The sequence below is a fragment of the Magnolia sinica genome, chromosome 14 (assembly GCF_029962835.1).
Source record: "Magnolia sinica isolate HGM2019 chromosome 14, MsV1, whole genome shotgun sequence".
In the NCBI taxonomy this organism is placed as follows: Eukaryota; Viridiplantae; Streptophyta; class Magnoliopsida; order Magnoliales; family Magnoliaceae; genus Magnolia; species Magnolia sinica.
In genome coordinates, this window is record NC_080586.1 from 10,026,903 (window position 1) to 10,098,991 (window position 72,089).

At 40.1% G+C, this 72,089-nt stretch overlaps 3 protein-coding genes across 5 annotated transcripts; 2 read left to right on the forward strand and 1 right to left on the reverse strand.

Annotated features, from left to right (window-relative positions):
- Positions 1-19,215: 19,215 nt before the first annotated feature.
- Positions 19,216-26,909, forward strand: LOC131224802 (uncharacterized). The gene is made up of 3 exons (XM_058220203.1): positions 19,216-20,770; positions 23,100-24,129; positions 26,352-26,909. Exons 1-3 carry the CDS (start codon positions 19,502-19,504, stop codon positions 26,582-26,584), a joined length of 2,532 nt encoding a protein of 843 aa, XP_058076186.1. The 5' UTR covers positions 19,216-19,501; the 3' UTR covers positions 26,585-26,909.
- A 6,161-nt stretch (positions 26,910-33,070) lies between these two features.
- LOC131225252 (uncharacterized) lies at positions 33,071-51,195 on the reverse strand. 3 transcript variants are annotated; one of them, XR_009161269.1, is made up of 9 exons: positions 51,061-51,195; positions 48,169-48,257; positions 45,655-45,873; positions 41,546-41,582; positions 38,298-38,371; positions 38,120-38,213; positions 35,122-35,204; positions 33,434-33,874; positions 33,071-33,402 (listed from the first exon to the last, which is right to left on the reverse strand). XR_009161269.1 is itself a non-coding variant. In XM_058220750.1 (8 exons), exons 3-8 carry the CDS (start codon positions 45,724-45,726, stop codon positions 33,704-33,706), a joined length of 531 nt encoding a protein of 176 aa, XP_058076733.1. In that variant the 5' UTR covers positions 45,727-45,873; positions 48,169-48,257; positions 51,061-51,195; the 3' UTR covers positions 33,071-33,703. The 3 variants fall into 3 exon arrangements, 2 of the variants coding, with proteins under 2 accessions (XP_058076733.1, XP_058076734.1); XM_058220750.1 differs by having other exon boundaries at positions 33,071-33,874; XM_058220751.1 differs by lacking the exon at positions 51,061-51,195 and adding an exon at positions 50,722-51,004 and having other exon boundaries at positions 33,071-33,874.
- Positions 51,196-69,033: 17,838 nt separating this feature from the next.
- On the forward strand, positions 69,034-69,540 carry LOC131226031 (uncharacterized). Its single transcript, XM_058221683.1, has one exon. It carries the CDS (start codon positions 69,034-69,036, stop codon positions 69,538-69,540), a length of 507 nt encoding a protein of 168 aa, XP_058077666.1.
- Positions 69,541-72,089: the final 2,549 nt, after the last annotated feature.

Below are 72,089 nucleotides of genomic sequence, written 5' to 3' on the forward strand. Positions count from 1 at the left end.
AAGCTCTAGACCGCTCGTTGGTGGACCACTAGTTCCAGAACTATAGAATAATGTCCGTCTCATTGGGCTTGACCTCCATCGCGGGAATCGGACCTGGGTACGGTCCAGAACCGGTCAACTTGAGCTGAAGGATGAGTGCATGAGAAGTGCAAATACCCTAAAGGAAGGAGTTGAAACTTAAGTGAATTGAGTCGTCCACTCTTATGCAAAGTTGAGGATTTCGGACCGTCGGTTTGCGACCAAACTTTACCCATGGATTAAGGATATTTCCCTGCTCATATCCATATAGTCGTGGCCCTGATCGACTATCGGTGACCGTTGAACAGACTTCTTATCATATCTGTTGATCGGCGCATCCAAATGGCGGGCCGATCATATCCATACGTAGATCATCATTAGGGCTAGCTATCCTACGGTGTATATTGACTTGTACACCCCATAGTGGGCCCTAGAGCTTAGAAAGACTCTCTCATAGGTCTAGTATAGTAAAAACCCAACACTTGGGGCCATTGTCACCAAATTTGGCATTATAAAAGGCCTTATTTGGGGCACCCACTCCCTCATACGAATTTGCCCTAAGGAACAAAGGGAGAGAGGAGAGAAAAAGGAGAAGGAAGAGAGGAAGAAGAGAGTGAAGGTGAGAGTGAAGGTGGACCGTAGGCAAGGTGGGATCCAAGAGAGGTCAATCTTGCACCACCCTACCTCTTCTTCAAGGAAGACCCCTCCACTACAACCACAAGAATCGTCCGTTGATCATGTAGGTAAAACCCCTCACCCCTTTTTCTTGAAATCCATGTATTGAGAAGAGATTGACATGGATTTTAACATACAAATGCTTGCTTTAGGGATTCCGGCCGTTCAACCCCAAAAATCCATCTTCCTAGGTCGTCTTTCAAGCCTCCAACGATTCATAGGTGCGGACTATTACTCTTAGGTGACCTAGCACCAATTTTAATATGAGATTAATGATTTTGATTGCTTGGATGTTATTTTTGAAAGCCTAGGAAATCTTAGGAACTGTATGTTGGTTGATATGATATGGATTTATATGTTTTGACTCTCTCTGTCATGATGTCGTTTATGTTTTTCACATGATTTGATGTATGGATAATCATATGCTCATGCCGTGTTGATTTTTATACGTTGTTGCTTCATATTTCGTATGATTTCATTACTCTTGTGTGTATGATTTCTCAACATGGAGGAAGTGTTAACTTCCTCAATAACCCACACCACACACATACACTTTATTTATAATATTAATGATTTTGCTTGTAGGAAAATTTGAATTGTATGTTGAGCAATATGAGATCAAGGTGTTGAATATGTTTGATGTTACATTGGTAGTTAGCATGTTATAAGTCACTATTCCTACCCTTGGGTTAGTCAGGAACATGAGGAGAGCGAAGGTGGTTCCGTTGGTAGGACCACCTTGAGGCTAAACCCATGGGTTTGGACGAGTACGTGTGGGCGGCAGTAGTTAGGCTACACGGGTCGCTTGTACCGGATGTCGTTCCGCCACATACTTGCCTGAGCTCGTGCGGTTCAGTCCACTGGCTGACCCACCTAGTTTGTTAACCTTGTTTGCTCACACATGTATGGAAACTGGAACACCCCACCACCGTTGTAGCCCATCGATACCGGATAGAATATTGATCCACAGTCTCGTGAGCCGGGCATGGTGGAATGGGACACGGTGTCCGAGCTGTCGGCCTACGTTGGGGTGACGCGCCTCCCCGTAGTGACCGCGAGCGACCCCACATTTAGCACCCCCCATGTGCTTGAAGTCGGGGATGGGGAAAACCCGACGGGGTCAAGAATCGCGGGGTCTCGGCCTCACACATTGGGGGGTCTTGGCCTCGCAACTAGTTCAGGGCATTTGATACGTGGGGTGTATCAGATTCCCAAATCTGCTGGATGAATGGACTTAACTAAGAACCTGGTTAACATCATCATTGCATGACATTAGCTAGGTTGGCGACTCGGCAGTCGAGGTCGCATTGAGGGAGTGTTGCATTGGCGATCGTTAGATGTTGTCGCACGAGGGAGCGTTGTGGTGAGGGCATACATCATATCATCCTGCATCCATGCACATTAACAAGATTAGATAGATGTTTATGATTGATTGTTTTTCATTAAATTCTTATTATAATTGATGCTTGTTGCGACTTAAGGCTAATAGCACCCACTGAGTTGATCACTCACTCCCACTCTGGGACGGTGTTTTAAAACACCAACCAGACCCGTTCATAGATGCAGGTGATACAGATTTCATGGAGCCTGACGATGCGAGCCTTGAGGAGGAGGACGAGTTCTCTTACCTTCAGCTGATGGATGGTTCCCCGTCGGCCTAGTAGACAGGATTTGGATCGCTGAGTTGTGGACTCAGCCCTATGCTTTTGGTCATGAAATTCCTTTTGTGATTTTGTTGGGCAACGCTTGATGTGACCCTTTTATATCCTTTTGGATATGTATATAATGATCTATTTTCATTTCAGCAGACTAGTTGTGATCGTGCTTCATGTTTCAAGTAATTCCATGATGCGCCTTTAAACTTGGATTAATCGCATATTAATGAAAACTGATTATAAGTGACCCCGGGAACTCGGGAGTCGAGCGTATGCATGACCCCCGATTTTCAGGGTGTTACACCTGATAATTGAATCTGCTTTAGTTTTTGAATAATGTCATAAAATAATATGTAAAAACAAATGGACAGTGTGGATACAAAATACATACATCAATTTTACATATGGACAGTGTGGATACAAAATACATACATCAAGGTGGGCCCCACGGTAAGGGCCACACCGTCTTGGGTAGGTTTGAGGTCTCCCTTAATCCGCTCTTGGGTGGCCCACACCTCCTCTATCCTGGTCCACTAGCACGCTAGTAGTTGGTGTTAGAAGTCATAAAGGATGAAATACGTTCAGAAAGAGGTCATTAACCACAGTCCACCAGTCTACCGAGAGGGGCACACTACAATTCATTTCTGTAGTCAAGATTGCATTGGAAATCAAACAGTGCTTTACCGTTGTTGTAGAGCTGAGATGCTGGACACCATAAAGAGCAAAACCGGATTGACATGACTACTACACCGTCTACCCAAATACACGACTGGTGAATTACTGTCTATTACACTGGAAAAATTTCGAAAAACAATCATGGGAGAGCAGTCAACTGGAATAACGACAACCATTGTTAATGCATGTAAAATGTAATTATGACCTCTTTACAGCCAACTACCGTGGTAATTGGAAAACCAAACAGGCCCTCAGAGTTTTCTGCCATATTGGAAGGATATACCGATGCAAGCTAGATATTGAGTACAGGGGACAACAAGTTTACTACAAGGTGGGTATTCACCCTAGGAGGTGCAACTATATTTTGGAGATCCAAAAAATAGACCTGCATAACTCACTCGACTATGAAGTCTGAGTTTATAAACTTAGCTGTGACAAGAAAAGAGGATGAGTGGCTAAGGGATTTTTTATTAGAAATCCTTTTAAATTTTTATTTTTTTTATAAAGCCTATACCGACCGTTTTACTATGTTGTGATAATGAAGCTCTATTAGCTAGAGTCTACAATGGCACTTCTAATGGAAAGTTTATATATATAAGTCTACGGCATGATTATGTGAGACAACTGATTCAAGATGGAATCATTGTAATTTCCTATGTGAAATCAAGCAATAACTTAGCTGACCCTTTTACTAAACCTCTAACGAGAGAGGTAGTAAAGACAATACATACAGGGATGGGGTTGAAACTCTTCAACCAAAGTTCCACCAGTGATGATAACCAAACTTAAAATTAGAAAATCTCTAATTTCGAGTTCAATGAGTAAAAATAAGTTACTGATATATGGAAAGTTTCAACACTAAAATTATATACAACCTCATCCATAATAGATAAGTGCTAATCATTACAAAAAGATGGTTGAGTCTTAGAACTTTTAATGAAATCCAGTCTAAGGGACATGTATCTTAATAGCAACGAAGACACTGGAAGAATTTCACCTATGTGAACGTAGAGATGGTGCCGTCTCTCATGAGAGTTGGAGTTTCTCTCGGAATCGTTTATGAAATAGGATGAGCACATGGTCATTAATTGTGCCGAGCAAGATTGTGGGAACTCTAATAAACACAAAAGCGAATATATGTATAGTTTCTTCGGCTCTGTTATCTAAGAATAACTGGTTCAACGTTGCGGCTATCAAAAATTTCGATAGAGCTTTGAGATACCAACACTAAGGAAATATTTAAATCGAAATATATATTTCTTTATGCATATAAGCTGTTTCTATTCTAGCAGATATTTTTTTGAAAAATATTTTCAATCAAGTGCGGGATTGTTGTAAAATATATTGATTAAAAATATTTTAATAAATAATATATAAATACTTTAATAATATATATATATATAAGTGTTTTTGTAAAAATTCATATTTTAGTGTTTTTTTTAGAATAGTCCCACATTGGAAAAGAGATAAGAAAAATTTGAGTTTATATGTGAGGTGTGGAGTACCATTATATTTCTTTGGTTGATTCGTGAAGTATAAGGACTTGCTTGTTCCAGTGCAAACCCGCACATGCACGCTCACATTAGAGCAAGGGCACAATCTCGGTCTCGGTCTTGGACTCGGTGTGAGGGCATGGGCATGGGGCATGTGAGGCAGTGTGGCTGTAGAGGCGCTAGTGACGCACGACTAGCCAGTGAGTCTAAACAGCCAGCATGCAGCAGCAATTTTCCACATGCACAACGGTTAGAAACTGTCAATAGCGGTTAGTTTCTCACAAACAACTAGAAAACGGTCACATTGGTTAATTACCCTGGACCAAAACGGCCAGTCACCCTAGCCTATATAAACAGTGTCTAGATGGTTTAACAATCCATCATAAACACTTGAACCATACTCACATACGAACCAGAGAGAAGAAGTAACAAGCGTACTCAGAGCGGTTAGCAAAGTTCATACGAACCTTTGTCAGAAGAACTCAAGAAATAGACCAATGCAGTGGTATACGATTCTCTAATTCTCTTTCTGATTATGGGATTTTTTTTTCTTTTTATTTATCTGCCAGAAATTTTTGTACAGAGTTCCATTTGTGGCTCTTCGTATTTGCTGAACGCAGATCCACACCCAGGCTCGTCGTATCCTAGAAGTTGTTTTCTTGGAACCTATCAGCATTCTCAGTCTAATTGAGAATGGGCAAATAACATTGTAAGGACATCGTAATCATACATGCTTCAGTCTGTCTTGATATTCTTGGTTTAATTATTTATAGAAATTATAAATTCTGTAATATTTTGTTAACAATGACGACTTTAGATGAGATAAGTTTGTGATTTTTGATGGCTAGTCGACAATGATGTTATGGCTATGCAATGATAATGTTGGTCGAGCACCGCATTAGTTAGTCCAACTGAATTTGATAGAGATGCATGAACTCAAATGTTTTGGCAGACCATCGAATCATAAAAAAAATTGTGATGTCTATACTGTTGTAGAGTCGCACTCATGAATTAGATGTGTTTTGATGTTGAGTGACGATAATTAATATACAAAATGTTGGCGGTCCCAAAGTGGAGATCTCTTCTCCTCTTCTTCCATTCTTTTTTTTTTTGTCAATAGCAATGGCAGCAATCCTGGTGGGTTTCCTGCAGCGGGCAACAACTCTACTTTGTGAGACAACTATGGAATATGGGTTTTGTGTAGTAGGTCTTACGCCAAGAGAGATGGGTTCCCAGTGTCGACAACCGTCGAATTTGAAGTTGGGTTAGAGGTTGGGGCTGCCATGGCAAGAATCTAAGGAGTTGTTTGGATACCTGTAAAGGTTTTAAGTCGTAATCACATTACACTAGAAAAAAATTTCAAGTGTAAATGGTTGGCATGCTATTCTGTTTGACTTACAAGTGGTAATAAGTAGGGATTCATGCCATAGAACTTAGGTGGTGAACCTTTCAAAATCCACAAATCATGTAAGGGCTTCTTCTTCTTTCTTTCTGTCTTTTTTGCTTTAAGAGAGCATTAAAGCATGCACACATTAAATAGACTGAATGTCTTTCCCCCATCACAGCAGCCCCAAATGTTATCTGAAAGATTTTAATGATGCATGTCCCATCTTTCCGTCGTGTGGTCTATTTGATAATCTACGGGCTATTTTTTTTAGTGCCATAATAAGAGAATATCAAAGGGAAACACATGACGGATAGATTGGATGTTCTATACACATTATGGTGGGCTCCACATATTATGAGTATATACCAACCATTGTGTTCAAATATATATAATGCTTTTTTAGCTGTAAAAGACTTTACTTGGGAGTTGAAATATCAACTTTTACTGTATTTCAGATTTCAGCTAAATGTAAATACATGCATCCAAACGTCTCGTGTAATTCAATTACTTATAATCTATTTACAATTTAAAATACTTGAAAAGCATCCAAACAACCGTAAATAATAAGGTTGAAATTGAAAATATCGATGCTACAGGATGACTAAAAAAGGAACTGATTTCCTTAACAGCAGGATGGCAGGGTGAACTGGTGTAGAGTTCTGATGGGTGTCTAGCTTTGATCAATAGATGCGAAGGGAGATATGATACACTGAGAGTCAATGTATGCTCTAGTCAGCACAACAAGATCTGACCGTTGAAACACGGGATCAATGGCCTACATCAAAATATTGCTTGTAAAAGGAATTAGATTAAATTTTCTCTAAATTTTAAATGTATGATTTTTGTAGTAATAGAGTAAATTTAAAATACTGATACATTGTATTTGGACAATAAAAAAAATAAAATCTTGTAATTGTGGAAATAAAAGCTAACATCGCGTACTTGTGGAAATTAATAAACCGACTGTAATATCCCAGATAGGCATGATCTTTGAATATACTGGTTTTCGTGCCTGTAACGAGTGAATTGGAGGGCAGATACATGCGACGGTTGCCCCACATACAATCAGGACAATTTTAATGGTTGGATTTGATGGTTGCCTGTGGTGTGACCACCTGAGTTTTTGCATTGGCATCAGTTCTGGGGCCCGGTCAAAAGACAGGGTGCTGCAGCTGATTGACGGGGTGGATCTACTCCACACGAAGTCCTCCATCCATGTCAGTGACTACTCGTGCCCCCACGTGACTACGCCTAGTCAGACACGCTCAGGCACGTGTTTTCCAATGTCTTTTACACTGCCAGATTATTACGTGGCCAGTCCAATTTTATATTTTTATTTAATTTTCAAATAGGAATCGGCTGTACCTTTTTCTAGGTACATCGGCTCTACTGGACCGTTTCCCTTGTATCTCTAACCACTCGGCAGGAGTTATTTTACAAGTGCAGAGTATGAGGATCCATATACACGCAAACTATTATTGTTCACGGATTGTAAGAATTCTTCAATCCAAACCATCGAAATCGTGGGCCACACTGTAGTTGAACTATTTTCTCCAAATCAGACTGATTTGATGAATCTAACTTCGGTTTTTGAATGTTTCTTTGTTGAATCCCGTCCAATTACTGTTCTTTATTATTATTATTATTATTATTGTTGTTGTTGTTGTTCTTATTTTAACAATAAATTATTGCCTCTAATCAATTGGTTAGGATCATCCTTATGATTTTTTGTTTATAATTGTTGATGCAAAAATCTGGTTTTCCTTCACTGAGCTGCTAGACCTTCAAGCACATGCATAGGAAGAGAGTAAAGGAGACCCTGGCTAAAGCAGGGGACCCTTCGATGCCAAAGTCAGGCTAGGAATCTGGGTTTGATCGTGTCGAAGGGTTTTAGCAGAGAGATTTTGTGTATATTTCATCATAAAAAAGTCAACTATTTATAGGGCAAGAGTTAATTACGTGAGTGGAGACGTTTCCTGAATTATAGGCGTACGTTCAGCATACGTCTTTTAACCGTTTCACATGATTTCTAATGAAGATATGATTAAGTGGTCAAACCCTGAGAAAGTTGAGGCAGATAGCCAATGCTGAGGTCTAGCCAACCTGACCTGCCGAGGCTAAGGTGGTTTTGGCCAATCTGACCTGCCAAGGCCGATTTGTAAATGCCGACCCGTTGAGGCTGAGGTGATTTTGGCCGACCTGACCTGGGGATAGTATGCCTGGCAGATGGCGGACCTGCCAACCTCTCTTCATTGGCCATTAAGGAGCCCATTGGTCATGACTGACACTGGCCACCGTAATGTATGAATTTGTCCACCCAGTCCATCCATTTGCACTATCAAATTAGGGTGTTAGCCCAAAAATGAAGCATATCCAAGGTTCGAGTGGACCACCCAATGGGGATTGAACGCCCACCATTAAAAACTTCTTGGGAGCTGATGAAGTTTTAGATCAAGTTGATATTTGTATTTTCTTTTCATCCTGGTCTAAGTGACCTTATGAAAGGTTGGATGGCAAATAAACATCATTGTGGGCCCTAGAAAGGTTTCAACGGTGGCCATCATTATCATCACTGCTTCCTATCTTGTGGTTCACTTGAGCCTTCGACCTGCCCCATTTTTGGACTTGTACCCTAAAGTGGTATGGAAAAAGGGATGGATGGTGTGGATAAAACTCATACATCACGCTGGCCCCTCAGAGCCCCTGCATGTGCCGAGCTTGGAGCAGACGGGATAGTACCCAATCCGCGTCGCCATGTATACCTAGCTTTGTGCATGAGAACAGAGAAATATGGGTATCAATGGGACGGGCTCAGGCCTTGAATATGATCGGCCCGACAGGCCTGCCCCAAACCATTCAAAGACCGGGTCGAGGCTACCCAGGCCTGGCCCGTTGACAGCCCTAGGTAAGGTATTAAAAAAGACTTTTGTTTCTTCTCAAACACATCATTGATACCGAATACCTCGGGATTACAGCCATTGGATCTGAGGTCATGTTCAGTGATGCAAGTCGTTGATTTTTTTACATACACGAAAATATTTAAGATTGAAAGATTCTAAAATTTCCATAAATGGCATACGAGACAGTCCATGTTCACAGGAAAAGAATAAGACTATCAAAGTGTTGTTGTAATATGAGAGTTTCATTGTTGTGAATGTTCCATCCAAGGTGAGGTTCACCATCTGAGCGGTTTGGATCACCTGATATGACCACAGATCGAATGGATCTAGCCGCGATGTATCATATAGCATGCATTCCCTCCTCTCCAAAATCTAAATTTAATACATTATTGTCATTGTCAGGACAGGGCCAACTTTTCTCAACAAAGTTGCCAAACTGAAGTCCGCTAGCAACGCATGCATTTTTGCACGTGGCACACGTGCCCACTTAGCAAATGTGTGGGTCATCCGTGCATTGGGTGGACCCCACCTTGAAGATGAATGTATCAGAGGACGAGAATGGCCCACCTATGCAGAAGGCGGACGGTTCGGAAGGCAAGCGGTTGAGTAGGGCTGTACACAAGCCAAGTTAGCTCAAAAAGCTCACCCGGCCAAGTTAGCTCAAAAAGCTCACCCGACTTGGCTCAATTTAGTTCGGCTTGACTTGGCTTGAATGACTACTTGATATAAGCTAAGTTTTATATGACCTAAATCGTTTTGAAAATGAGCCGAGTTCGAAATGGTGGAGTTTTGACTTGACTCAACTCGAACTCGGCTTGATTTTTTTAAAAAAAATAGTTAAAACATAAACCTTATCCCACCCATCCATCCCTTTCTTACCATTTTCCTTTCTTTACCCAACCTGCCGCACCTGAGCTCTCTCTGTCTATCTCTCTTTCTCTCAGCACCAAGAACAAGGTATTTTTATGAGTCTATCTAACATTAAATATATTATTAATTGAATATTTGGTTTAGGAGTTGGGTTAGTTGGGTCAGGTAGATGGGTTGAGTCGGGTGCAAGTTAGGTGCAGGGTTGCGTCGGGTTGGGAGCAGGCTTAACTCAACTCGAGGTAAGCTCGCCTCGACTCGATCTACTAGCTCGGCTCGAGCTTGACTCGAAAAGTTTGGCAATCAAGCCGATCTCCAATAGTAAGCTCGAGGTCAAGCTCGAGCTCAAACTTGAGGAGAGCAAGGATGAGTCAAGCCAAGCTTGGCCCACCTCGACTCGACTCTGCTCCACGTACAGCCCTAGTAAAGAGGATCTTTGGGCTTCTTTTCCATTGGTGGGCCATGAAGTGAGCTTGACCCTAAGTTTTAGACCCATGGGCCCAAATGGGCTTGATCTTAGGCCCGTGAATAATCAGCTTGTAGTAATCACCAAAACAATATCTATGATGGCCCATACCAGCCGTAGATCGTGGCCCATTTCTGACTATATGGGTCCAGCAAAGGTGGAACCTTTATGTTCAAGTTTTGATTATGTGTGTTGACTCTCAATTGGACCCAAATAAGGCCCATTACAACCCAATCACAAAGTAGCCTGGGAAGCAAGTTTCATATAACAGATGTTGCGGGGAGGAGCCTGTTCAAAAGAAAGGGTCGTTATGATTTTTAGAGGTAGTTTGGGAGCATGCAATAGGTATATTTTAATTCACATCAAATATACCAAAGTCCATTTTTTAAAATCGATAAATTATATAATTTCATTTCACATGAATTCTTATTGCCTGATTGCCAACCATTCTTTGGTCACAATCCTTTCTTTCACTCTATCTGTTCACTAATGTATTTTAAATTGCCAAATATATTTACATGGATTCCAATAAATTTCAATTATAAGTTGTACAACGAAAATGATAACTCCAGTTTATATGCATTCTATGGTAGTTATTATTTATCAAGCAAACAGCTCCCAAGTAACCCCTTGGTAGGGCTGAAAGTTGGGCCGGTTCAACCCGACCGACCCTACATTGGGTTGGGCACAGGTAGGATTTATCGGTTCTATCTCGGGCTTGGACTATACAAACACCAACCCAAAAAAATTTGGGTCAGGTTCGGGTTGATGTTTCAAGTTGCCTGACTCAACCCGAACCCAATCGATATCTAAGTTAGTTATATATTATAATTGAGCGCGGATCGTTTGTGTTGAAGGCACGGGTAGGAAATTCCAATGTTTTTGTGTTTCATTGGTCCACATCATTTTTATGACTTAAGCCAATAAGATACGCCGGTGGATTTCTCTCTCCCAAATAGATTGGGTGGTACACAACATGACTTTTAATGAGTGGAACTTCTTTGACCCCATAAGGATTTATGTTTTAGATCCACACTGTCCATCAATTTTTACAAAAAATTCTAGAGCATGACCCCAACAATGAGGCACATTCAAAGCTCAAGTGGACTATACCAAAAAAATCAACAGGGATTAATAAACAAACTACCCTTGAAACTTTCTTAGGGCCAACCGTGAGGCTTATTTTCCAGCCGACTTGTACATAAGGCCACGCATACCTTGAGGAAGTTAAAATACAAATATTAGCTTAATCAGAGCCTTTTGTGTTCTGAAAAAGTTTTCAACAGTAGCATCAATTCCTACTGTTTTCAGTGGTGTGGTCCACTACAGCTTTGGATCTGCATTTTTTTAGGCTCGTTACTTAAAATGATCTAAAAATTAGATGGATGGTGTGGATTTAAGAAATACATTATTGCGAGGCCCACGTAAATTTCACACGTCAAGAAATTTCGTTGCTTGCCATATGGGGCAGGGGAACGGATTAGGACCCTGGCCTAACCCAGGACTTTACAGACCCATGGGGCCCACCTTAATGTGCGTATGTTGTATCTACTACGTCCATCTGTTTTTTTTAGATCATTTTATAGCATGATCCAAAAAATTAAGAAGATCCAATTATTAGGTGGACTATAGTCCAGGAAACATTGATGACTGAACACCTTGCCATTAAAAACTTCTTAAGGAGCAAATTAATGTTTCCATAGATTTTATTTGCCATCTAATTTGTTGATAAGTTCACATAAGCCCAGCCCAGATGAAGGGGAAAAATAAATATCAGCTTGATCGAAAACTTTGTAGCCTATTAATGGTCAATCGCCATTGTTTCCTATGGTACGTTCCACATGATAATTCCATCTATTTCAATTTTTATTTTTTATTATTTATTTATTTATTTATTTATTTATTTTGCATAATACCTTAAAATGATATGGGAAAAAGGGTGGATAAGGAATACACACATCAAGGTGGCCACCATGGTTAGGGTTGCACCGTCTTGGGTGAGGCATGCGTCTCATCTAATTAGCTCCCATGGTGCATCACATTCTCAGTCTAAAGAAGAAAACCAAAAGTGTTGACACATAGAACTTTTGTGGGCCCTATCATGATGTATGTATCAGATCCACACTGTTCATCCATTTCCATACCATTTTAGGGAATGAGACATAAAATGAGGTAGATCCAAGGCTCAAGTATGCCACACTACAGAAATTGTAACAACCCATTTTTTTGTGGGAACCAACCCTAACGTCCACTTGCGTGTGGCCCACTTGAGTTTTGGATCAACCTCATTTTTGGCCTCATGTCCTCAAATGGCCAGGCCAAGATGATGGACGAAGTGAATTTATAACATCATTAGTGGGACCCACTACATTTAAAAAGAAAAAAGAAAAGAAAAAAAAGAATGAATTATCTCCGCACGTCACCACCGTAGACCAACCCACTCTCTCCCTTCTTCCTTCTTTTTCGTATGCTAATGGGCACCGAATCCTTCCACCAATCGAAACTGTTCACATTCCCCACTCTTCCATTTCGTCACTCACATCCGTAAAAAATTAAAAAAAATTAAAAAAAAGAAAAAAAACAAAAGAAACAATCGAATCAAAAAGAAAGAGAGAGAGAGAAAACTCTGTAGATTAAGAGAAAGAGAGAGAAATTGAAGCAAGTCAGATCATCAAAATTTTTTAAGGTAGGTGATCTTTTCCGAATCTGAAATTTTATATTTCTATATTTTTAAATTCGAATTTCTATGCAATTTTATTTATAATTAATTAATTAAAATTTGTATAATAGGTTAGTTAATTATTTAATTTTTAAATAAATTATTCTGTGTTCTTGGTGTGATTCTAACTCATATATAAAATTTTTAGATGTTTTTGTTTATTAAAATTTTATTATGAAAAAATTTATATATAATTAATTTAAAATATAAAATTCTTAAGAGTTATTAATTTTAAATTATTGCTAAAAATGTTACGTAAATTTATGGTTTCAATTTGTTGTAATTTATAGACTCTTTTGAATTGAACTGTTTTACCATCAATAATATAAAGCCCACTTTAAATTTATGGATTTATTAATTAATTAAAATTCTTTTATATTTAACTTCAAATTAATGTAAAAATTTATAATATATATATAATGTTATAAACTAATTAACTTAAATATAATTTATAAGAAAATTTGATGTATAAAAATTAAATTAGTGGCATAAATCCTCTTGAAAATTTTAAAATTTTAATTTGATGTATTGATTAACATTTCAGAATAATTAATTTAATAAATTTAACATATACAAAATATAGATTCAGGACTTTAGATTAGTTAATTTATTAACCTTAATCAAGAATTACCTTAAGATGTTTAATTAAGTTATAAGTTTATATTATAATTTAATTTGTAATTACTATTTATAAAATTAATAGTAATTACGTTCACTTGGAATACGAATTAAATTTAAATATTAAGAACTAAATCTATTTGAAATTAACTAAATGAGATTAAAATTATTTATGGAATTGTTGAGAATCATAGAATCTGGTGTTTAGCGGTTAATATAAATTTTAGTATATATGGTTAAATAATTATTTAAGTTGGAATTTTAATATTATAATTTTTTATATTATTTCAAAATTTTAAAAATTAATTAGTTATATCAATATATAAAACATAAAAAGAAAATCACAAATTCAGAGCTCAAATAAAATTTTCAGAAAAACTCAAGGGTTTTGGCATAAATGTCTACACAATTACGAAACACGACCTTTACCTCAGAAAATCCAAATTTACTGTCGATTCAATAAACAGTCTTTTTACAATTTTAGGAACTAAATTTTTATTAGCATTAAATTTATACACCTTGTATAGATTTTGCATTGTAACGTATAAATTAGATTTATTAAATTATTTTATTGTTGATTTTAGAATCGTTTTCGTCATTCCTGTTTTTCTATTTTTATTGAAATAAAAAAAAATTATGTTTGTATCAGCAAATAGGGCAATCATGTCCCTCGAGTGAAATGCCTTAAAGCCAACAAGTAAGGCAATTATGTCCCTTGGGTGAGAGACCCTAAAGCCAACAATTAGGATAATCGTGTCCCTTGGGTGAGAGACTCTAAAGCCAACAATTAGGATAATCGTGTCCCTTAGGTGAAAGACCCTAGAACCAGTTGGATCCTCCGGAGTCTCCTTTGTGTATGATGTATGACTACAATTGTGTTCGTGGATATACGTTAGAAGTACAACTGGAGCAGTAGTCTGACCAGCTAACGTATAAATGGGTCCCTCACCACGAAGTACTGGCGCGTGGGCGTTAATGTGACATGGTCATACACTGAGTATGGTGTTGTAATTAATCCTGGATGTTTATTTAATTAATTATGTTGAATCATTAAATTATATCGCATGCATAACATTTTTACATTCATTTTACTTGATGTTAGCATAAGTTTCGTTGTTATGTTTATTCAAAATATATTACTTACTTAAAGACATAAGAAATTTAGAACTTTAGATTTGTGTTTGAGACGATCCTACTGAGTTGTTGTACTCACATTAAATTTAAACCATATAGGTGCCGAATTGGAATATTTCAAGCAGGTGGGCTTTTATTCTTAATTACATTAGGTTTAGTTTGAAATTTCAATGTTAATGTAATAAGTTAAGTTACTTAATTTAATTAGTTGTTTTAGTTATGGATGTATAGACAATGTTACTTAATTAAGTTTGAAAATTAGCAATTGTCCTCCTTTATTTTATATGCACATAGCCTTGTGGGATTGAGTATTTACTTGTGTATTAATGATAACATATAAATTGTAGCCCACGTGCTTAGAATTTGGGTATTGAGTAGCCTTACTCGGGTACTCAAATTTTGGAGTGTAACAGAAATAGTAGGTATTGAACGCATACTGTTGAAAACTTCTTAAAGCCACGAAAGGCTTTAATTAAGTTGATATTTGTGTTTCCCCTTCATTTAGGTCTATGTGACCTTATGAAGAGGTTAGATGATAAATAAATCAAGTAAACTTCTTTACGATAAATAACTATGCATATGATTAATAAAATCATATAAACAAAAAATAAGACATGTATTCATTTGATTAATCCGATCAAGCCCGCTTGGGTTGGACTTGGGTTGAGAATTCCCAATCCGAAATTGGGTTGGGTTGGGTCAGGGTTGAGGTATAAGAACCTTGGGTTGGATTATGGTTGAGCACCAAACCAACCTGACCCGACCTGACCCAACTCAACCTAGCCCACCGGACCTTCAATCCTCTCCATTGGCCATTTACTCCCTTCAATATTTTCCCACAGAATGGGCAAAAAAAAATACTAATTTAAAACTAATGGGTTGTTTGACACTGTGGATTCGAGGGGATTTGAGGGGGTTTCAGATCCCCTAGTTGTTTGGCAGCGTAAAGTAACTGGGGTTTCAAATCCTCTCTTTGAGGGGGTTTGAAATCCACAGTGAGAGCTTGGATTATACCTAAAATCATTTCAATAGTTGTAAGTGTAACATGTGTGTCACTGTACTATCATTCTATTGGGCACATAGCCCACTAATGATGATCCACACCGTCCAAACATTGTCCGTGTAAATTAGCACCATCCAAACATTATTGAGCACCATCCAAACATTGTCCATGTAAATCAACGATTAAAAATCGTTGGTTAGTCACTCAGACATGATCTTGTGCTTGTGGCCCATCTAAGACTTGGAATTTCATCATTTTCGGGCAAAGCATATATTTCAAAGGACTTATCACAACCATCGTGTCAAAAATTACATACCTCACTAATTAGAGATATTAAAGTTGATTTAGTAATTAAATTCAAACCCGGATGAATATACCACGCATAACTACTTTTGGATCAAAGCCGATTCACACTCAAGGGTGCCAAACACATGGGGAGGATTACAAATCCAGGGGGTTTCAAATCCTAGGAGTTCCAAATCCACGCTACCAAACAAGCCCTGATAGGGAGGATTTTGGATTCGTCAATCTGCCAGGTGGGACCCACCTTATGAATGGGCTAAAAAGCTTATAAACATTAGGCTGGGCCTTAGGAAGGCTTCAATATTGTTCCTATGATATGGCCCACTTAAGTTTTGAATTGATATGATTTCTATGATCACATTTTAAAATGAACCGGGGCAAATAGTAGGCAGAAGCGGATCCTGGTGTGCCCACATTCATGGGGTGTTAACGTCACCAAGTTTCGAGGGTCCTACCTTGATATATGTGTTACATCCGCACCATTTATACATTTTGTGATACCATTTTAAGGCATGGGTCAAAAAATGAGATAGATCCAATGTCGAAGGGTACACCAGAAAAATCAATGAGATTGAATGCCTCTATTGAAAACTTTATACGAGCTAAGGATGTTTTGAATCAAGCTATATTTTGTCTTTTCCCTTTATCCTGTCCATGTGACATTATTACCATGTTAGATAGCAAATAAACATCATGGTGGGCTTTAATAAGTTTTCAATAGCGAGTGTAATTTTCTTCCAACCTGACGTCATGTGGTCCACTTAAGCTTTATATCTGTCTCATTTTCAGCCGATGCGTAAAATGATATCAAAAAAAGAATGGAATATAACATATACCTGATGGTGGGGTCCACAGAACGTGGTAACTGGCACACACGCAATCCGCTTCACTAGATCGGGTGGATGTCAGACACGTATCACTGTGTGCCCTTGTTGTAGCACGTGCTCTAAATTCACCTTCCATAGCATTAGGCGGCGCGGATTTCGTGCGAAGTTAGGTGCAGCCCACCGTGATGTTTTTGAGAAATCTAATCCGTTCATCCGTTTTGTGAGATCATTTTAGAATATGACGCAAAAATTAAGTAGGATCCAACACTCAAGTGGGCCGAAAACGTAAGGATCGAACACATGGAGATTTCAACGGTAGAAAATTTCCTGCACACCTTTTCCTTTAGTTCGACCCACTTGAGTCTTTCATATTGCTCATAGTTTTAGCCTAGGGTCCTCAAATGAGCTCAAAAAATAAATGAACGGGATGGATTTCTCATAAACATCACAGTGGGCCCAACCTAAGTTTACAGTGCAGGAACTCCGTGCGAAAGGCTTTCGCAGGAAATCCGCGTCCGCATTCACGCGGGAGCAGTACCCAATCCGCGTGCGAGAATGGGTGACTTTAACCAGCTCCCTCGAACGGCAATTGGAAGCCTCGAGAGGTTGGCCCACCATGAATAGCTACTTTGTTGTAACCACAGCGAACTTTAGATAGATCCGGAACATTCATCAGGTGGAACCCACTTCGAACAGAAATTGAAGAAAATCGGGATAATATGTTTGTTATATGAGTAACGGACAGAGAAAATGAACGATTAGATATATAACCAATGGGTCACATTCACCATTAGATTATTGTCCATATGATGATCAAATCATTTTTATTATTTAAAAAACTATATGTATTTTGAGATCCACCTATTGAGTGGTCCGGATGTAAAATCTGTGTACGATGTTGACATCTGTTCCGCGAAGCAAAATCCTCAATCTCACACGAGAAAATCCCTTTCTCACTTTTCCGCCGCAGAAACAAGTCTTACTTTTTTTTTATGTAGTCTGCAAGAGTGTGGATGATGATACGCAGGCAGTTAGAAGTTACTGAGAACTTGCATGATTTAATATAAAAAATAGAAAATAAACTGTCCAAATTACGTTAAAATTTGTAGATTTATGATTACCTAAAATTATCTGTTAATAAGATTATTTAAAGCGTAGATTTATGTACATATATTGAACGGTTAGAAATGAAAATATAAATGGCCTTATTTCAAAAACAAGTGCCCACGAATCAGAAACTGGGATGGTTCAAAAAATATGATTTTTAGAAGGTGGCTTATCTTCAGTTGATTTCACAATTTAATCAGTTTATTTTGAGTTTATAGATTATTCCTACGTGCATGCGCATCAAGCGTCACAGCCAGCCTGAGTATCAAATCACTCCCAAAACGCACATTCGGCAGACAAATTGCCGAGAAAACGTGGGGCATCGGATTAGGTACGGCCCCGACCTCACCCAAGGCGCTGCGGCCCTTACTGTGGAGCCCACGTTGATATTTTTATTATATATCCACACCGTCCATCCATATTTTCAGATCATTTTAAGGAGAAATCCCAGAAATGAAGCAGATCCAACTCTCAGATGGAGCATACTATCAGTGATTGATTATTAATGGGCTACAAAGGTATTAGATCAAGTTGATATTTGTTTTTTTCCCTTCATCCAGGTTTATGTGATCTTATAAATATATCGGATGACAAATAAACATTATGGAAACATTAAAGTGGGCCCTAGAAAGTTTTTTAATGGTAAGTCGTTCAATCATCACTGTTTCTTACATTATGGTCCTCTTTAAATTTTGATCTTCTTAATTTTATGGATCATACCCTAAACCTATCTGAAAAAACGGATGGACGGTGTGGATATAGAATACATAAATCAATTTGGGCCCCACCATAAGGGTCGCACCTTCTTGTGTGAGGCCGGGGCCGCACCTAATCCGCTCCCGCCCCCGGGATTCCGCACACAAGCTTAACGTGCCGCGAGTCCGCGGCTCTTTTCCTGCCAACGTGTCATACGTGTGGGGGCATCCGAACCGTGAAAATCATGCTGACCCATTCATCAGATGGGCCAAGTTACATGCTGCATCAGATTTTAGCCTTCCGTTGATTTCAGTGTTTGGACCCACCTGATGAATGGATGGCTGGATCTTGACGGCTACTTCAATGGGGTCAACCATATTCACGGCCCAGATTCACACGCATGTCGCACGTTGACAAAAGAAGCCGCACTGATACTATAAGCAAAAGGTACTGAACGCACCTGAATGTAAACCGTTGGCCGTTTTATGTTTCAACTGTCACTGTCGGAAACGTGCAAGATAGTTTGTACGGAAATCTCTTTCAATGATCTATCCACGCCGTGGCCTATCAAATGAACGGTTGCGATCGAACCAGGACACAATTCAATCAGTAGTACGCGGTGTAGATTCTTTTCGCCGCTCTGCGTGTATATAAACCTCGAAACGCAGTACGATCGCAAATCGCTCTCTCGCCCCCTTCGGCGGCTGTTGTTCTTCATCTCAGGTACGATTTACAAAAATCTCCCTCTTTTCTCAAGAAATCCAATTAAATCCCTCTATACAATCAAAACCCTAGAAATTTCATTCCAATAATCTTTTTCCCCCTAAAATTCTGTTTTCAATTGTCAATTCCATTTCTGAAATCAGACCGCAAATTGGATTTTTTTTAAATCCGTTTCTCTCTATATAGAGATTTTGGATTTCATTTTTACGGGATTTTGTAGATTTTCTAGGGTTGGATGGGGAGAGGTGGGAAATTCGATTTTAGGAAGGGGAATCGAAAGAGAAAGAGAAAGCCGATTCAATCGAAAGATGAGGGTTCGGATGATTCTGATGAGGATTACGTGGTGGAAGAAGATGAATCGGAAGATGAGAATTCGGAGGAATCTCGCGCCTTGTCTTCTGGTAATTTCTCTGAAGAGAGCTTTGATTTCTCTGCGACGAGTTGTAGTGGTGGTTCTGATGAGGATCGGAGGGCTGTCCGACCGAAATCTAGAAAGGGCTCTGGGGGAGGGAGGAAATCGGGGGCTAATCGTAGGAAATCTAGGGTTTCAAGCACCACATCTGAAGATCTGTCTGATGAGAGCTTTGATGTTGTGGCGACTAGTTGTAGTGGCAGCTCTGATGAGGATCTGAAGGTTGTCCGGCCGAATCCTAGAAAGGGTTTTCCAGGCCGAAGGAAATCGGGGGTCAGAGAGAGGAAAGTTAGGGTTTATAGGATTTCAGATGATGGCACGGATGATGATGAAGATGAAGAATTCATGCCGGATATGGACGATTTTGTAGATGACGAGGAAGAATATCAGGTTGGAAAGAAGAACAGGGTGCGGAATCAGGTGAGTCAGAGGAAAAGGCCTTCAGAAAGCAGAAGAGCACAGCGGAAATCGAAGAAGCAGAAGGAGAAAAAGAAGACAGCCACCAAGAGACAAGGGAGATTGGTTTTGAGAAGAACAGTGAGCTCTGATGATGATTTTGTCATGGAGGATAGGATTGTGGAAGAGAAGAGTAGGAAGAAGGGCAGGAGAAGGAAGAGGAGAGCAATTGTGCACTCAGATTCGGATTTCATGGATTCCGAGTCTTCAGATTTTGATTACACTATATCCGAGGAAGAAAGAGAGTTGATAAGGGAAGCAGGTAATAATGGGAATTTGACTACTGGCTTAAGGAGTTCGTCGTTGTCAGAGAGAGTGCAGGTTAATGGGGCTTCTACCCGTCAGCAAGTAAAGATTTTGGAAAGGAAGGGGAAAGAGAAGGCCAACGATTTACAGCTCGATGTGGGTAAGCAAGTATGTGGGATTTGTTTGTCAGAAGAACGGGAAGGGATTGTTCGTGGGACACTGAATTCTTGCTTTCATTATTTCTGTTTCACTTGCATAATGGAATGGTCGAAGGTGGAATCTCGTTGTCCAGTATGCAAACGGAGATTCAAGACGATTAGTAAGCCGGCGCGATCAGACATAGGGATTGGCCTAAGGAATGCAGTGATAAGGGTCCCAAGACGTGATCAGGTATGTCATTTTTCTCATATCTATTTTCCATTGACAAAATCAGATATTTGTTTTATACAGATGATTGACACTACTGTCGTTTAATTAGTCAACGTCACGAGTATAGCTAGAACACATACTTGTTATTTGCATGCTAAAACAATTCTTCTTATTACATTTACATCTGACAAACTTGTGATGTACAATATTTTTGTCTGAAATTCAAACAAAGTTATGAATATTGAATGCCCTTAATAAAATATGCAAGTTGGTGACCTCCTTTATGAGGAATCTAATTTCATATTGCCAACTTCCTGTGTTGTACATTCCACATTTCAATCCATGGTAAGTACGCCAAAGCTGGAATCAATTTCATAAGCAATTGAGATGTCTATGGATGTTGATAGTGTGCAGGAACTCTGAGTTGCTGTGGCAATTTTGCGTTTTATGTATATGTAAACTTCTGCCAATGGAAAGAAATATTTCAACCCACACCCACACAGAGACTCACATCTCCTTTCATTAATGAGTTTTAAGTTCCACGAAAGATGGCAGCAACCTGGTTCACCAGTTTCACGCAGCTTCTATCAATGATTTATTCGTTATGTGACATGGGACCACTGTCACAAGTTTTGTTGCCTTGTGGTTTAGCTACGCGTGCTTGGTGTTTGGGATACACCTGAGGCATGCATGATTGCAGTCTTGATACCGCAAGCAAAGTATTCACATTGATGCCCTTTATGGCATCACCGAAATGTATGTTTGAGCATTTGGATAGTATACATCTTCTTGCAAAATATTTTCAAGTGGGTATGATCAAATCATCTGCACATTATGCATGGTTAACCATGTTGAACATGGGTATGCAAGGGAGTCAAGTAGGCAGACATGCATTTAGGTTTTATAAGATACTTATGTTACTTTGTATTATCAATAAAGATACTAAATTAAGACAAAAGAATACGACAGACATCCATTAAGGCAATGGATGCCGATCAGCAATAGAGAGCTCGGAACCACCCTTATAAATTAAAAAAAAAAAACAAAAGTCAGAAAAAGAGACCCCTTATCAAGAGCATCCACTGAGGAATTAGCCTCTTTAGATACCCGACTAAAAGAAATCAATAGCAACGATGCTCTAGATGTAACCTCATTTACGATAAATGCCCAAAACAAGATACTCGTTACTTTGAGTTTAAAAACCCATAACTCTGGTTGAATCTCAGTTGAGTCAAGTTGAAGACTCAGTTGATTCATCGAGTCTTGAATACAAAGATTCAATAGCAATTGATCATCATCATCATTGAAGACTTATCCCAACTAATTGAGGACTCAATGGTAATTGATATTTAAGAATATCATATTGTGGAGTTCTGCAAGTCAGGTGGATACCAAGTCAACTCCTGGTTAGTTTTGACGAGTTTTGTTGAGTAAAGTTGAATCACCTGAGTCACCCAAGTGTAATCGAGTCTTATCCACATTGAATTTTTGATCGAGTCTTGGTGAAATCTGATCTAGTCAAAATCTGATATGGCCTAGTGGAATTGATTTTTCCCCCAGGTTTTGAACTATGGTGTTACACTGTTACCTTGACTTTATTTCCTATTAGTTCAGAACCCAAATGCACAGAACAACAGTATATGGCTGAAATTTCACTGAATTAAAAAAAAAAAAAAAAAAAAATCCAATTTCATAAACACGTGTTTTGCTCTCCTGAGCACCTACAAAAACTCTACAATAACGGTTAGCCTGACTCTGCTGTGACTACATTGTTTCTGTGATAACTAGATCTCATATCATTTTCCTTTTAAAGCTCTCTTTGTAGTTTTTCTACTCCTTTTCACCTTTAATGCTTTCTTTCCTAGTGATTTGTCTCAATAGATTGGTTCTACTTAAAAATAGAAGACCTTTATTTGTATTATCCTGTGTTTGCTGTAGTGTATTTGTAGCTTGCTAGCAATCAATCAGCCAGAGAGAAATTTTAGAAACAAGTTGCATCGGGTGTGGTTCGTTGGCTTACAAATCATTTCAACTCGTCATTTTGAGTTTCTAAAATTTCAAATTACATAATGGGTTTTAGTCACCAATTGTATGTTCTTCTGAAGTTCTGTTCCTGCAATGTGGTGTGTCACGGATATGGTTACCAGTTTTTAGATTGTTTTTTTAGTGTAGATTTGTCGTCTTCACTCTTTTAATAACATTATCATTACCTTTCAAAATATAGAAGGATTTGATTGCCTGTTAACAATATGCTATTTTTGTTCATGCATTTCGGTCTTGTGCATTCAGTGGCTTGTAGTTTTCCCAGTATTTTTTGTACTCTTTTATATGGACCAGATGTTCTTTGCAGGTTTATCGACCTTCTGAAGAAGAAATGAGGGGTTATCTTGATCCTTACGAAAATGTGGTTTGCATAGAATGCCAACAAGGAGGGGATGATAACCTTATGTTACTGTGTGATATCTGCGATTCCTCTGCCCACACATACTGTGTTGGTCTTGGGAGGGAAGTACCTGAAGGTAATTGGTACTGTGAAGGTTGTAAGTCCTCTGATCTCAGGACTGCAAATTCACAAGTTCAGGATTCTGTGCCTGATCAGGGCACTAGCAACAGTGCCTTACGCACCGAGCATGCTGCCAGCAGAATTGATGCAGAAGGTTTTGATATGCATACGCATTCTTGCACAGCCTCCCAACACTCGGTATCTATACCACAACAATTGTCCTCTCTTGGAATTGATATGCTTCCCTCTCCTCGATATACTGTTGGAGAAGATCGCCAAGCTGCATCACCAATGTCTGGAGGGGCAGCTTCAACTGTCTTGGAGAGGCGTAGGCTACGTCTCCGGATACACCATTTAATTTCCAATAGCAGGATGACCCAAATCTGTGAAATGTTCGACAGATCTGATGGGTTGCTGCATACCAGTCATGAAAGTGATGTTCACATTCCTGAAGATGAACATGCAAGACGACTAGAAAGTGGTGTTTCACATTATGCAGCTGTTGAAGGTAGGGCACAAGTCATTGATAGATCATCAACGTTTCAGGGGGGAAGTCGCACCTGCTCAGCACAAAATGGGGATGCTTTTCATCCAAGATTAAGCTATGCAAGAAACCAAGTGACTCAGGGCCTAAGCGCCACCCCTTCCATTGACCTTGCCAATGAATCTTTGCATGCTGAACATGGAGGTATCAACCCATCACACACAGTGTTGGGTGATGAGCAGTGGAGCAGGCCTGTTATTGGGTCTACTGCTAACATTTCTCGATACATGCATAGTGAGGGAGGCAGTTCGCATGCGGCAGAAGATGCTAAAGACCACGTGCGGACCATAGTGAAGAGCCATTTGAAGCTCTTGTGCAAAGACCTTGGGTTGGGTAAGTTTAATTTTCTCATTAAATCCTTTGGCTCCATCTAATCTACTTCTATGAGCAGATTCTTAGTAACTGGATGAGTGACTTTGGATTTGCCATTCTCTTTTTTGTCAAGCATTGGCATGATGATGTTTCCTCGAGCTTCCACTTTGAAAATTTCTTTTTGTCCAGCCTTATTGTTACTCTCAATAATTCAAACTCAAGTCTTTGAAGAAATCTATATCCAGATTATACGCAGAGTAAATAGAGATTAGGGAAGTGTGGAACTTGCACAAAGGCAGATCTGGTAGTTAAGATTATGGAACCTCAAACATTTAGGAGTAGAACACTTGTTTTTTTGTTTTTTTTTTTTTTCAGCAGATAATAATATATCCACAAGCTATTCTGAATATAGCAATAAGTCCAACACTATAATCTCTTACTGTCTTGTGCTTTTCATTCAGTGGGTGAAATCACAGCAATCTATATTTTCAGGCAAATGCATCAATAATATTTTTCTTTTTCCTTTGTTCTTTTTCCCCGAAAGGTACAGAGGCATCAATATCAACTTGTAAAATATTCAAGTTGGTGTCCTAAATAACTGAATTTCAAATTTTGTAAGTTAGCTGTGGAGCTTCGGAGACTTGGATGTATACTTGTAAAATCAGCTAATTGGGATCAGCTACGCGGATCATGTTCCACCATCCACTATCAAGGGCCACAACTTCAGTTTGACCAGAGGTCGCCAAGTCCTTACTACCTCCACCCATGTTCTTTTGGGTCTTCCCCTTACCCTTTTAGAGCCTTCAACTTGCACAAACTCACTCTTAATGGGTGCAGTTCTTGGCCTCCGTTGCACATGACCAAAACTCAGCTTTCCCTCATCTAATTACCTATTAGTGCTACTCTTACGTTCCCTCGAATGCATTCATTTCTGATTCTATCTTTCCTCATCTTGTCAATCATCCATCTCAACATCCTCATTTCAGCTGCACTCATCCTATGAACATGTTGTTCCTTAACTGCCCTACCAGGAATATATGAATTGCAATATCAATAGATAAAACCAGATTGCATATACTGCGTGTATGTCCTTGAGCGACGTACATGATCCTAAACCTAGTGTACCATGTATTGAAGTAGCATACTGTGTACCCCGTACCACGTACAGGAGCAGATCCTGGATCCAGGTTACTTTAGTTTTACACACTTAACCCACGAAGATAGTGTCAAATATTGAGTGTTATTTAAGAGGTTTATCTTTCTCTGGTTTCTTTGATTCTTAATATTTCAGCTTCTTCATTAGTATTTGAAGCCTTGAATTAGTTTCTCTCATTTATTTACTTTCACCTTCCTGCATCATTGTGGAGCTATCATCATGTGGTAGTGCCATAGAAGTTGAGGATGCCACATTTTTGCATTGAAAGAAGTATGAAGAATTGGATTGCTCGCTTATGCACTTTCACCTTCCTGCTACACCTGTGTCCCACCTGATGAATGGACTAGCTGACTATTGCTCTAGGGGAGCTTCATGGTGAGGCCCGCATTTTAGGAGTCTTATATTCTTGACATTAGCACATGAGCCATGTTGCATTAGTGGGGGATCCTTCCTCATATCTCGATAACGTTTCCCTCCTCTTTGAAATCTCTTTGAGTAACATTGTTGTGTTGCTTGACTGACAACCTCCTAGTGTGCTCATTTCTTTGTTGTGCTCATAGCTGGTGCATAGAAACTTCCATTTGCAGTTGAAAACAATTAGGGGTTGGAATACCTGCTTAGTGCATATACAAGGCATGCAGAGAAAAGTTCTGCCATTCCCATGCTGGTCACACCTGCCAACCTGGCCCTTGTATGAGATATCTGACAGGTCAGTCCCACTTTGTAGATGACTAGGTTCAAAAATCAAGTCGTTCATCTCTTCAAGTGGGGTGTATATTGAGTTTGAATTGTTAACAAAAATTTCCGAACTGTCCATTGTTTTTGTCCACACCCCACACGCCTGATGAGTTGATTGATCCAGCTTTTGGACCAAGTCTTGTACATGGTGGGGTCCACCCACCCAGTGTGCCACTGGTTAAGTCCAACATGTGCCATGTGGCCACATGTGGAGGTTTTTGTGGCCTTAGCATAGCAATACTGCTTTGCATATATGACACCTAATCTTGCAAGTAGAAGTTTCAAGTTCTCCAATGATTCTGGAGCATATAAAACCATGCCTAACTCAAAAACTGTTATAATCATACAGGACGTGATGCTTTCGCAGAGATTGCCCGACGCTCTACCCACACCATTTTAGCAGCGTGTGGAATCAGGCACAGCAGGAGTGCTACTATACCCATAGAGCAGCCATCTGACTGTACCCACGTCGAGAAAGAGGGAGAGCAGACGACTCTAATGAAGGGTTATTGTGCATCTTGCTTCAATTCCTTTGTAGGAGATGTGGTGCTGACGATTACGAAGATGAAGCTGCCACAGTAAGGTTTTGGTGCAAGTCTACCCTTTCCTCATTTTTCAATTCATTGTCATTCTTCTTTTCCAATTCTCTTTTTTCTTTTTATTTCTGAAATATCTATTGGAGGGGTATTGATGGATTAGATTTATTGAGATGGGATGGTTTGGACAACAATGCAGTTCATTTGATTCTCAAGTGTTTTAAGTAGTTGTTGCTCTGATAGAAGACTGGGAGTTATACTGTTGTAAGGATGGATGAAAAGCAGCTACATGTCTGTGGTCTGTACACTATATATGAAGATAACTTTTTTTTTTCTCTTCCTCGTCTATTCAAACAGGAAGGTACATTTCATCTCTCCTCTTAGCCAATTTGGGATTATTGTGTATTCCATACAACAGGGATTTTCCCCTTTAAATCCAAGGAAGATTCAAAGGGGAAATCCCCGTTGTGCCTTGTGATGTTGTATGTAATAATTTATGTCCATGAAAATTGAGGAAAGTGGTATTTTTCAGGAAACACTATTTCTAGGAAATAGTGAGAAACGGAAAACTATTTCCCTGATTAATTTTCAACAAGAAAATTTTTTCCTCGTTTCCAAATCTTTTGCTTGTAAAAAGGGATTTTTGTGCAAATTTTATTCAAATATGGAAGATGACACATGTGCGCTGAAGATGGATTGTGGCACGTGTCATGTTGTCACACATGACACCTTGGCACATGTGGGACATTGGCATGTGTGACACCTTGGCACATGTGGGATGCTTGTAGATGGTAGCACATGTTGTGTATGTGACGTGTTGACACATTTGGTATTTTTCAGGAAATACTATTTCTAGAAAATAGCCAGAACTGGAAAGCTATTTCCTTTATTGTTTTTCAACAGGATGTTTTTGAAAGTTTTAATCTCATTTCCAAATCTTTTGTTTGTAGAATGGGATTTTTCATGAAAAATTCATTCAACGATGAAAGGCAATGCATGTGTGCGCTAAAGATGGATTGTGGTACTGTCACATTATCTCATGTATCACATTATCTGATATGACACCTTAGCACATGTGGGACATTGGCATCTGTGACATGTTGGCACATGGGATGCTTGTAGATGGTGGCACATGTTGTGCATGTGCCATGTTGACACATTTGGCGCATGTGGAGCACTTAAAGATGGATGGTGGCACATGTGGCACGTGGTATATTTGCACATGGGGTGCTTGAATTTGAAGGTGGCACATTTGGTTGGCATGCTGGCATGGTGATGGGTGTTTGTACATGTTGTACGGTGGACATTTGCGCATATTTGCATGTGTGTTTGTACATGTAGTACAATGGATAAGTGCGCATATTTGCAGTAGTTGTACATTACCATATGTTACACATGCGAAGCATGTGAAATGCTTAAATATGGATGACAGCCATTTGGCACATGTAAGGTGTTCAAAGATGAGGGTGGCACATGATATTTGTATATGTTGTACATTATCATATGTTACACATGCGAAACATGTGAAGTGCTTAAAGATAAATGGAAGCCATTTGGCACATGTAACATGTTCGAAGATGAGGGTGGCACATGTACATTAGCGTGTGTAGCACATTGAAACCAATAACCAATAGGTTCAGTGTGGGGCCAGCCCTCTAGCTAAACACATATCACCAGTTGAGACCTAACATTACAATGGTTGAGATGTCTTGTTAGGGCTTTGTGGATATCTCAAGCACAAGTAAACCCATTTAGTGTGGGGCCTGAAAACTCTTAGGCCTGTTTGGGAGCGTGGATTTGGAACCCCCAGGATTAGAAACCCCATGGATTAGCAATCCTCCCGATGTGTTTGGCACCCTAGAGTGTGAATCAACTTTAATCCAAAAGTACCTATTTGTGGTATATTTACAGGGGTTTGAATTTAATTACTAAATCAACTTTAATATATCTAATTAGTGAGATATGTAATTTTTGACACAATGGTTGTGATAAGCCTGTTGAAATATATGCTTTGCCTGAAAATGATGAAATTCCAAGTCTCGGATGGGCTACAAGCATAAGATCATGTTGGAGTGACTAACCAATGATTTTTAATCGTTAATTTACATGGACAATGTTTGGACGGTGCTGATCATCATTTGTGGGCCATGTGCCCAATAGAATGATAGTATATAGTGACACACATGTTACCCCCAGGATTAGAAACCCCCTGGATTTGCAATCCTCCCAGTGTGTTTGGCACCCTGGAGTGTGAATCAACTTTAATCCAAAAGTACCTATCCGTGGTATATTTACGGGGGTTCGAATTTAATTACTAAATCAACTTTAATATATCTAATTAGTGAGATATGTAATTTTTGACACAATGGTTGTGATAAGCCCGCTAAAATATATGCTTTGCCTAAAAATGATGAAATTCCAAGTCTCGGATGGGCTACAAGCATAAGATCATGTTTGAGTGACTAACGAACGATTTTTAATCGTTAATTTACATGGACAATGTTTGGACGGTGCTGATCATCATTAGTGGGCCATGTGCCCAATAGAATGATAGTGTATAGTGACATACATATTACCCCCAGGATTAGAAACCCTCTGGATTTGCAATCCTCCCAGTTTGTTTGACACCCTGGAGTGTGAATCAACTTTAATCCAAAAGTACCAATCCGTGGTATATTTACAAGGGTTTGAATTTAATTACTAAATCAACTTTAATATATCTAATTAGTGAGATATGTAATTTTTGACACAATAGTTGTGATAAGCTTGCTGAAATATATGTTGTGCCCGAAAATGATGAAATTCTAAGTCTCGGATGGGCTACGAGCATAAGATCATGTCTGAGTGACTAACCAACGATTTTTAATCGTTAATTTACATGGACAATATTTGGATGGTGTTAATTTACATGGACGATGTTTGGACGGTGCTGATCATCATTAGTGGGCCATGTGCCCAATAGAATAATAGTGTATAGCGACACACATGTTGCCCCCAAGGATTAGAAACCCCTTGGATTTGCAATCCTCCTAGTATGTTTGGCACCTTGGAGTGTGAATCAACTTTAATCCAAAAGTACCTATCCGTGGTATATTTACAGGGGTTTGAATTTAATTACTAAATCAACTTTAATATATCTAATTAGTGAGATATGTAATTTTTGACACAATGGTTGTGATAAGCCCGCTGAAATATATGTTTTGCCCAAAAATGATGAACTTCAAAGTCTCGGATGGGCTACGATCATAAGATCATGTCTGAGTGACTAACCAACGATTTTTAATCGTTAATTTACATGGACAATATTTGGACGGTGCTGATTTACATGGACAATGTTTGCACGGTTCTGATCATCATTAGTGGGCCATGTGCCCAATAGAATGATAATGTATAGTGACACACATGTTACCCCCTGGATTTGCAATCCTCCCGGTGTGTTTGGCACCCTGGAGTGTGAATCAACTTTAATCCGAAAGTACTTATCTGTGGTATATTTATAGGGGTTTGAATTTAATTACTAAATCAATTTTAATATATCTAATTAGTGAGATATGTAATTTTTGACACAATGGTTGTGATAAGCCCGCTAAAATATATGCTTTACCCGAAAATGTTGAAATTCCAAGTCTCGAATGGGCTACAAGCATAAGATCATGTCTGAGTGACTAACCAACGATTTTTAATCGTTAATTTACATGGACAATATTTAGATGGTGCTAATTTACATGGACAATGTTTGGACGGTGCTGATCATCATTAGTGAGTCATGTGCCCAATTGAATGATAATGTTTAGTAACACACATGTTACACCTACAACTATTGAAATGATTTTAGGTGTAATCTAAGCTCTCACCGTGGATTACAAACCCCCTTAAAGAGGGGATTGGAAACCCATGGATTTGAAACCCCCATTTACTTTATGCTGCTAAACAACCAGGGGATTTGAAACCCCCTCCAATTCACAGCGCCAAATGACCCCTCAATTTAAGTGTAACTCATGGATCCCAAAGATTTGGGCCAATGGAAGTTGGGCAGGGATCAACCCATTCTGCATTCCACTCATGTTGCTTTTAGGGCCTGTTTAATTTCTCACTTACACTTATAAGCAATCATAACTTCTCCCAAGCGTTTGAAGAAAGAGGGAAACAGCCTTTTGAATAAGCCTTGAAAATTGTGATACATGCATGTAATCGATGGGGGGTTGCATCCTTTTTAAATCTGTGGGGCCCACCACCACGCAGTCCATCTACCAGCTCATTTCAGGGCATGAGCCCAAAAATGAAGCAGATTAACTTCTCAAGAGAAGTGGATCACACTAGTGGAAACAGGGAGGATAATGACGTCCATAATTGAAAGTTGAAATTTGGCCCATGGCCACGGGTATGCATCTGTCATCCAACCTGTTCATAAGGTCACACATACATGGACGAATGGAAACACAAATATCAGCTTGATCCAAAACTTGTGGCCCCAAGAAGTTTTTCCTATGGTGTGGTCCAATGATGCTTTGGATCTAAAGTTGTACACGAGTCGAGTTAGCTCAGTCAGCTCACTCGACTCAACTCATAAAAGCTCGACTCGCCTCTGCTCGAAATTCGATTCAGACCGAGTCGAGTGGTTTTTGGAGCTTAAAAAAATTTCGAGTTGAGTTCAATCTTTCCCGAGCTCAGCTCGACTTGGATCGAACCTCAACTCAAATCAACTCGGATCGAATCGGCTCAATGACTCGGTTATTTTGATAGTGATGCTGCTCGCCAAGTGTTTGATGAAATGACTCAACGAAGTATTGTTTTGGGTGTGTACATTCTCCACGAGATCTGCTGGTGGCGAGGAAGGAATGGATATGAAACAAATCACTACAAATTTATTTTTTTACATTATAAGATTACCCTTATATCTTGATTTTGATGCTGCTCGCCAAGTGTTTGATGAAATATATGTAAAGCATTGTTACTGGTTTGTATTATGTGAGCTTGAACTTGGCTTGAACTGGCATGAGCTGCTAATTGAACCGAGCCGGGCTGGCCAGTGAGGCTCAAGGACTGAGCCGAGCCGAGTTCAAGCTGAGGTTAGCTACTAGCCAAGTTGAATAGAGTTGTGCCAAGCTCGTACGACTTCTGTATAACTCTATTTGGATCTGCCTCATTTTTCGGCTCATTCCTTAAAATAAGCTGTTAAAATAGATGAATAGTGTAGATCAGATAACAATGAGTCCCACAGATTTTACAGTCACGGTGTTTTCTTTCCTTAGTTGATTTTACAGAGCATTCCAAACACGTGAATATGTCAACCTCATGTGAGGCGGCTGACATGACGGATCCTTGGTAACTAATGATTACTTACCTTTATTTACAATAATGATCACTTACTGACTTTCACTTAGGTGCTTGATTTTTCAATTCCACCGCAAATACCAATAAATATCAGTAAATAGATATAAACAGTTCATTATTATTATTTTCATCCGTCCCCAAGGCTAGGCTGTATTTCCACCTAAAAACTGGATCCAGAAAAGACTGATTTAAATATGTGAGAGATCCACCATCATGCATGTGACATATTCACACTGTCCATCCGTTTTACCTGAACATTGTAGGGCATGAGCCCAAAAATGAGGCAGATCCAAAGCTCAAGTGGCCCACACCATAGGAAATCATAGTCAACCCACTATTTCATGTGGCATGGTCCACTTGAGCTTTGGATCTATCTCAATTTTGGGTTCATGCACTAAAATCATCCTCCAAAATGGATGGACAGTGTGCATAAGCCAAATATATCACAATGGCCCCACATGAAATTCACACCCTCCTTGATTTTTGTGTCAAAAAAGCAAGCCGTCATTGAATTACATTGATAATTACTCGTTACCCATTTACATACATTTACATGGGGCTGGTGATGTGCAAATTGGGTCTTTGCCCATATACAGGACCCACAGTGGCTGGTTTGTATAAAAAAACCACTTCTATTAGGCAACCTTATCCATTTGATGTGGCCATTAAAGTGAGCCCTGGAAAACAAAAACAGTTACCAGTCAAATATGAAATAAAGATAAATTGTTTAAAAATTAATGGATAGGATCATCTCACAGATTTTATGTTTATAAATTAAGCAACCTGATCAGTTGCCATAGAGTGGGCTCAACAACACATCACACCGTCATGCGTCCGGTCGAGAGATAGCTCTACCATATTACCATATCTTGGACCCTTGAAGACACTCTAATCCATTCCCTTTCTATTTTCCTACTCTATCATTAACCAAGTGAACAACATTAAATGCTTATATCAGGCACATTACTCCATCATGATCATAGTGTCTAATCTCATTCTCAGGAATTTCTCACACAAGAACATATTGGTAGATTTTTAAAATATGAGGTTTTTCTGGGATATTGTTAGGAAAATCTGGCAAATAATAATAATAATAATAATAAATGCTATAAATTAACAAATAGTTTTAAAATATTAAATATATAATTAGTAATGAGTTAGATAAAATTCTAAACCATCTCAATAAAATTGCAAAAAATGGAAAAGGGACGATATTTTGAAAATCTTGCAGTACTATCACGATAATATTGTCGTTAGTTTTTCACAAATATAGTGATATTTGTCATGCTGGTCATGATGAACGGTCGATCCATGGGCTGTACATGGACGAGGCATAAGCATGCTTGAATACATGTGCACCTGCTACTCACCACATGGACCCCACATGCTAAGGCCATCCATTGCTTGTGCCTGCTCACCTCATTGACTGTGCTGTGCAGGTAAAACATATACAGGTCGTTTGATAGACCTTTGCCTAGGCTACCATAAATATATCTAGCATCTTGAATGGACCACAATTTCTCCCAGGGTCTAATTGCATCTGGACACCGCGAAAGCTGACGAGGGGTGATCAATGATACAAATGTTAAATATGAACAAGGGCTTTACCAAGTAATCTATGGCAGTGATGCCTCTAACGACATGAGCCATTCCCTCCAAAGGCTAATAAACACATCTGGCTGGATTAGGAGCATGCACCATGAGCTGTCCAATAGTGGACCTAAAATGCCTTTGGGACTTGATCTATGACCCATGGTCCATGGCCTTCCACAACTCAATTGGCCAAGATGGAAGTCATTTCAAGGACCCTCTTATAGGCTTTCGTACTCATTCATCTGCAGACATGCTTGTCCAAGAATGCCTTGGCCAGATTGCTGAAACTAACACTAACAGCTTCAGCTGCAGCATACTTTCTGATAAGCTCAACAACTTCTGGTTTCAAGATCTCTTCTTTGGTGGCCGGATTGCACAGATAGTAAAGAGCTCCAAGAGCAGAATTCACCTGTTGATCATATTCCTCCAATTACAACTGAATTAGGAGACTGTCACTAAAATGAAATGACTAAAAAAAAAAAAAAAACAACTAACAAACTGGTATGGTTTTAAGTTGGTTTTTACAGGTGTGATTAAGAGTCATCTGTAAACACAAAGTTCCAAAAGAAAAAACTCTAATTCGGCAGTCCCTAGAAGCACCACGAATCCAGCAAGTACTATCCAAACCATGGGATTTAGTACTTATGGGCACTTGGAAGCATTTGACTTCCCCCCCCCCCCCCCCCCCAAAAAAAAAAAAACTCCAAGGGAGCCACCAATTTTACACTCACATTTTTTATGCATAAGCCCCCTCATTCTACTTTTGGTGGTTTGTATTACCATTTTATTACATAGGTTTGAAAACAGGGGCGCATCACACATGCATCAAAGAAGCGAGGTGTAAATATCAGTTTCCTTCTCAAAATCTAAGAAAGTTTTGGCAGATTTACATTCCAATGTTAGAGATGAATTCATCAAGGGCCAGTTTGATTTTTGGACTCAAGTGTAATTACCATGTAAATGGGTAATAATTATTTACCTATGTAATTACCACATCTTTCCCAATGCAGATGTGACAACTTACTTTTTTAACACTTTAATCGAGAAATTTACAACATCAATGTGGGGCCCATCGTGATGTATGTTACTTATCCACACCGCTCATTTGTTATGCCGGCCGACTTTATGGCATGAGCAAAAACATGAGGCAGATCCAAAGTCAAGTGGACCACACCACAAGAAACAACGGGAATCGAATGCCTCCCATTAAAATCTTCTTGGGGCCCTTAAAAGTTTTGGATCAAGCTGATATTCGTGTTTTCTCCTTATCCACGCCTGTGTGACCCTATGAACGGGTTAAATGATGAAAAAAACCTCAATGTGGGCCCAGTGAAGAAAATAACTTTCAATGGTGGACGAATTAAAGCCACTGTTTCCTTTGGTGTGGGCCATTTGAGTGTTGGATCTGCCTCATTTTTCAGTTCATGTTCCAAAATGTTCTAATAAAATAGATGGACGGTGTGGATATATCATATACATTACAGTGGGGTCCACATATTTAAGTCAACACTTTTGTTTCGATTTTCGAGGTGGAATTACTCTCGTATTTTCAAACATGGTGAAAAAGTAATAATTACTTGTTTACCCTGATTTACATGTATCATGGAAAATCAAACAGGCCCCAAATGAATGTGTATCCCAGATCACAAGACTTACAGTGTTTCTGACTGGGCTTGATAAGCACTGTATCATCAAAGGAATCCCGCCACATTGAATGATAATTGAAGCATTTGCTGAGTCTAGTAAGAAATTAAAAGGTTAGAACACAGATCTATGCATCAGTCAATAAACATAGAGCATATGTACGTATATAGACGTACATCACGCAAGTAGAAGAAGAAGAAGAAGAAGCAGAAGAAGAATATGACAACTCTGTAAAGGTTGACAGCAATTACAAAAATGCCTCAAGAATGTTAAGGAAATTTAAACCTAGTCAGGGGCATCTTTCTAGCAATAACAGAGGGTTCTCCCATTGCCATTCATAATCTTTTCAAAGCAGAGGAGTGTGTATTTAGTGTTCTTTTAAGAAGGGGTGGAGATTTCACTTATTTTTAGGCAAAAGCTCATGCGCGACAAGGGTGGACTGATGCTCTTAGTGTGCCCCTGTGCTTTTAGAGGAGTGAACAGTCAAATCCAGTCTAGACCATCCATTGGATCTCCCCACTTTCATGGGCCAACATGAAAAACTCATATTGATTGGCGGATGCTAACCTAACTGTAGACACCCCACCCAGAATAAGAGCAACTACTCTTCAGACTTTAGTTGGGCCTTGGAAACTGCCCCTAAATCAACTTGGCAAAGCTTCGAAAATCTAAATGGGTTGTATGGAAAGAATTCCAAGCACTAACCGACGGACCCCATCGGTGGATCAAGAACCTGACAGATCAGATCTTGGTCAATCATCCGAACCTTCCGAAACCCTAATCACTACTTGCTTCCAAAGACGGCCTCCAATCGACCCAGAAAAGCATCGAAAATCCAAACGGGTCAAATGAAAAGGATCCCCGGCACCTCCAAGAATTAACTGACAGGCTCAATCAGCGATGTTCTATGCCCGCCGATTGAGTCCGTCGGTTAATTCTAGGAGGTGCCTTACGGCCCCCCGTATAGGCCGTTATGGTTCTTTTTTTCTTTTTTGAAAAAAAACTGTTACGGGGCCATTACGGCCATTTTGAGCACATAACACGTAACAGTTATGATCGTTACCGTAACCTACGTGGGACACCTTGCATAGAACATGATAGATCAGATCTTAGCTGATCATTTAGGCTCTTTAAAACCTTGGATACTCTCCGTACATGGAAAACCATAAGACCAAAGGGCCAAAACATACCAATGATCAGAAAATGACTGGCAACCCAAAAAGCATTTCCGACTGTTGCAGCTGTCACTTACCACTGTTAAGTAGAAAACAGAGAAGTAAGCCTGTCACCCCCCACCAATGGTCATTACATGATCGGCGGTGGGATTTATAAAAATAGCACAGCAGAGAGAATTTGGGGCAGCAGATGGAGGCAACAGAGAGATCTAGTGAGTGGTTTCAAAAGCAGGGGTAGGTGCTTAGGGAGTCTGAAGTTCCAGAGAATTCCCAACAGCACTGATAGGCCACCCGACCTAGGAGAGAAAATAAAATGACAAAAATAATTAGTGGAGGAAACCATTGAAGCCCAGAGTATGGTTGGAATCGGCGATATCCGACCATCCATTTGGTAGAAAAAGGGGTGTCTAATCTCCCCTTTTCCTTCTAACATATTGATTCAGATCGCGTTCCACTCCCACATCCCATCTACACATGCAACATTTACTGTTCTTTTGTCTTTACTCCACAATATCTCCTTTTCTTCTGCTTTTACTTTTTGCCTGCCCCAGCTACCAGCTCCGTGAAGATAGGGCTTTTTTTTTTTTTTTTTTTTCCCCTTTTTCTCTTGTGAAGCAATGCTAGATTAGTCTTTCTTTATAACTTGCCTGAGCCTATGGGCTCTGCGAAGCAAGGCCAAATGTAGCAGCGTCGAAATTCTACTAAATTCTCAAAAAATCCTAAAATCCCATAAAATAGAAACTGCATGTGGTGTGGGCAGAAAAGGGTGCCTAACCTCTTCCTTTTCCGTCGCCGAGGCTCTTGCTTGGAATCTGTGGCTGTAGACCAACCCAAGAGTCACTCAAGTTGGGAAGTCTTATGATTCCCCGACCCTCAAAGCAATTCTACAGTTTCTAGCCGGCCGTAGATTCCAAGCTTCATTTAGCTAATGGTGACTCCAAATTATATGCTTCACACATCTGAGTCATACCATAACCCAACTGCGTTACCAACCAAAGAAGAAAGCCAAGGAGGTGAGGGCGCCCACTCGCGCAGTATGCGCTCACACTAACAAACATTGGCTCTAATTGTGACAAATTGATTAACGAACCTATTTTAATCCTATTGGTATTGTGAATTAAGTTAGAATGCGACAGGGCTGTAATTTTATGATACTAGAAGCGCATGTTTTGGTAACCTTGTAATGTCTTCTATGGTTTGCTAATAATACTCTCCAAGATGGAGTTAAATGTGGTTTTTGGGTGGAAGAGAACTATCGCTAAAACAAATCCAAGCAATCCATTTTTTGTATGGCTTTATTAGATGGAAAAAGTTTCTCTAACCAGAGCAAATTTTTCATGGAAGCCAATGAAAAGTAGGGTGAACATAACTGTCAACATGTCTAAAAGCACTGAGCACACTAAAATATCAATTTGCCTAGAGTCTACTAAAGTTAAACCCTTATTTTTAAGATAGCAAAGACAATAATGGCTTCTTCCATTTTGGGTCCCTTTGGCTGTTCCACCTTTGGTTGTTGCAGATGGGATGCACTATGCAGTATTATCTCGCGACTCAAACACTGACCAGTAGTTATCCATATGTTGATTTGGTGGAGAAACATGACTACTTTCACATGTGTGTCTGAAAATAGAATCTACAAGTTCATTACTGTTTGGATGCATATTTGAATCATCAAGGATATATGATTTAACAGATTGAGATGCATACAAACAACACCTTAGTCCTAACGAACAAGCAGTTATTTTGGTCGTTCACGGGGGAAAAGAAGTATCAAGAAGCATGTTTCCATATTTTATTAGGACAATGAAACCGAGAGGTCAAATCTCTAAACTCACCAACGCAAGAGTTACAAATCCCACCAGCACCAAATTCCACAAGTTTCTCATTTGGCTCTGTCATGCAGTCTAGGAACAGTTCCAAGACATTGAGCTGCTTAAACCAAAAAAGAATTAAAAGTTAAAGGAAGAGCTGCCAATGCTGTTTGAATATTCAAATAAAACTTAGTTTAAATACCTGGCGCAGAAAGGTATAATTGTACGGGTCATATGCAAAGTTAGCCAAATGAGCAACAATTCTCTCCTTCGACTCTGCAAAACAATGGAGTGACCAGTCATCAGATATGAGTTGGCCAATATATACTAGTAACCAAATAAATGAAGATTTATATACAATTGTAGGAACTTAAAACTCTGCCTAGTAGCAATGCGCCAGCAAATCTCAAGCCCAGCTAAATGAGGATTGATACTCAGCTATAGCTTTCTTCCATTTCACCAAACACTTCCACTTCAAATGGTGGATTTGCACTTTCAATTCTGATTATTGTAGGAATCACACTTCTCCTTCTAAAGGTTTACAATTCCAACTCCTCAGAACCACATTTCCTACCTTTTGATTTCCTTCTCCTTCTAAAGATTCATAATTCCAACTCCTTAGAACCACATTACCTACTCTCTTTTTTATTTCCCAACAAGATATGTTGCTATTTATCCCCCTACATATGTATATGGGGGTCATTGTCTTGTCACAAAAAAGAAGAAGAAGAAGAAGAAGAAGATGAACAACTCACATCAACTTTACTTCAAGAATCTTCAGGAAAGGTAGGAAAGGGGTGGTATGCAAGCTAGGCATTGAAAAAGCATATGATCATGTTGATTGGGCATTTTTAGATTATATGTTGGGTCGTTTGGGATGTGGAGCTAAATGGCATTTGTGGATTCGTTCTTGTGTCCAATCAACAAAATTTTCAGTTCTAGTTAATGGGTCCCCAAATGGTTTTTTTTTTTTTTTTTTTTTTTTTTTTAAAAAAAAAAAGAAGCTTCTAGAGGTTTGTGGAAGTCGGGTTAATTAATGGGCTGGATGATTGATAAAGGAGTGGAAGTCAGGTTAATTAAAGGGTTTAAAGTCGATAATTCTCACTTTCAAATATCACACCTCCAATATGCAGATGATATGTTACTCTTGTGTGAAGTAGAGGTTTCGGAGGTGGATAACCTCTGTATGATTATTGTATGTTTCGAAGTTGTTTCAAGGTTGAAGGTGAATGCAGCCAAAAGTGAAATCATGGGTGTGGGAAGGTCAAGGGAAGAGCTCGGTTTGTTTGCAAGCACATTTGGGTGTCGAGAAGGTTCATTTCCAACAACATACCTGGGGCTACCGTTATGTATAGGAAAGTCGCCAAAGTACTTGTGGGATAGTCATTGAAAGATTTGTTAGTAGGCTATCTAGGTGGAAGAATAGACATTTGTCTTTGGGCGGAAGATTAACACTGATTACAGCAGTATGTCCAATTTGCCAGTCTATTACATGCCTTCATTTAAGTACCCGAAGGATGTGGTTGATAAGCTCGAAAGAATTATGAGGGAGTTCCTCCAGGGCGGAAGATAAACATTAAGTTTCATCTCTTGAAATGGGGGGGTTGTAGGAAGGATGTACAAAATTCAACAAGATTCTCGGTGGATCAAGGCATATTTGGATTGGGGATTAAAAATTAAATAAATTTGAAGGAGAGATTCCCCCCAGTTAGCGAGTATTGCTCTAGAGGCTAATATAGCAGTGGCTAGATGCTTCTCGATCCATGCCAACTCAGCTATATGGGTCCCTCCATGTAGAAGAAACTTAACTGAGGTTAAGTTGGAGGTGTTTCTAAGTCTTTTGGAGCTATTAAGTAAGGTTTGACCAGTGACTTCACAAAGCGATACAATGAGGTGGTTAGATGAAAAGTCCGGAGTCTTCTCAGTGAAATCAGCATATAATGGACTCATATTTGGGGCATATACCATGGAGTCGAGCCATGCAGCTCTCATTTGGAAACATGGAGCTCTGCTGAAGGTAATGGCATTGGCGTGGCTAGTGGGCAGGAACAAAGTACTAACAGTCGATAACTTATGCAAGAGAGGGATGATCCTCCCAAATGCATGTCTCATATGTTATAAAGCTGAAGAATTGGTGAACCATCTGTTCATTCATTGTGAATTCGCGGCAAAGATATGGGCTGACATTATTGGTAAGCTCGGGTTTAATTGGGTAATGCTGGGATCAATTGAAGTTTTTTTCACATCCTGGCATGGCAGAGGTTAAGGGGAGCTAGGAAAGCGAGTTTGGCATCTCTGTCTTCCTGCTGGAATTTAGGTCTTATGGATGGAAAGGAACAGCCAATGCTTTCAGGATCGGAAAAAGTCTCCAGTGGAGGTTTGTAAAATGACTAAGGAACTGGTTATGGAATGGGCAACAGGAGCAAGCTTTATGGTGCCTGATCAGTTTCCAAATTCTGGGTTGAGTTGTAATTGCAGTTTTTCTGTGCTTCTGTTCAATGGGTTGTATTCTTTAGGCTTTTGCCTTTTATCAATAAACTTGTCATTGTTCAAAAAAAAAAAAAAAAAAAATTCTTACGATCCATCATATATTTATAAGATTTTACGAAAATATAGCTTTCTACCCAAGTGTATCTTTTAATAATTAAAGACATGATGTGTTCACTTTACAATATGCATTTTTAAAAAAATTATAACTTAATTAGTAATAATCTATAAGTAAGGACGAAACCTAGAAACTTTAAACTTCTAATTTCTCAAAAAACAGGCAATACCCAACACCCACTTCTGATACCACTTCACCCGACTAAGGGTCGATATCATGCAGGCAGCCGGTTTTGAACTTCTGCCAAGCAATCAGGATTATAATGCTGACCCAAGGCTGGGACATAGCTATGATGATGGATATACAACTTCAGAAGCATTTATTTTTAAAAAAATGTTGTTAGTGAAGACACAGAGTGGTGTTTTAGTACACCACCATACACATGTTTGGATTCTTGCCAAATCCATTGTGGCATATACTTGACAGTGAAATGAATAAACATAACTTAGGAAGTGCATTTGGAATGAGCTCTTTCCATCCAACAAAAGCACATTTATGCCCCAAAATCTTCACCGCATCCCACCTACTCCAAAAAGTAGAAACACCCAAATGTACCCATGGGTACACACTTCAAATAGCAACAAAATCAAGCATCAACCTTCCCCTTGTACCAGGCTCTTTCCTTTTTCCTTTCTTTTCCCCCTCAGCCTCACATGCGCGTGCGCACACATGCACCACAATCTCCTCATTTCACTTCTTTCTCTACATGCCTGACTATGGTGCATCATACAGAAGGGAAATTTGCAAATATCTAAGGTTTCTAGCATTCGCTGTAGAAAAACTCGCTAAGCACAAGGGATGAAAGCAAAGACACATTCAAGTATTTGCATCCAAGCAGAGGATACCTTCATCAGTAGTATTTTGAAACTCAGTCACCAACTCCTGCAGTAAAAAGGTAAAGCAAGTGATGGAACAAATCAAACTCAGGCTTGGTACAATCTGTTTGGTTCTTCAGTTTGTACACGAGGCCTGTGTTTCAGTGATCCAAATCGTTGATATTATTTGGCCCACTGTGTATGCCCAATGCACCAAAAATATCCCAGATGGAAAAAACCCCAACCTTCAATCGGTAGCCAACTAATATGGTTTTGAAAGAGAACACAGCACAGCTCTACATTCAACAAGAAAAAAAAATGCCAAATATTCGATGGCTTGGATCTTCCAAACTGCAGTATTTTTGGCACATGGGCCAACCACGGTGAGGTCCATCGTATCAACATTTTGGATCACAATACCACGTTATCCACCTGGACAAACTGAAAACACAAAATAGTACCTTAAAAGGAAAGAAAAGAAAAAAGAAAGGGAGCCTGGAATAAACTGAAGAGCAACATGCTACACAGTCTGCTGTGATGGAATACTTCTGCCATAATCTAATCTCAGTATTGCTAAGAAAGACAACAGAAGACAAGGCTATTTTCAAAAGCAGAACTATATGGGACAAAGAATCGGCAGCATCAATGGAATTAGAAATTAATATGACATGCGCCTCCTCTCAGGCCAGTATTCAATGGTAGATGCGCCCATATAAATTTAAGTACTCCATGGTGGCTTCCAAAGCAGTTGCCAGTGAAACTGCAAAATCCTCATGCATGAAGAAACAAATGGAGTTCTAGACTTTGGCTAACCAGATAAATGAGAATATGCACCACTGATTTGCAATGTATGCCTTGAGTTTATTAAGTATTGAACATGAATCTTGCTCTTGGCACGTTAGAGCCTTCTTTAATCATTTTATGATGTTAGAATCAAAGGCATTGGAGGTTTTGCACAGCAGGAGGCACCAAGGTTTAAAGCCGGTGTTATGGCCTATAATGGCAGACTGAGACTACTATTGTACAACAGTAATGGCTGTTAGGAAATGCAAAACAGGAAAATAGGAAAACAGAAAAGGTAAGGCGTATGAGAAAATAACAGATCAAACAGGTGTTACATTACATATCATGATGCCCTTAAATAACATCCTGTGTTAGTAACAATCTCTATTCCATTATATAAAAGCCATTATTTTTAAAATAAGAAGTGTTATGTAACACAATGTAGGGTGACCTTCCTGTTATAGCAGCCACAATGAGATTAAAAAAGAAAAGAAAGAAAATGGTGCATATTAATTGCAGGCCATCAAATGCCACTGGTTCTATACTCCCATCCTCACTTGAATGAGGAGCACTCATTTTTTATGTAGAAACTCGTTAAAAAGTTATTTCTTATTAGCAACAAAAACAATGAAATAAAGCTGAAGTTTCATCAACTCCCCAAATGGAAATAGGAATCAAGCAATAAAAAGAATATTTACATCATGCAAAGGAAAGCCATCTAAGAAATAGGCAAAAGCTGCGGAATGACATCTTTCCAAACTTTTGAAAAGATACATTCCCAGCTTTGAAATTTTGACTGTTTGTCATCTACAGAACCAATTGTGTGGAATGAATTGCATTGCTCCAGGTAACAGCTGAAATGCATCAGACATTGATTTGAGGTGAAAATTGATTAAAACGTGTCAGTATAATGAGCTCACAGCTTTTCATGCTGCCCCAAATGCTTGGCAGATGGATAGTCAGCTATTTAAGGCCTAAAAGCAACCTTGGCATGTTGATTTTGCAGTGAAATCAAGATCTGATTTTATTTTATTTTATTTTTTTAAAAATGGGTTTTATGCTTACAGCCATTGATCTTTGGAGTACTTTCTCAGATTACAAGTGTTTTTCATCAATGCGTGTGTCAGAAATTATTATCAGGTGAAGGACTACTCAGGCAATACTCAACCAATACTGCATTTGGATACACTATCAAATTGAATTGCAAATATTACTCTAAGGGCTTGTTTGCGTACTAGGAACTCAAATAGATCTCTATTACAGATGGTGTCTAACAGCTGGGACATGTTAGAACTAGAAGTAATTTTCCTTCTTGCAGGAGAGAGGTGCAAAATAGATGATTGGTTCTCTTCTTTTTCTTTTTTTATTTTTTGTTCCGAATGGAAACAAAACACATTGTCTTTTACGGGCCTCTTCCTGCAGAAGGACAAGCTAACACTGACATGCCATAGCCGTCAGAGGTTGTCTGTAAATAAGCCATTTGAGTTTCAAGAATGCAAACAGGCCCTAATCATGGTTCTGAATGACGGCATCAGCCGACGTATCAGCCCTGCGCAAAAATGATACGATGTGGTGTCGCGAAACGGAATCGGGGCCGTATGGGCCCGTATCAGTCGGAATTTTTTTTGAAGCAAAAAAATATGAAAAATATCAGAAAAATAGGGGAAAATGAGATATTCATGAATGTATCTTATTCTCTCTTTATTATTATTATTTTTAAAACCATGTATTCAATGGTGTATCGGACCATTCTTTGATGAGAATGTTGTCTGTCGATTTGACTTGTTGAAGGTCAACTAAATGGGCCCTAATTGAACACAAATTAAACATGATTTGGTAAACAATGGCCCATAATATTGGAAATACAACAAAAAGAAGATGAAAATATAAAAAAGAAAGTGAAGGTTTACCATTCTTTCGGATTTTTCCCATAATGGTCTATTGCGCTTCGATTTGTCGAATCCCATTAAAATCATTTGTTTTGATCCCAAAATAGGTCTAAATCTAGCCTAAAATGAGTTTTTAATATTCTTTCATGGTTTAAATGAAAAGAAGAAGAGGAGACATGAGTGAATTTTGGGAAGAAAAAAAAAATTTTAATTTGGGGTTTTATAGGCGTATCGGCCCTGTATCGGCACCAATACAAGTTGTATCAGCCGATATGGACCGATACGATCCAACAGATTCCGATACGGACAATACAACCTCATATCATGTATCGTATCAAGCCGAAACCGACATGATACGCCCGTATCGGCCGACACGATACTGATTTTGAGAACCATGGCCCTAATAGAGTGGATTGTGATTTCCTTACAATTTATACCAATGGTCTGGGCTCCAAATTTAAATCATGAGTTTCAAGTTGGACTTAAAGCAGAAATCTAGAGGATATGATCCATTTGTTGAGTCTTCTTCAAGGTTGTACCCCATCCTCGGAGTAGAGTCCTTGGGTGTGGAAGGAGAAATCCGGAAGATTTTTTATTCATTCTTTCTATGGGGTGATTCGCTCTCACAAGCATAGAGAGACTTTCAAACATATGAAGTTTATTTGGTCATATAGGGGACTGCTTCAGGTTAATGCCTTCACATGGTTGGCAGTAAGAAATAGGGTGCCCGCTGTGATCATTCCTAATGTGTGTATAATGTGCATGGAAGATGCTGAATCAGTGGATCATTTATTTCTGCATTGTATCTTTGCGAGAAGTATTTGGAACCAGTCATTCGAATTTTGCCGATGCTATTGGGTGATGCCAGGATTGATTGGTTCATTTTTCCTCACTTTGGCATGGGAGGAGTAGGTCTTTAAATGCAGAGTGTTGTGGAAGCTTGCTATTCTTGCTATTTGTGGGCCATTTGGGCAGCGCACAATTGCAGATATTTCAATGACTACCATGGATGTCCGAACAATGAGTTCAGGAGGGCAAAGCAAGATGTAATGGCTTGGGTTTTCGTTGATCAAGTCCTTAGCTAACTATTTCTTTGGGGATTTGGATTGTTGATCTTTCTAGCATTTTGGTTCTAAGCTGCTGCTTTCTCTTCTCTTTTTTAATAAAATATCCTTAATTCTCAAAAAAATAAAAAATAAAAAAGGAAGTTGGACATAGAGGGGCATAACTGCATTTTGAGGGATACTTCCTCAATGTGAAAGATAAGACCATCATTAACATTCGTCATTTCTACCCACAAAATTTCCAAAGCAAAAGCTTCAAATATCTAACTAAAAACTACAAATCAGATGACAAGAGGAAGAAAAACAACAACCATATATACTTAAGTTTTTTAAAAATGACAAAATATCAAAATCTCCCACAAATGAAAAGAAAAGAAAAGGCAATAAGAAAGAAGAAGCGTACCTGAAGGTATTGCACCCTGGGAGTGCCATATTTCCCTGTCCGCTCTACTTGCCTCCGGTCGTTAGTAAACATGACAATGGATATGGAAATGCAAATATTACATGCCGAGCCTATAGCAAGGATCCGGTAAGAATGGGATTCCTTTGGTCCGAGCCCATAGATGAAATGGTACACAGCATTTGGATCAATGATGAGGTCTCAGGTTGAAGCCCAGCTCACCTATCCAAACAAACAAACAAACAAAAAAGTAGTAAGAATGGGGCTTTACAACTAAAGACAAAATAAGTATGTGCAAGAATTACTGATCCTTGAGCAATGATCCAACAAGGAGTCTTCCTCTGTGGAAACCCCCTGCAATCACATTAGGCCATTGGATAGGAGGGACACATTGTTGATTGCACATGGGCCCAAAGTAATCATGATTGGATGAACAGGGTTGTCCCATTAAGGGCACACAAATTGGACTGCAAGGCCATTTCTAGTATACCCTCCATGTTGGAGGCCCTAATTGGATGGATGTGATCATCTAATCATGGTGACTATGGGGCCATGCGCGAATCCATAGAGGATATCCAATCAAATAGTTGTCAGGCCATGTGTACAAGTCAGCTGTTGATACTTAATACAATTCATATGGGGCTGCATATCTTGGGAAGAAATTAGGACTCTTGAGAGGTCTACGATACTCCTGCTGTTGGCTGAAGTGGGACCAGGCAATTTGTGTGGGCCCACTATTACAGCAGGCATTGCGAGTTGCCACCTCCTCTTTGACTACCATTAAAGAGTACTAAGCTGGGCCCCACAAATCTTATCCATGGAACCTGCTAAAGAAACTTGCATTGGTCCCATTTCAAAGGACTTGTAGCCCACACATGCGAACGTGGCATGCTTCTTCAAGATCCAAGCTGTTCATCAGCTGGGCCCCGCCATCTAGATCGCTTGGCCTGAAAAGCTAACTGTTTCACTCATTAGGTGGACATGTCTTAAATTGACCAACAGTCCACATTAAACTTACATGTGTGACGTGACACTAGATTAGCAGATTGGCCTGGTGTTTTTGGCTAGGGGATCTTCATGATAGGCCATGCCTAATGAGTACCTTGAATCTCACACATGTGCCACATTGATACATGTAAGCCGCTAGTCCCTTGAAATTGAACTCATAACAGTGCTATTCACATTTCTCTTTTCCATATGCTGTTTGCATATCATGTAAGAGGTTTGCAAGGGAAACTCGTGAGCCTCTTGGAAATGGAGCTTCACTGGTAAATTGCATCTATGCTGATGCTGGCACATTTCTAAGGAAATTGGAGCCACTGATCTGGCAGTTTACCATCCAAAGGTGCTATGTATAAAATGTTCATCGATTGAAATGTCTTAGCTGTTGCACTAGTGACTAGGAAATGGATGGCTAGAATATTTAAGCAAAATGAAATAAGAACAATGGTCCCATTCAAAATGTATAATTACGCTGAATTAAATCAGACTGCCAGCAGGCCCACCAGGCCAACAATTCTGATTACGTTAGACATGTGCCATGCGTACAGTGTAGAAGCCTATGGAAGCAAACATCCAACACCTAGTGTCTCTTGAGGACCTCTCTAGCTTTTCTAACACATAATTTTTGTGCACCGAGAAAGTCAGTAATGCTCATTGCTTTTTCACGACTCTCTTTTTTGTTCGTGTGGCAGACTCGCATGAGGTTGTCATGGGGGACCTACACTGGATGGGCCATATGCCAAAATTCATACTGATTGGACAAATCCTAATCCTTTAGATTGGACGGTTTCTTAGAAAAGGATGTAAATGGAACTTTGGTTGACCTTTGTATAGCAATCCATTTCATTTCCCTCAAAAGTCCTCTAACACAACGATAGGATCTTCCCTTTAGTATGATTTTTCAGATATGGTCCATCCGAGGTAAACCCTAGCTGAAATTAAGGACTTTGGAAAGAAAATGGATGGCTATAAAAATATCAACCAAAGAACGATTCACCATCTGTTTCCTATTTAAAATCCTCAATCTAAGGATTAGGATTCTCCACCCTCCATAGTGTTAATTTTAGCATATGGCCCATCCAATGTAGGTCCTACTTAACAACCTGCTGGGGTTTTGTGCATGTGAGGCTTGTGAATAGCCCATGCCCAAAAGGAGTCCTGCATCAGAAAACTTCCCCATAAACCATTGCACCATTTCCAACATCGAATATGAACGGCTGGCCGAACTATGCACTTTCAGGCCACCAGCTTGGACGGATCACGGATAAGATGCTTTCTTGCAGCATGATCAATCCCTAATGGGGCCCACTAAATGAACCTGCTGCCTAATTCAAAGTAGGCCCAACCTGTTGGGTTGGGTCTTGGGTCCAACAAAAGATGCCACTTCTTTCAGTCATGCATTATATAATAACTTCATAATAGTTAAAAAGGCACAAATGTTTCATTTCAAAGTCTGTCTAGAAGATTGTAAAACCATGATTTGAAGAAAATTAAAAGCATAAAGTACTGAAGCACCTCAAGCTTTCTTGATTGAGCTTATGTTTGTGCACTCTAGAGGTTAACATGAACTTAAATCCTTTCTTCTTCTCTCCAATGCCTGCAAACTGTAAAAAAGATGGGAGGGAGTGATTTTCGTAATAAAACTGCAATTTGCTGGGTAACAAACGCAAATTGCATTTGATGAGGGACCTGATAAAGGGAAAGACCAAACCTAATTCATTACAATCGTGCACCAAACACTGGACCAGATCACTTACCATGGGCCCATAAGGGGTCATTTGGCAAATTTGAAATCTGAAAATTACTTAAGAATCCAATTCCAGGAATTGGATTCCTGAGAATTTTATTTTGTAAATCATGTGCCTGGAATTGGAATTCGATTCCCAAGAATTTGCAAGCTGGATTCTTAAATCAGGTATTGAATTCCTGCAGAAATCAAATTCCAGGTCACCAAATGTGAAATTTGACCCTGAAATTGGATTCCAGTTCTATAAGGGCAAAGTCCAGGTTGCTGAAAAACCCCTAAACATGTCCAATATACTAGATGAACCCTGCCAATACAACATCTAAATTGGAAGTTCCTAGCCAAACCCCGCCAAAAAAAAAGAAAAAAGAAGTTGAATTGAATCAATGATTCCAGATTGGAACATCCTAACCAACAAAGTTGAGGCATTTTTCAGTACAATGTGGGATGGTAATGATTTCTCTTCCTAACAGTTTGATTGGGAGCCACAAACTGAACGATCAGGATCAATCCCACCGATTAGATATTTAGAGGCAGTGTCTGTCCACACTGGGGCCCAGCATACTGGTGATCTTGGATTGTTGAACTGTGACCTCAAAATTAACCCAGATTAGAAACCCTAGCTCCCTTTGTTGGGCCTTTTTCCCAATTCAATCCTGACTTGTTGCATTTCTCCTCTTAACAGTCTATTTGGAGGCCACAGATCGAGATGCTAGGATTCTCTCGTCGATCAGATTGGAAGATCCTAGCCACAAATTGGCCATTTTTCAGTTCAATGTGGGGGTGATTATAGGGCCTGTTTGGATGCCTGTAACTTTTCTAAAATGTAACAAAGTTACAGGTGACTTTGTTACAGTTGGTGTTTGGGGAGGAAAGTCACAGGTAACTTTCTCTCAACCTGTGACTTTCTTACAGGAGAAAGAGGCGAAAATCTTACAGGCACTTGAGTCGTTTTTCAAGTTACCTGTATCTTTGATACAGGTAATAACGGTTGGAAATTTTGAAATGAAAATTGTTGGGAAGAATCGCACCTACATTGAAGGAGCGTACCTACCTTCTCAGATGGAGTGAAGGCCTCCGTTTCCCTCTCTCAGTCTCCTTCTCCCTCTCCCAGTCTCCTTCTCCCTCTCCGATCCAGCTTCAGCAAAGTTAGAAAACCCCTTTCTTTCTTTCCTTTCCTTTCTTTTTTTTTTTTTTTTTTCATCAGGGTTTGACGGAGGCAGTTTGGCTAGAGGCGTGGGTAATGTCCGATGGTCTGTGGGGTCCACCATCCTGTATTTGTTTTATCCATGCCGTCCATTCATTATTTTGGATTGTTTTAGGGCTTGATTCCAAAAATGAGGCATATCTAAATCTCAGGTGGACCACACCACACAAAATAGTAATGATTGAAAGTCCACCATTAAAAAACTCCTTGGGCCACTGTAATGTTTGTTTCACATCCAACCTGTTGATTAGGTCAGAAAGACCTGGATGAAGGGAACAAAATAAATATCAGTTTGATCCAAAACATCAGTGGCCTACCAAAAGTATTTAATGGTGGGCCTTCAATCAACATTGTTTCTAGTGATTTGGTCCACCTGAGATTTTGATGTACCTTATTTTTGGGTTGATTTCTTAAAATGATCTAGAATAATGGATAGATGGTGTGGATAAAACAAATACATCATAATGGGGCCCACATTCCATTGTTCATTCTATATAAGTGAGGCTTGTTCGTCAGTGCAACTTGTCCCCTTGTAGGTTCCAAATCTGTTTTAACATATGGTTTTTTAAACACTCCCAATTTCTATTTTCATTGATTCCGTGCAGTTTCCTATGCTTGTGATTTCTCTTTAACTGATCCTTTTCAACAAGAGTCACTCCTGGGGAAATTTTCGCTTGGATATCTTACCTCAAGTTCTTTTTTCCTACATTACACGCATTTTGAAAACGCGAGCCTACTTTTATGGCCCACCTGTTGATTTATTTAGCCTAAGAATCAACCAAACTATTCATTTACATGGGCTTGACAAAATGGAATAATTTTATCTAATATTTTTTACTTGTAATCTGATTTTTCAACAATTTCCTATTTCAAGCTCTACTTAGCATGAATATGGAACTTATTATCTGTAATAAAGTTACAAGTTATCCGAACACAAAAAGTAAGTTACCTGTAGGTAAGTTACAACTTATATCCAAACATGATTACCCGTAACATATAACTTTCTTACAACTTTAAAAAGTTACACGCATCCAAATAGGCCCTAAATCTCGTCCTAGCATTCTATTGTCCCACCGATCAGATTTTGGGGAAACATCCAGTCCTGGGATAGCCTAACCTGCCAGTGGCTTGGGTTGTTGAAATAGGACCCTAAAATCACGGAGATTGGAGGATCCTAGCCACCCATTTGGGGCTGTTTTAGTTCTTTGCGGACTGATGCAGTATTTCCAAGCTAAGAAATTGAAAGGTTAGGATTATCCCATCGAGGGGATATTATTCGTAAAGTAAGCTTCTCGAAGACAAGGGCCGATCTCTCAGGAGAATCCTAGAGCTGCGAACATGCAATCTGGGCGATGGTTGGGCATGCCTTATCCACGGTGGGGCCCAGCGTGCGAATGGTCTGGATGGCTGAACGCGTCGAGAGATATAAGAAAGAGAGAGAGAGAGAGAGACTTACGGCAGAATCGAGCGGAGAGAGACAGCTTCTTCTTCTTCTTCTTGGTTTCAGCTTCTCAGAGAAACTGCCGAGACGGATGGAGGTGATGTGGGAACTGAACGGGCTAATGTATCGGAAGCGGATTGGCTGATGTACCACACACCACCAACTTGGCTGATGTGTTGACGTCACCGAGTTGCGTGGGTTCCATCATGAGGTATGTGTTATATCCAAACCGTCCGTCCATCTGGCGAGCTTGATATAAGACTTAATCGAAAATTAAGACAAATTAAAAAAAACAAGTGGGCCACACTGAAAAAAAATCAATTGGGGATTGAACGTCTATTATTGAAACCCTTTTTGGGTATGGATCAATGCAACGTTTGTTTTTCCTCTTCATCCGGTCTCCGTGGCCTTATGAACAAATTCAACGGGGAATAAACGTTACGATGGGCTTTAAAATGTTTTAATGGTGAGATATGACTCACTTTTAGGCTCATGCTCCAAAATGACCTCAAAAAATGATAAACAGTGCAGATGTAATCGTTACGGGCCATGTAACTTTGATCTCCTTTGAAGGGGTGCGCGGATTAGCCATGACAGGTTGAGTAGGGAGACTCGCTACTAAAGTGTTGTCGCCAAATTCCATGGGCCTACCAAGACGTATGTTTTGTATTCACGCCTTTCGTCCGTTTACAGTGATAATTTTAGAACAATATCAAAAAAATGAGTTAAATCTAAAGCTCTATTGGACCCAGCACAGAAAATAGCTGGGACAGTGATGCTGACCATCAAAAACTTCTAAAGGTTATAAAAGTGTTAGATCAATTAATATTTATGTTTTCCCTTATTTTCCGTCTTTTTTAACTTTTGAATTGGTTAGATTTCAAATAAACATTACGGGGGGCATTGCATTCGTTTCAAGTATGGAATCACTCTCCCCGCTGTTTTTGTCGTGGGTCCACTGCATCTTTTTACTTACCCTATCCTTCCACCCATTCTTGATACAACACATACGTCATAGTCAGGTTACATAACTTAGTGATGTCACCTCAGTAGCCAACTGGCTAATCAACTGCCAGGATCTAAACCGCGTCCTTTGAACCGTTTTGAAGCTCGGAGCTCGCGGAGCGTAAGTGTTCGTCTTTGCACGACACGTACCCACACCAGCTACGTCGGTGGTGAGTGGTACACCAGCCAATCCGCTTCCGTGTCTCTTTACAAGTGACGAGGTTGGTGTCCTATCCCGCCCGTACCTTAATCCGTCCGGTCAGGTCTATGTGGGGCCCAAAGTGATGTAAGTGTTTTATCCACCCCCGTTCATCGATTTTCTCAAATTATTTTAAGATACTATCCTAAAATTGCGGCAGGTAAAAGGCTTAAATGGACCACAAAGTTGGAATGTCCACCATTAAAAAACTTTTTGAGAGCCGGAGATGTTTAGGATCAAGCTGATATTTGTTTTTTAACTTTATCCACGTCTACGTGACCTTATGAATAAGTAGGATGGTAAAAAAAACATCACGGTAGGCTTTAGAAAGGTTTCAACGGTCGGTGTCATTATCATTGCAGCCTCATTTGGTGTGGTCCACTTGGAGATGTGGACCTGATTCATTTTTTAAACTGATCTGAGAAAAGTGATGAACGGCGTAGATAAAACACTTAAATCACGGTGGGCCCCACAGAGCCCTGCCCGGACGGGGGTAGGATGCAATCCGCATCCCTTTGCAAGAGGACGTTATGTAGGGCCCACCAAGACGTCCGTGAAAATCTACTCCGTCCATCGGTTTTGCAAGCTCCCAATAGTAGGGTGGCCCAAGAAAGAGGATTGTCCACGGATATTGCAGTAGACTCAAAATAGCTTATGCATGAGGAAGGCAACGGATTGGCTACTCCCCCTGCCACCAGCCCGGTGGCTATGGTCGGTGCGCTTTGGGCCCCACAATGATGTATGTGTTTCATCCATTTTTGCAGATAACTTCAGGGCTTGATCCAAAATTGAGAGGGATATAAATCTCAGGTGGACCACACCACAGGAAAACAATAGTGATTGGATATCCACCATTAAAATCCTCCTAAGGCCCACTGTACTGTTTATTTGTCATCCAACCAGTTGGTTATGCCATACAGACATAGATGATGGGAAAAAACAAAGATTAGCTTGATTCATAACTTTTATGACCCCAAAAATTTTTTAATGGCCGATGCTCATCCACTTGAGATTAATATATCTCTTCTTTTTTTGTCTTGTACCATAAAATGATATGGAAAAATAGATGGACAACATGATTGAGACACATACATCATGGTGGGGCCCACGGAGCACCAACCATCAGCCATTGGCTGGTGGCAAGGGGAGTAGCCAATCCGTTTCCCATGAGGGCACAGGCAGCGGGACGCAGATTTTCCTGCACTGGAAACTTAGGAGGTGCGTACGTGGTTTGTGAGAAATCAACCCTGTCCATCCGTTATTTGAGATCACTTCAAGAAGTGGCTAAAAATTAGCCGGATCCAAGGCTAAGGTGGACCAAAAACATGACGATTTAACATCCACAGTTGAAATATTTATGGGACTACAGAGGTTTTGAATTTGTATAATATTTGTGTTTTTCTTTTCATCACAGTAAAAATGATGTTATTAACTGTATGGAGGGCGTGTAAACATTATGTCCAAGTAGGGAGGTTTAGATGGTAGGAATTTCCCTACCCACCTTTTTCTTTAGTATGGCCCACTTGAGTCTTGTATCCTCCTCGTTTTTGGTCTCAAGTCTTAAAATGAGCTCACAAAACTAATAAATGGAATAGATTTCTCTCAAACATCACAGTGGGCGTCATTTAGTTTTCTGTCGCAGAAACTTCTGCTAAAGGCTTTTGCTGGAAATCGGCTGTCACTGGGCCTGGCTGGCTGATGGGCTTCTTGGCCTGACCAAAGTATCAGGCTTGAAACTGAGTTCGAACTTGAAAGTAAGGCCCGTTTCTTACGGGCCGGGCTGCTCAGCCCACACGTAAATTTTTCAGGAAAAAAAAAAGTCCATTCCTTCCTCCCCCCTCTTAAAGCATCTTTCTTTATAATTTTATTTTTCAAAGTCCTAGGCGAAAAAAGATGGTGGGAAAATACTAAGCTTGTCCAAACAGGTCATATATGTCCAAGTCAATCACATTTAAAGTTAGGAATTAATTAAAAAAAATCAATAAAAACCAAAAATGTTAAGAGAACAAAACTTGGGAACAAGTTCTTCAAATATTGCATTAAAAAATCTAGCGACCAATGTCACTCAGAGGGCTGATCGATCTCAGCATTAGTAGACTTCAGGGGCGCCAGTTCAGCTTCCTGCACCTCTTTCTCCATCTTCCTTACCTTTTACACTTGTAGTAAATTCTCTCTCCCTAATTGCTTTTGACATTTACATCATCTATTGAAGTAGGTCCACTTGAGATTTAGACCTATATCATTTTTCTACCATGCCCTAAAATGATAACTTGGATATATAACACATACATCGTGGTGGGCACCACTATTATGGCAACATCCGCTGTTACCTGGTAAAAGGTAATCCACTCCGTGCTTTTTTGTGAGGCACTTTAGTACTATGAACCCATTGATGTATGTGTTACATCCACACTTTACATCTATTTTTTAAAATATCATTTTAGGGCATGATCTTATAAACAAGGTGAATCTAAATCTCAAGTAAACCACAATGCAAAATAATAATAATAATAATAATAAGTGAGTATCGAATGCCTACCATTGAAAACTTCATAGGAGCCATGGAAGTTTTGAATCAAGTTGATATTTGTGTTTTCCTTCATCCAAGTACATATGACCTTATGAGTGGGTTTAATGGTAAATAAACATCATGGTGGGCCCTATGAAGATTTCAACAGTGGGAGTTATCGTCCTGATTACCTTACTATCGGTATAATCCACTTGAGATTTGGATTTGCCTCATTTATTGGGTCATGCCCTAAAATGATATGACAAAATAGATGGATAGAGTAGATGTAACACATACATCATACTAAGGCCCATGGAACTTTTCCACTTCAAAACATAATTTATTAATATTTTAAAAACATTGGTAAGAATATTTTTGTCAACAATCATTCAAAATTTTAAAGGATAATCACTTATGATAAGTGATAAGTGAAGTGATTATCTTGAAAAAAATCACTAATTTTAAGTGATTCTTAACATTAAGTACCTTTTTTTTTTCATCTTTGCCAAATTATCTCCCAAAATCATGAAGGAGCGTTTGAATCTTAAGTTGTTTGAGATAAGTTACTTATTCCACAAGTAATAAATCTTAGTTTTTACTTATTAAGAAGATAAGTATATTTGACAAGTAACATGTTTATTAGTTACTCGTCGCTTTTAACTCTCTTTATACTTTTTTTAAAAAGTAATTTATAAAAAGTAAAAAAGAAAAAAATAACTAAAGTAATTTTAATTAAAAAAATTTACTTCTAACTAATCATAATTCAAACTTATCTTAAATAGCAACTTTGGAAGTGTTTGGATCATAAGTTGCTTAAGATCTATTTATTCCATAAGTTGCTTATCTTAGTTTTTAATTATTAAGAAGATAAAGTATATTTGGTAAACAACATACTTATCACCTTCGTTCCTCTCTTTCATCTCCAAAGCCTCTCTTCAACAACTTATATATGAAAATAACTTTTTTGGTGGTATCCAAACGGGCTCTAATCAACTGCTGTAACAAAAATATTAAAAAAAAAAAAAAAAACCAACTCATTTGTGTATACAAATGGGCACTAAAAATGACAACTTCTGGCCATAGGTCTTGAAATTAAGTTTTACCAAACAGCACTCCACTAGTTCAGTTAGCCAGTACGCAGTGCACATGACATCCAAGCCACTGCAAAAGTAGGCCCCACATTTAAGATTATTGGATGCAAAAATTCAAGCGAGTCAATAATCAGTGGACCCGCAGGCACATTGATTAAAGGGCAGTTATTTGATGCTCTGGCAGAGCACGGCCCCTAATACGTTGACACTTAGAAATTATACCCGTAGCATTCGCTACTCATATTAGACCAACTAAATTTTGGAGTCTACTGTTTCTAAGCCACAGTCCCAAATTCAGATTAACTGAACACTTCTAACATCTAATTCAGGACGCTTTTTTTTTTTTTTTTTTTAATTTGTTGTTGTTGAAATAAGACCATTGAATATTTTATTTTTAATTGTCCACTAAATGTCCACCATTATAATAGTCACATGATAAAATAATCTTAATTTTTAGTTCATTATATAGCTAGCTCGAACCCATAATTCAGACCGTTTTCTTTGAATTATGGGAATGCCAAGTTTGCAATTTTCGAGTACTTTATAAGTGTGTGTGCGCGTGTTATCCATCACTGCTGGAGTACCAAAGTTATTTGCCTGATTAAATCCATTGTTTTCTATTTTGTGGGCCACCTAAGTATGAATAGAACTGATTTTTGTGTTCAGCGGTCTCTAACGTGGGATCTATCTTTTCAATGGCTCGGATCTGGTATAAACGTAGCTTGTTGGCTGTAAACGCTCAACTAAACATGTGACACTTCTACAAACAGATGTATAATACACTATTAAGGTTGATATACACCACATCAGGAAGTCATAACTCCCATCATCCTTGAGGATATGGATATTTTCATTGGTTCAGTGATCCAGGGCATTTGTCATTTGGATCCCACCTTTGATGGACGGTGGCACGTAAAACTGACTCGTTTTCTACGATCCAAAACCCTTCGGACCATTGAATTATTTTTCTTTAAATATAGACGGTTACCTTGTGAGTCATTGATTGGAAGGTTAGGATCTTTAGATCTTGAGGATTTTAGAAGCAGCGGTCCTCACGTATGCATCTCATCCGATCAACGGTTGGATCACCAGGCCGTGTCATGCATGTACGGAACAATGTGTGTCAAAAAGCTGAAAGGGTTTTGCTAGGGTAGGCGCCTGGAACAATGCTAACGGCTTCCACGGAGATTCTATCCGTAGAATGATCTTAGCGGTTCACGTTCCGATCATTACCGTACACAAGCTGTGTTATTATAGTCATACTTCATTTACAACGGGTAGTTTTATACCATAGACGCGACCTTCCCTCTACTTTTTTTTTTTTTTTTTGACTCGAACGATACCTACTTACCCAATAAACCTCTACTTGTAAAGGACAACTCAATAAAAACAAAATACCTATACTTTTTTAGCTGCTTTTATCTGAAAATTATGAGTGTTTTTATCCAAAATTCTTTTTCCATACCTGAAAATTTTACTTTTATAACATAGGTTTTCGGCCGTTCAGAAAAAAACACATAAAAAGTGGCTACACTACTAATTTTTTCATTTATTCTAACTAATCTTGGATTTTAATATGAACCATTAAATACTCATCTTCATGCACGATCACCCGTTCAAACTTTTCTCACCATGGCCCCAGGTAGCATAGAATCATCAGAACAGAAACGGTTGGGATCATTAACTAAAATGCACTTAGTAGGTGCAATCTGGCCTCCATGGCCTACCGCGGTAGGGGCACCATTTCCTATCAAAACCTGCTCCTCGGATTCAGTAGTGACATCGCACTACCCACCTTGGTACTGGTTGGTACTAAAAAAGCTTTGTGGGACCACTATAATATATGTGTTTTAGGACGCGCATATGCGTCCTAGCCCGCCCGTCTCTAGCCCGGAATAGGCAGCATTTATAAACCGTCCATCCCTTTTCTCATATCATTTTAAAGCATGAGTACAAAAATAAGGTAGATCAATGCTCAAATGTACCACACCACATTACTCTAGCATTTAATACAACTGGCATTTAATGTTGTGTGCATTTAAGGCTTGTTTGGACGGGGGGATTGAAAGGGATTAAGTCGAATTTGGATGGATTGCACACAAACGAAGGTTCTTAATGGCCGGTCAGTGAATTGTCCCCAATCCCACCGTTTTCCTTGATCCAGCGTCCAATGGAGGTGCCTGTTTAGACGGTCAGGATAGTCTAGGGATTTCAACTATGGATCTTGTTTGGCCGGGCATGGGATTGCATGCAATCCCATTCATTCCACCCACTGACGTGTTTGGGAAGTGGCGATTGTGCATGAAGGTGGGATTGGGCTCTCCTGTTATCATGTGCGTGCCTCGTATTTGCAGGAAGGGGATCGCGTACTAAATTAACTCTGTGGGGTCCAGTGCATTGTATCCACTCCGTCCATCCATTCTACCGGATAATTTTAGGCCTTAAACTTAAAAATTAAGTAAATCCAAAACCCAATTTGGACGTCACAACAAGTAACAATAGGAAATGAACGTATACCATTGAAATCTTGTTGGGGTCCGCATAAGTATCGGATTAGGTCTGTATTTTTATTTTTTCCTTTATCCATGGTTTTTAAATCCTACGAACACGTTGGATGACAAATAAATATCAGTGTGCTCCCTATTATGGTTTTAGTGGTGGAAATCATTATTTCATCTGTTTCCTATGTTATGGTCCACATGATCTTCGGGTATGCCTACTTTATTGTTTCAAACCATAAAATAAGATGAAAAAAAATCTTGTAAACAGCCTAATAGATCAGATTTACTGACGGTGGGCCAAACAGAGTTAAATCAGTACGATAAGAGCGTACTGAGTAGGAATGAGATTTCACAAAACCCCCAAAATCCCAATATCATTTCCCAAATTAATTACGAAAAATCAAAACCATCAACTGCCACAATGTCTTTGAATTCCAAACACACTATGAGGATGTCAAAATCGATTTAAATTAACAAAAAAACCACAAAATCCAGAAACCACCACCTCTGTAAACAGAAGAAATCCCACTGACGTGTTTTTCCCACAGCGTCTTTGAAGCTCAAATAGTCGTAATGGATGTCATGGCAGAACCCTATCAAATCGGACATGCATCTCGGAAGGCCAAGGCCCTGCCACAGCCAGGTGGGATGACATGCATGTAGGATTTAAGGGTATGAACAACATTGCATGCCAGAGGAAGGAAGATGTACCTTGCTAGCGGCGATGACAACATTGATGACTGTATAATGGCCATCTTCGTTAAAGAAGAGAATATATAATAGAAATTTAGCATGTGAAAATTACCTCCCACCACCACTCCCGCCATTCAACCCTCTTCCATCCCATCCTCTCCGTCCGTACGATGGACTGCGGACGGGATTGGGATTGGGATTGGGCTCGAGGCGCAGCCCAGAGAGAGAGAGAGAGAGAGGAGAAGACGATCCGTCGCCGAATCCAGCAGAAGATTGGATGACTAACATCCGCCTTATCTCCTCGCCCTGCCAAATAGTCCGTCGGCCGTACAAGGTTGGAGTGGACGGGCGAATCCCATCCACTACAGCCTACTACCTTTTAATCCCTTCGTCCAAACGGGCCCTTAATTCAACAAAGCTTATTATTTGGTGTGTACTTGAAAGTTGCATCTAAGTCATTTTTGTGTTCATGCCTTAAAATGATCCAAGAATGGGGATGGGCGGCTTGGATAAACAGATACATCACGGTGGGCCCTCCCATAGAACTACCCGTTTGGGGCCTGAGATAGGCAGGTAGGACGCAATATGTGTCCATGTGTTTTATCCTCTACATCCATCCATTTTGCCAGCTCATATCAGGGGCATGGTTAGGAAAAGTGAGACAGATCTAAATCTTAGTTAGGCCATATCATTAAAAAAGAAGAAGTTATGATTGAACATCTACTATTAAAAACTTCCAGAATGCTACAAAATAAGTTTATATTCGTGTTTTCAGTTCATCCATGTCTGTGTAAGCTAAGTGAGCTAATCAACAGGTTGAATGCAGATAAACGTTACAGTGAACTTTAGTAAGTTTTTAACAGTGGGCGTTCAATCTCTCTCTCTCTCTCTCTCTCTCTCTCTCTCTCTCTCTCTCTCTCTTTTTCCAGTTAACTTGTTAGTACACCCCACTGTCAGTTAACACTTCACTGTTCATAGTTTTGCATGTGTTCCAACTGATATTTGAATCTGCCATATTTTTTAATCATGCCTTAGCATGAGCCGGCAGCAAGGGTGAGATGAGAGGATAAAACACATGCATTGTGGTGGAGCTACATAACTCTTCCAGCACCGGGCAGTACCAAGGTGGGTACTGGCAGTGTCACTACCGAATCCGAGTGCCTCAGTTGACCAATCAAAAGCTAAAACACCTTTGAATGAGTTGTATCATCTCTGTACGAGGAGATCCACGTGACCGATTCTTAGATGGACTGGACAGGCACATTGAACAGTGGAAATCGTTTAAAAACCTATCTAGGTCTATACTCTTTTTGGGAGGGGGTTTGAGGCTCCAATGGCACCGGCCGGTACCTGGCAGATGTGGGGCCCACGTGAGATATTTCCACCATCCAACTCTTCTATCATATGAGTAACATTCCACAAACCCCCAGCACTCAAAAGCCATCCTGATCTGGTTCCAGGGGTAATTTTTTACTATAGACGTGACCTACCATTTACCTTTTTTATTTGACCCAAACAAAACGTACCTTATAAATCTAGACCTCTACTAGTACGGACAAACCAATAAAGAGAAAAATACTCTAACTTTTTCCAACTGCTTTACCCTAAAAAACAGGGGTATTTTTGTTCAAAACCGTCTTTTTGTACTTGAAAATTTTACTTTGGCAACATAAGCTTTCAACTGTAATAAAAAATAATAATAATAATAAAAAAAAAGGCATAAAAAGGGAGCATCTACAATGCTAATTTTTTTAGGTTCTAGTCCTTAGCCGAATGGTAGACTCTGAGGAGTTTCAACACGAGGTCTTGGGTTCGAAACCCATAAGTGGTGAAATCCCACTACAGCGTGTGTGGGTGTACATCGGGTGCGTGTGTTAAAAAGAAAAAAAAGAAGAAAAAAGAGAATCAAAGCATAACATTGATTCTTACAGTTAAAACATACATAGGGCCCACCATAACATTTAAATGTAAGAACTCTATTTAGTGAGCCTCACTGATCAACGGTCTGGATTGTTATACAGTTGGACTGGATGATTGAGTAGACAAGTGGGCCTCACTTCAGGTGATGCGCTGTGCAGTCTATCTGCGCAGCTCTGCATACTAGGGCTGGAATGCTATAGCTGTCTTACGCAGACAGCAGATTGAGTTGAACTAGGATGCTACAACGTGGAGCATGGGAGAGAGAGTTGTGATGGGTTTCAAACTCCCTCTCCACAGACTCTATAAAAGAGAGCTGGGTCCCCAATCCTACACCACAGCAGAAATTCGAGTCCCATCTACTGATTTGCAGAAAGGGTGTGAAGGAGAGGAAAATCCTAAGTTCTACAGGTATTCTGGTATTCTTATCCGGCTTTCATGGCGGCGTCTCAGCTAGGTAAGTTATCCGACCCCTGATCGCCATGTCCCATGCACAGACAGATCCGTGGGCCTATTCCGCATCTAGATTAGATCCCACATTAAATTCTATCCAATTGGTCACACAGAACCTGGATGAAGAGGAAAAACAAATATCATACCACCACCCCCCAATGCTTTTTGTAGTGTGGTTCACTTGATCTTTGCATCTGTCTTAATTTTTAGCTCAAGCTTTAAGAAGATGTCACCGAAAGAATAAATGGATTGAATATAACACATACCTCATAATGGGACCCATGGAACTTGGTGACATCAGCACACCCATCAAGTGAGTGGTGTGTGTTACAAAAGCCAATCAGCTTCCGGTCCAAAAGAGGCTTGATTTAGGGCTTTGCATGTTTTATGAGGGGCGAGGATTGCCTAATGTTGCCAGCCAATATGTTGAAATTTGTGGTCTTCAAAAATCAAAATACTAAAAAAAATTTAGGATTTTCGTTTTGTCACCGAAATGCCTTTTGGAAATTTCAAATGAAAAGTATGGTGTGTAATTTTGTCCCATATTGGATATGAAAAGAGAAAAATCGTGGTTTATATGTAGGGGCGTGTAATATTCTTAATCGGAATTTTGAAAATTGAGACGCTCGGGTTATTTAGCATGGGAACACGTGCGCGCACTCAGGCACCAATCAAATCTCTCCTCATCCATCAGATCCTCCTAAATTTTACATGATTCCGGTGAAACGAAAATAATTTACTTTATTTTATTTTTAATTTTCAGTATTTCCAATACATTTTTCCAACACAATAGGATCGTATTCTATGAGCCCCACCATGATGTATGTGTTTATCTACACTATGCATCCATATTTTTTTAGGGCATGAACCAAAAAAAGGCACCACACCATTGGAAGCATTGGTGATTAATATCCACCATTAAAGCTTTGGATGATATTTGTGTTTTCTCTTTGTCCAGGTTTGTGTTACCTAATCAACGTGGATGGCAAATAAACATTACAGTGGATTCTAGGAAGTTTTCAACGGTGAGTGTCCAATGACCACTGTTTTCTTGTAATGTGGTCTACTTTAAATTCGTATCTTTCTCATTTTTGGACTCATTTACTAAAATTATTTGCAAAATTAGTCAAATTACCTGGATAAAACACATACATCATAGGAGGAGCTCACACAGCAGTCCAGTACCCACCTTGACAGGGTCACTGTAATCCGCGTCCTATTGGAGTGTGATGTGGCCTTGTTGGATTCCGTGATCGCATTGATGGACCCTACATCTGCCCGGTGCCTGGAGCAGGCCCTGAGTAAAATAAATGCACTTTCCGAGCACTGTATTTCATGGTGCATGTTGCTTGTTCTTCATGTGGGTTATATTTTAGTTTTTTTTTTTAATAAAATTAAAAATGATCTAAATCTCATGACCAATACCCATAAATAAAGACTATATAGAGGCTCACCTGAGTTCGTGAGAACCTTTTATTATTATTATTATTATTATTTTAAGATTATATTTACATGGGAGTGCTCAAGAAGTAGTCCCTGATGATGTGGCACAAGAGTATGGCCCCAGAATTTGGTCAGGTACATCACCACCGTACAAAGTAGAAGAAAAAACAAATCTGTCCCTTGCCTTTGTGGACCCTGTGGTTAGGCTGCACTTTAAAATTAAAGTCATCACATCCTCTTTTCCATCATCTCACTATCTGGTGTTGAGCGTCAGCTGCCATTCATTTTATTATCAGGAAGGGTGGGTTGTTCTAATAAATGGAATTATAACTTGAGTTGGAATGAACTTGGGTCCTTGGATCCTTACTCTTGCTCGGGTGGTAGACTCTCAGGAGTTTCAACATCCGGTCAAGGGTTCGGGTATTCATAGGCGGTGAAATCCCATTGTGGCGTGAGTGTGTGGTGGTGTGTGTGAGTGTGTAAAAAGAAATAAAAAATAATAATAATAATACTAAAAAGCTTGGGTCCTTACTTATACCTTAGGTGGTAGAGTTGACTAAGAGTTTCAACACGGGATTATGGGTTCGAGTACCCATTGTGCGAGGCGGATTTCCTGGGGAAGCCTTTCAAGGGGAAGTTCTCGTGCAATGATACTGAGCAGGGCCCACCTACATTTGTGAGAAATCCAAGTACCGTCAAAGCATTCCTAAAGCCATAAAAGTTTTGTATTCGGCTATATTTTTTGTGTTTTCGGTATCCCATTTAAAATGACTTTATAAAAGGTTTGGATAACACATAGACATCATGGTGGAGCCCAAGAAGGTTTTAACGGTAAGAATTTCTTTTTCCAATTTTCCCTCTCGCCTGACCCACTTGAGTTTTGTATCCCATTCAATTTTAGTTGCACATGTTAAAATGAGCTCACAAAACGGATGGACAGAATGAATTTCTCACATACATTACAATGAGCCCCACCCAACATCTTTGGGCAGGAACTTCTTGTAAATGCTTGAGCAGGAAATCCGCATCCCCCGTTGTGGTGAAATCCCGCCATGGTGTGGGTGTATATAAGGTGTGAGTGTACGTGTAATAATAAAAAAAAAAAAAGGAATGAACTTGTAAGGGCCTGTTTGGATGCCACTTACTGTCACTTAAATTTGCTTCTATTAAATTAGATGGATCATTTAAAGATGTTGAAGTATTTTATGTACTTTGGTTTTGTGTTATGTGTAAAACGGTTGCTACGGTAAGGTGATAGAGACTTGTAAAATATTTAAACTTTTATTATTTTTAAAAATAATAATGTTGATACTCAAGCCCATAAATGTGAATTCAAGGCAGGAGTTGATCCGCAAATTAATTAACCAAGCACATATGATATTTACATACATCATACATGGGATGTGACTCCCCACTACATAGGCTTGAGCCAGTAAAAACCGGTCTTTTCTATTTGTTTTCTTATATTTGGACATACTGTGGAAAGTGGTCATGTAAATTGGTATTGCATTCCTTGTGATTCGTGTTGTGTACATGACGTCTCCAGGTTAGAGATCTCTCCCATCTCTCTGCTACGTCTCCTCCTAAGAGACAATCTCTCTCTCTCTCTCTCTCTCTCTCTCTCTCTCTCATATGTGAATGTACATCTTTTTATGTGAAGCTTAGTTTGTATAGTTATGTGCTTTCTCTTGCGTGATCAATAAAAAAGTTATTAATTCATTTTTTGAGATAAGTCTTATATTTATGTTTTTCTTATTTTTAATGTAGAAGAAAGTTTTATATTGCTATCCGGTGGAATAAGTATATTGTCGAACTACATAAATCTTTGTATCTCTTGTTTAGATTTGACACTTTTTGTGTGTGTTTAGAATCGCATATGTTAATTGTTATGGAAAAATCTAGAGCATGTCCCGAGTTATAGTTGACTTGTAGTGCTCTTTGAGTAGCAAGGTCTGATGAGGTGATGCTGAGCTAGACTTAATCTCATCCGCTTGAAGTAAGCTCGGACTCAGCCCCAATATGCAGTGCCACATCGAGCAGCAAAGGTTCGGACATTAAAATCGACAAGTCAGCTCACACAAAGATGTGACCCACTATCCTATTGAAAAACCACCCCCACTAACACACAAGCAATAACCGTCGGTGCATGATCGCGGAATAACCGCATAATTGTCTACAATCAGCATGCGCATTGATCGTGGTTAGAGGACAAGATCGTGCCGAGAAAGATGGACATGTTCGCTTCAATTGAAAGGTATAAATAACGATCAAATACACAAGGACAGGTATGCTAAATCTCTCACGCGAAACCTACCCCCACTACTTAGACTCAGATTTCTAGCCTGACTTTGGCATTGGAGGGTCCCTTGCTCTGGCCAGGGTCTCCTTTGTCTTTCTCTTGTGCAGTTTCACAAGGCTCAGCTCAAGTGCTTGGAGCTCGGCGAAGGGTGAACCAGATTTTTGCATCAACGTTTTGGCGCCGTATGAGGGAATTCGAGACAAAAAGTCTTTGTAACTTTGTCAGAAATGGCTAAGTGAAAGAGGAAAGCACTTCCAGCACCAGTGGCAGAACCCGAGCCCGTTGTACAACGATACTCATCTTCGGTGTTGCATGCTGAATCAACCCCAACAGGACCGTCTTAACGGACTCAGAGCCGTGGAAGCAAGTATCGGGCATTGCAGAACCAAGTGCAGGTGTTGGTCAATGAAATCAACAAAATGAAGCAGCAACAGGCGGCGGGACAGCAGCCGCCCCTCAATCAAGGGGAAGACGCTCCAGTCGCAGTAGGGCGGCCTGTTCTAGTAAGTTCACAAGCAGGAGCATCCCTGAGTATGTCGGCTTGGGTCCTAACTCACATCTGAAATGCAGCAACCTGAGTCCCAACTTATGTGTCTGAGACCTCGGCCTTAGCCCTAACTGACCTCCGCCATGAATTGGAAAGGAGGAGAAGGGGCGGGATGCCCGAGGCTGAAGCTCATCCTGAAATTGTCACCGAGAATAAGGATCCATGGGAAGCCCAGCTTGACGAACTCCAGAACTAGATTAAGAGCATGCAGCGGGATCGCCAGAAGCAGACTCCAACTGCAGTAGAAGCAATGATGAAGGAGACCGAGCCTCCATTTACTAATGAAATTATGAGTGCAACAATGCCTCTAAGGTTCAAGATGCCTCCCATCATTCAATACTTAGGTTCTGGAGATCCGACAGAACACATGAAGTCTTATCGCTCCTGGATGCAGATTCAGTCAGTGTCGAAGGAGATGATGTGAAGAGCATTCTCCATAACCCTCATAGGGGTTGCGAGAAGCTAGTACCGACAACTCAAGCCAAAGTTGATCAGTACGTTCGCTGAGCTTAGTAGAGCCCTCTTGACGCAGTTCATTGTCAGGAAGAAGAGTCGAAAGCCATCAACTCACCTCCTCACCCTCAAGCAGAAGAGCGGAGAATTGTTGAAAGACTACATTTCTCAGTTTAACAAGGAGGCGTTGCAAGTCAATGACTACTCCGACAAGATGGCCCTGACCGCAATGATCAGCGAACTCAAAGACGGGAGGTTCCTCTTCTCAATAGGGAAGAATCCCCCAACTAATTTGAGCAATCTCGTAAATCGAGCTTAGAAATATACTAACGCTGAGGAGTTCTTTAGCTCACGGAAAAGTGCCCAAAGCTCAGAGCACCCATCTGAGGATGAGAAGTGCAAGGATGCCCCATCTCAACCTAGTATGAGTAGGAAGAGATCAGATGAGGATTTGTCTCGCGGCCAAAGGCTGAATAGGAAACCCAAAAGTCGATTCAGCTCGTATAACCCCCTCAACACTTTTCGAGAGCAGATCTTATTGGAGATCCGAGACAAAAGGCTATTACATTGGCCGAGTTGCATGAAGATCGAAGCGGGTCAGCGAGACAAACACAAATATTATTGCTTTCATCGCAACCATGCGCATAACACCAGCGATTGTGTCAACTTGAAGGAGGAGATTGAGACCCTTATCCGCAAGGGTCACTTATGTCGGTACATAAAAGAAGAGAAGCAGACTCGGAACGACGAGCAATCAGGCAGAGCTACGGGCGATGGTACTGAGATCCAGACGATATACGGTGGTCCATCCGAAGGTGGCGATTCGAACCAGGCCCATAAAGCTCATGCTCGGAGCACCGACCTCGGGCACTACATACGCTTAGCTGACAGGCCAAGAAAGGAGCTCTGAGTCAGCCCGTGCAGTCTTATGTTCACAGAAGATGACGCATGCGGGATTCAGTATCCTCATGATGATGCCTTGGTAGTCGCGATGATGATAGTCAATCATAAGGTATACCACATCCTGGTCAATACTGTGAGCTCAGTCAATATCTTGTACTCCGAGGCATTCGACAAGATGGGCATCAATAGGTCATGCCTCAGACCTGTCCGAACCCCGTTGCACGGCTTCGCAGGCGATAAAGTTATCTCGGAAGGGGCGATCTCTCTCCCGATCACAGCAAGGGAATAACAAAACCAGGTCACCCTATTGGTGAATTTTTTGGTGGCAAATACACCGTTAACACACAACATTATCATCGGACGCCCATCTCTTAACGCCATGAGGGCGGTGGTATCCACGTACCACCTTATGATGAAGTTTCCTGCTGTCGGGGGAGTCGGTTATGTCAAAGGCGATCAGCGAGAGGCTCGACGCTACTATTCCATAGCAGTAAGAAAAGGCTCAGCAAAGCAAGCTTTCACAATTGGTATGCTCGACCCCAAAGAAGATACCTCAATGGAGAGTTCCCCTGTGGAGGACCTATAACCAAATAGCCACGCATTCCTCGGACAAACAGAAGACAACATTCATCACAGACAAGGGACTTTATTGCTATCGGGTCATGCCCTTCGGGTTAAAGAATGCAGGGGCAACCTATCAGCAACTGGTAAACAAGATGTTCACCTGTCAAATCATCAAGACCATGGAAGTTTATGTCAATGATATGCTAGTGAAAAATGTCAGATCAACTAACCACACCTCGGATTTGGCCGAGGCTTTCTCCATCCTTCGAAAGTATCAGATGAGACTAAACTCGACCAAGTACGCGTTCAATGTGGGTTTGGGTAAATTCCTCGGTTTTTAAGTCAGTCGAAGGGGAATCGAGGCTAATTCGGAAAAGATAGGGGTTCTCCTGGATATAAGCTCACCTCAGAATTTGAAAGAGGTCCAATACCTCACAGGGAGAGTAGCCGCGCTCAACCACTTCATCTCCAGAGCCACGGACAGGTGCCTCCCCTTCTTTCAATAGTTGAAGGGTAGTAAGAAGGCAGAATAGACTCTTGAGTGCGAACAAGATTTTCAGCAACTGAAGGAGTATTTGGGATCACCCCCATTGCTGTTTAAACCAGAGAAAGGGGAGCTGTTGTTCCTCTATTTAGCTGTGTCTTCCTCGGCCGTCAGCTCAGCGCTCGTCAGAGAGTCTGGAGGAAAATAGTACCTAGTCTACTATGTCAGCAAGGCGTTAGTCCCAGCTGAAACAAGATATCCAGATATGGAGAAACTCGCCTTAGCTCTGATTGTTTCAGCTCGACGGCTACGCCCATATTTCCGAGCACACTCCATAATTGTCCTTACAGATCAATCCCTTCAACAGGTACTACAGAAGCCTGAAGTGTCTGAACGGTTGATTAAGTGGGCAGTTGAGCTCAACAAATTCGATATTGAATATTGATTTTATAGTGGAATTCACCGCTCAGAATAGTGAGGACAGGTCATTAGGTTCAGACGCACCTACTGACTTGGTAGAGACCCTGCGGTTCCTCCCATTCCTTAGCCTGCTGGAGAGACTAGGGCAGAGGATAAATGGACGTTGTTCATAGATGGATCATCGAACTCGAAGCGAGGGGGAGCTGAGATCGTTTTAGTCGCCCCTGACGTGAACATTCAATATGTGATAAGGCTCGGATTCCGAGCCTCAAATAATGAAGCAGAGTATGAAGCGCTGTTAGCTAGACTCAGATTAACAGCCACCATAGGGTCTGAGCCTTGAATGTTAAGTGCGACTCTCAGCTCGTCGTAAATCAGGTGACTTCTGAGTATGAGGCGAAAGAAGCCAGAATGATAGCTTGCATAAGTGAAGCTCGGAAGTTAATAGGGAAGTTCCAGGAATGCAACATCAACCAGATACCAAGGGTCAAAAATTCCTGAGTCGATATGCTTGTCAAGCTTGCTTTGACGACTAAAGGGAGAATCCCAAGATTCGTCCCAGTGGAGTTCTTGAGTAAGCCGAGTATCAACGATCATGCTCCAGAGGTCGTCCAACCCATGCAGACTATCCCGAGTTGGATGGACCCGATATTCGAGTTCCTCAGGAATGGCAAGGTTTCTGAGGACAGATTGGAAGCCCAACGCCTAAGGATTAGATCGGCACGGTATGTTATCATCGGAGACATCCTATACAAGAAGGGATTTTCCCAACCATATCTGAGGTGTCTGCGACTAGACGAGGCAAAGTATGTGATTAAGGAAATCCATGAAAGAATATGCGGAAATCACTCTGTGGGTAGAGCCTTGGCACAAAAGATCATTTGTCAGGGATACTTCTGGCCAACAATTCAAGTTGACTCCAGAGATTTTACTCGAAAGTGTGACAAGTGTCAAAGATTCACGACTGTTCCCAGACAGCTGGTGGAAGAATTGACCCCCATGAGTGGACCTTAGCCATTCACTCAATGGGGAATCGATATCATCGGCCCGCTACCCCAGGGTAAGGGACAAACCAAGTACGCGATCGTAGCAGTGGATTACTTTACCAAGTGGGTCGAAGCAGAGCCCGTCGCTAAGATTACCAAACAAAAGGTAACGGACTTCATCTGAAAGAATATTATCTATCGATTTGGCATCCCGTACACTATTATCTCAAACAACGGGAAGCAGTTCAATAATGATAAGTTTAGGAGTGTGTGTCAGAGGCTCGGCATCAGGAATCTCTACTCTTCACCTCGACATCCTCAGTCAAATGGCCAAGTAGAGGCAATAAATAAGATTATAAAGGGTCATCTCAAGACGAAGTTGGAAAAGGCGAAACACGGGTGGATCGACGAGCTCTCGTTTGTGTTGTGGGCATACAGGACTACAGCTTGGACGACAATAGGGAAACGCCATTCTCCCTTTCCTATGGTGCTGAAGCAATCATTCCAGTTAAGATAGAACTCCCCACCGCCCGAGTGCCATGACAGGCAGAATGCCGACCAAATGACGATGAGCCTCGACTGGATCGAAGAATTGAGAGATACTATCACGCCCCAAACTCGAAAAACGGGCTCACAAAATTCTCGATCCCGGCACTCACGTGACCGATTCCGATCCTGGGATCCTACAAGGAGGATTTTTAATATGATTTTTTTTTTGTAATGGAGCATAACCACAAGTATAACCAAGTCATAAAGGCAACATCATCATCACATATCCACTAATATAATCATTTGAGTATAATGCTGAAAGGAAAATACATATGTCAAAATCAAAGCTCCAGAAGTTAGCTACAAGCTCCAAGCTCCACGCTGCTGTAACCTAACATCACTTGCACGCATCTATCATGCATAAGCTTATAGAAAGCTTAGAGAGTGGTGTAAGTGTGTACACAAGGTAAGTGCCAAGTAAGCAATATCAGAGTAATCAGAGTAAGCAGAAGTACTGACAAGTCCATGAGTCATATAATATCAGGGTATACAATGCAAATCAACTATGTAAATGAGGTGTTAGAGCAAGCCAAATATTAGATGCCGAGGATACAATGCCATAAATCATGCAATATCGAAATAAGCGAAAATATACTGATAAGTCTATGAGTGCCATCAGCTATACCAAGGCTATGCGATACAAGGCGTGAGTACTAACGGCCATATCAATACAGAAACATGACAACCCAAAATGCTAAGTACTGCAGATGCAATGCGATATGCGGTGCAAATGAAATGACCAAGCTGGAGTGAAGTCGGGATGATAGTACGTAGTATCGCAGGCTGTGGGGTCCATCACAAGGGACTTCTATCCAAACCAGTCCCATACCTAAATTTGGATAGTCAGACTCAATGTGGTAAACTCTTGATCTCAGGTTAATCGCGCGCCCAACCAAAATCCTAGCCATGTGAAGGTACACGACAATTAGTTGTGCACCACTAGCCCGAGTAGATAGTGAATGAAACAAATGCATAATTATGCAACTCCTACTCAATAAGTCCACATATCAGTACGGTTCCTCTTTGAGAAATCACCGGGGTCTATTACACTCCAAACCAGATTGTCGTCCCATCGTGCGCAACAAGGTGAGTGGAAGAGACCTCACTATCCGCCTTCCAATATCGGGCCCGGCTCGTCGATAGCGGACTCATTCCTCGAGCTAGTCAGACTCAGCCTAGTATTGCCCCCTCCTCTTGGGCAGGTAAGGCCGTACCCCCTTCCAACCGACCACGACACAGTGGGAAACGCGGCCTAACTGTATACGGCTCTCATGGGCTCATGCATCCACTCGGTCTAGACGTTGGAGCAACCTTTAGAACTAAGAGGGTTCTGGGACTTTCACTCAAGGATATCTATAGCACCCCATGTAGAACAGATTTTCGGTGTCCCATCTGGCCATCTACGAAATACCTGTGAAGGCTACGACCCTGATGTCACTAGGGCGTATGGTGGTCATATCACACAAATGCGAAATGTATGAGTCACACAGTCTAATCATGCATCAATCCTGTGTATGCCATGCTCTCATGTGGGGTAACTCCGCCTATCAAGGAGCCCTATGAACAACCTACCATATGGCATATGCAATGGTCAATCACATCTCATAACAAACATGCAGATGATGCGTATGGGCATGTATTATGATGCTATGCTGTCACATACTCATAATCGGTATCAATAACCAGCATCAACAATCGACCTCGACAATGTGGACATTTAACCAACATTGCCCCCAAGGAGCAGCTCCTCTTGGCAGCAGCAAGCCCAGGACCTACATGATGTATGTGTCTTATCTACACCGTCCACGTTTTGAATGGTGGGGCCACCATGATGCATGTGTTGCATCCATGATGTCCAACCATTTATGAGATCATTCTTTTGGCATGGGAAAATGGGTGTGATCCAAAGTTCAAGCAGTCCCCACCATTTAAATAGGTGGACCGTGACATCCACTGTTCAAACTCCTTAGGACCACAAGTAGTTTCCAGTTAAGTTGATATTTATTTTCACTTCAACCATCTCCATGT

Excerpts from the sequence above, each read along its gene's own strand:
- LOC131224802 (XM_058220203.1), top strand. The coding sequence starts at position 19,502 with ATGGGGAGAGGTGGGAAATTCGATTTTAGGAAGGGGAATCGAAAGAGA. Across the intron at positions 20,771-23,099 it reads GGGTCCCAAGACGTGATCAG|GTTTATCGACCTTCTGAAGA; the intron begins GTATGTCATTTT and ends TGTTCTTTGCAG. Across the intron at positions 24,130-26,351 it reads GTGCAAAGACCTTGGGTTGG|GACGTGATGCTTTCGCAGAG; the intron begins GTAAGTTTAATT and ends ATAATCATACAG.
- LOC131225252 (XM_058220750.1), bottom strand. The coding sequence starts at position 45,726 with ATGTTTACTAACGACCGGAGGCAAGTAGAGCGGACAGGGAAATATGGC. Across the intron at positions 38,214-38,297 it reads ATTATACCTTTCTGCGCCAG|CTCAATGTCTTGGAACTGTT; the intron begins GTATTTAAACTA and ends TGGTTTAAGCAG. Across the intron at positions 33,875-35,121 it reads CAAGCCCAGTCAGAAACACT|GTGAATTCTGCTCTTGGAGC; the intron begins GTAAGTCTTGTG and ends TATGATCAACAG.
- LOC131226031 (XM_058221683.1), top strand. The coding sequence starts at position 69,034 with ATGCTTGTCAAGCTTGCTTTGACGACTAAAGGGAGAATCCCAAGATTC.